Genomic DNA, 72,089 nt, shown 5'->3' on the forward strand with positions numbered 1-72,089 from the left:
GTTTGCGGGCTCTCCTGGGTCAACAGCTCTGGACAACGTGTCTGCTGTATACATCAGCTTACCCGGTGTGTACGCAACATTCAGTTCATCATAGACTGTCTCTCTTACGCTTTCCACAACGAGGACTCTCTTTACCAGGTTCAGTCTCTCACAGGCTTTTAAACCTAGTATGGCTTGCACATCCTTTGGCACCACGATTAATGCTAGCGTGTGCTCTCTGTCCTTGTGTGTCACTTTGACGATGCATCTTCCTTTCACTAGTATTTCAGTACCTGAGTATCCTGTCACTTTCACTTTGATTCCATGTATCTTTGGTCTGGGTCTAATTTTCTTAAAATCAGTCTCTGATATCACATTAACTTGTGCTCCAGTATCCAATTTAAATGGAATGTGTATGTCATTCACTTTTAGTGTCAACATCCAGTCTCTTTCTTCTTTTTTGTTTTCAGACACAACATCTACATTGAACTCCTCTATGTCGCTTTCATCTACTGCATGGACCTTGCTTTGTTGCACTTGGTTCTTGCAGCAACGGGCATAATGGTTGTTTTTGTTGCAACTATTGCATTTTTTACCATATGCTGGACACTCTTTTGGTGTATGCTGTGTACCGCATCGACTACATGACTTTCGATTGTCCCTTTCATTTTCGTTCGCTGGCCACGCCTCTTTTTTCACATTGGCGCTCTTTTTGTTAAACGGTTTGTATCCGTTCATTCTCACTGCATCCACGTTGCAGCTATTGTCACTGAACAGCTCCTTTGCCTGCAACTTCACAGTCTCTGTAGCCCTACACAGTGCTATGGCTTTTCCCAGGTCTAGATCTTGCTCTCTTAGCAGTCTTTCCCTTAGACCATTATCTGGAATACCACACACCAGTCTGTCTTTTATCAGCGAGTCTGTCAGTCCCCCAAATTCACATGATTTGCTTCTGTTTCTCAGTTCAGTCACATACTGATCAATAGTATCACCCATTTTCTGTACACGTGAAAAATCTGTGCCTCTCAAACGCCACGTTACGTTTAGGTATGCAGTAGGCCTCAAACTGTTCCATTATTTTATCTAGCTTCATTTTGTCTCCATTAGCAGTGAATGTGAAGTTATTATACACCTCCAGCGCTTCATCACCCACGACATGTAAAAACAGTGACGATTTCTTTTTATTACTTTTATCGTCAGCTCCGATTGCTGATAAATACAACCCTACACGTTGTTTGAATCTCCTCCAATTTTCAGCCACATTACCTGTCAACTGAAGCGTCGCTGGTGGGTGTAGACCTTCCATTTTTTCACTTCGTTAGCTATTCTCTAATGGTAAGCAACGATGTTCTCTTTTGACTTGCTAATTTGTGGAGAGCTGATTTAACTTTGGATTTTTTCTCTTCATCTCTTTCAATCACTTCTGACACCATGTATTGATTTCTTTGTGGGTTCAATGATGAGACATTTATGAAAGAGAATGTCTTTTAATCTAAAGTATATTCAACTCTTTATACAGCATTCAGGAGACACCATTATGCTAGTGATGCATCTAGAACGAAACTGAAACTAAACTCAACTGCCTTGCTTGTCTCGGTCACATGACCTCTGCTGGTCAGGCACAAGCAATCAATACCTGCAAACATGCTATTAAGGCATCATAATCAAATAGGCAAATACCATCTCTATTTGCTGATATCATTACATGGGCTGGAGAGCGGGGCTGTGGGCTGGAGAGCGGGGCTGTGGGCTGGAGAGCGGGGCTGTGGGCTGGAGAGCGGGGCTGTGGGCTGGATAGCAGGGCTGTGGGTTGGAGAGCGGGGCTGTGGGCTGGAGAGCGGGGCTGTGGGCTGGAGAGCGGGGCTGTGGGCTGGAGAGCGGGGCTGTGGGCTGGAGAGCGGGGCTGTGGGCTGGAGAGCGGGGCTGTGGGCTGTGGGCTGGAGAGCGGGGCTGTGGGCTGGAGAGCGGGGCTGTGGGCTGGAGAGCGGGGCTGCCCAGATTGCCATAACATGAGGACAAAACTTAGAAAAATATCAAACCAAAAACACAGACATCCAGAAAACGAGGAATTACGCCTTACTTATTGTCAGACACTAACACAATACAGAAACACACTCAGAACCAAAAAGAGCAATATATTAAGAATACACTCAGCTCCATTGAGGAATCCATTGATTCCAATTGTTTCTGGGACAAGTGGAATACATTACACAAAAAACAACACGACGAATTGGCCATTCAAAATGGAGACACATGGGAAAACCACTTTGAAAAATTATACCAGAAAAACACACTAAGGCCAGAGCAACACCAAATATGCAAAAAACTGGAAAAGCTAGAAATGGCCATAAAAGATAACCAAATCCCGCTAGACTCCATAATAACAGAATAAGAACTTTTTGGAAAACTCAAGGACCTGCGACCAGGAAAAGCTTGCGGGGCAGACGGCATACTAAGCAAGATGATTAAACACACAGACGATAAAATGAAACTGGCTATCCTAAAACTCTTCAACTTGGTTCTGAGTGTCGGTTACTTCCCTGATATCTGGAACAAAGGACTCATAACGCCCATATACAAAAGTGGGGACAAAGTCGACCCAAATAACTATCGAGGCATCTGTGTAAACAGTAACCTGGGGAAGGTATTCTGTAGCATCATAAACAAAAGACTTATAAACTTCCTTGAGGAGCACAATGTCTTGAGTAAAAGCCAAATTGGATTCCTGCCAAACTATAGAACATCAGATCATACCTTTACCCTACAGACCCTAATTGACAAACACGTTCATCAAAACAAAAGCAAAATCTACGCATGCTTTATAGATTTCCAGAAGGCTTTCGACTCCATCTGGCATGACGGTTTATTCCTGAAACTTATCGAAAGCGGGGTAGGGGGAAAAACATATGATGTAATTAAATCAATGTATACAAACAACAAATGTGCAGTTAAAATTGGAGACAAACAAACAAAATACTTCCCACAGGGGCGGGGGGTGATGCAGGGCTCACCAATCTCACCGACACTCTTTAATATTTACATAAATGAATTGGCAAAACTACTTGAACAATCTACAGCACCCGGCCTCACCCTATATGAATCCAAGGTTAAATTCCTCCTCTATGCAGACGACCTGGTTCTGCTGTCACCAACTAAGGAGGGTCTACAGCAGAACCTGGATCTGCTGGAGTCATACTGCCAGACTTGGGCCATGACAATAAATCCCCAAAAAACCAAAGTCCTTGTGTTCCAGCAAAGATCCAGACATCAGGGACCCAAAATAAATTTCACACTAGGAACAACCAAAATTGAACAAACCACTAACTACACATACTTGGGCTTAAAAATCAGTTCTACGGGAAATTTCCATCTGGCTGTGAATGAACTGAAACAGAAAGCAAGAAGGGCTTTCTATGCCATTAAAAAATCAATCCAAATAGAAATCCCAATTAGCATTTGGCTCAAAATTTTCAAATCAGTAATTGAACCAATTGCACTCTATGGCAGTGAGGTGTGGGGACCGCTAACACAACAAGAATTTGCAAAATGGGACAAACACCCAATTGAGATCCTACATGCAGAATTCTGTATAAGTATACTCCGGACTCAAAGGAAAACCGTAAACAATGCATGCAGGGCAGAACTAGGCCAATATCCATTAATAATCACTATCCAAAAAAGAGCCACCAAATTTTGGAAACACCTAGAAATGAGCAACCCCCAATGCTATCACTACGAAGTCCTGAAATGCCAAGAGAGGACCATAAAGAAGAATACCCTCAGTCAACTAGTCCTGGGACTCAGTGAAGTAACTACTAACACTACTAACAATAACCAGCCCCAGGACAGTGACAGCGTAACACAAAGAATTCGACCCAACACAATCGTAGCTAAGCAAAAGGAAAAATATCTGTCATATTGGGCAGAAACAACAAAAACCCAAAGCAAACTCAATTGCTACTTGGCCCTAAACAGACAATACAACATGGCTGATTACCTGACCATGGTAAAGGATAGTAAACTGAGAAAAACTTTGACAATGTACAGACTTTGTGAACATAACCTGGCGATCGAAAAAGGTAGACACAGACAGACCCGGCTACCAAGAGAGGACAGGATATGCTCTCACTGCAGTCAGGGAGTGGTGGAGACAGAGATGCACTTCCTCACAGCTTGTAGAAAATATCAGGGCATAAGGGAGAATTTCTACCCAAAATTCACAAAAATATGCCCAGAATTCAGAAATTTGAATGACGACCAAAAACTCCCATACCTACTAGGGGAAGAGAGAAATTGCATAACACTAGCGGCACACTATGTTACAGCTTGCCATAAACAGAGGGACAACCAGTAAATATAAGAAAAGAGTATATATAAATTATATGAAAGTATATATTTATACACTCAGGGATATATCTGTTTATACACTGTATGGATAGATCTGTATTTTTGTGAACAAACATGAATGTTTTCCGATGCTTTGGCAACATAAGATGTAACTTGTCATGCCAATAAAGCGATTTGAATTGAAATTGAATTGAGAGGGCCTGTGGGGTGGAGAGTGGGCCTGTGGGGTGGAGAGTGGGCCTGTGGGGTGGAGAGAGGGCCTGTGGGGTGGAGAGAGGGACAGTGGCATGGAGAGAGGGAATGTGGGGTGGAGAGTGGGCCTGTTGGGTGAGGAGAGGGACTGTGGTGGGGAGAGTGGGACTGTGGGGTGGAGAGAGGGACAGTGGGGTGGAGAGAGGGACTGTGGTGGGGAGAGTGGGACTGTGGGGTGGAGAGAGGGACTGTGGGGTGGAGAGAGGGACTGTGGGGTGGAGAGAGCGACAGTGGGGTGGAGAGAGGGACAGTGGGGTGGAGAGTGGGACTGTGGGGTGGAGAGTGGGACTGTGGGGTGGAGAGTGGGACTGTGGGGTGGAGAGAGGGACTGTGGGGTGGAGAGAGGGACTGTGGGGTGGAGCGAGGGACTGTGGGGTGGAGCGAGGGACTGTGGGGTAGAGCGAGGGACTGTGGGGTGGGGAGAGGGACTGTGGGGTGGGGAGAGGGACTGTGGGGTGGGGAGAGTGGGACTGTGGGGTGGGGAGACGGATTGTGGTGGGGCGAGTGGGACTGGGGTGGAGCACGGGACTGTGGGTGGAAAGTGGGACTGTGGGGTGGAGCGAGGGACTGTGGGGTGGGACTGTGGGGTGGGGAGTGGGACTGTGGGGTGGGGAGAGGGACTGTGGGGTGGGGAGAGTGGGACTGTGGGGTGGGGAGACGGATTGTGGTGGGGAGAGTGGGACTGTGGGGTGGAGCACGGGGCTGTGGGTGGAGAGAGGGACTGTGGTGGGGAGAGTGGGACTGTGGGGTGGAGAATGGGACTGTGGGGTGGACAGTGGGCCTGTTGGGTGGGGAGAGGGACTGTGGTGTTGAGAGTGGGACATCGAAGCATAGGATCATAGAAGATAGGAGCAGGAGTAGGCCATTCAGCCACTCGAGCCTGTTCCGCCATTTAATGAGATCATGGCTGATCATCCAAATTCAGTACCCTGTCCCTGCTTTGTCCCCATATCCCTTGATCCCTTTTGCCTTAAGAAAAATATCTAACTCCTTATTGAATATATTTAATAAGTTGGCCTCAACTGCCTTCTGTGGTAGAGAATTCTACAGGTTCACCACTCTCTGGGTGAAGAAATTCCTCCTCATCTCAGTCCTAAATGGCTTACCCCTTACCTTTAGATGGTGACCGCTGGTTCTGGACTCCCCCGCCATCAGGAACAGCCTTCCTGCATCTAGTCTGTCTAGTCCTGTTAGAATTTTATAAGTTTCAATGAGATCCCCTCTCATTCTTCTAAACTCTGGCGAATATAAGCCTAATCGACGCAATCTCTCTTCATACGTCATTCCTGCCATCCCAGGTATCAGTCTGATGAATTTTCGCTGCACTTCCTCTATAGCAAAAACATCCTTCCTCAGATAAGGCGACCAAAACTGCACACAATACTCAAGGTGTGGTCTCACCAAGGCCCTGTACAACTGCAGCAAGACGTCCTTGCTCTTGTACTCAAATCCTCTCGCTATGAAGGCTAACATACCATTTGCCTTCTGAACCGCCTGCTGCACCTGCATGCTTCAGCGACAGGTGCACAAGGACACCCAGGTCACGTTGCACTTTCCCTTTTCCCAATCTATTGCCGCTCAGGTAATAATCTGTCTTCCTGTTTTTGCCACCAAAGTGGATAACCTCGCATTTATCCACATTATACTGAACCTGCCCTGCATCTGCCCAATGACCCAATCTGTCCAAATCGTACTGGAGTTTCTCTGCATCCTCCTCACACACGCCCACCCAGCTTTGTGTCGTCTGCAAACTTGGAGATATTACATCTAGTTCCCTCGTCTAGATCATTAATATATTTTGTGAATAGCTGGGGTCCTAGCACCAATCACTGCGGTACCCGACTAGTCACTGCCTGCCACTCGGAAAAAGACCTGTTTATTCCAACTCTTTGCTTCCTGTCTGCCAACCAGTTCTCCATGCAATTCAATACCTTACCCCCAATCCCATGTGCTTTAACTTTGCACACCAATCTCTTATGCGGGACCTTATCTAATGCCTTCCGAAAGTCCAAATACACCACATCCACTGGTTCTCCCCTATCTATTCTACAAGTTACATCCTCAAAAAATTCCAGTAGATTAGTCAAGCATGATTTACCTTTTGTAAATCCATGTTGACTTTTTCCGATCCTGTCACTGTTTTCCAAGTGCTCTGCTATTACATCTTTTATAATGGACTCTAGCATTTTCCCCACTACCGATGTCAGGCTTACCGGTCTATAATTCCCTGTTTTCTCTCTACCACCTTTTTTTAAATAGTGGGGTTACATTAGCTACCCTCCAATCCATGGGAACTATTCCACATTCGATAGATATTTGGAAGATGACCAGCAATGCATCTATTATTTCTAGGGCCACTTCCTTAAGTACCCTAGGATGTAGATTATCAGGCCCTGGGGATTTATCGGTCTTCAATGCCGTCAATTTCCCTAACACCATTTCCCTCCAAATACTGATTTCATTTAATTCCTCCCTCTCATTAGACCCTATTTTCCCCGACATCTCTGGAAGTTTATTTGTGTCCTCTTTTGTGAAGACAGAACCAAAGTATGTATTTAATTGGTCTGCCATTTCTTTGTTCCCCATTATAAATTCCCCTGATTCTGAATGCAAGGGGCCTACGCTTGACTTCACCAATCTTTTTCTCTTCACATATCTATAGAAGCTTTTACAGTCAGTTTTTATGTTCTCTGCAAGCTTACTATCATATTCTATTTTCCCCACCTTATTTCCCCACCTTTGTCCTCCTTTCCTCAATCAGAAACTGTTCCCAATCCTCAGTTTTGCTGCTTTTTCTGGCCAATTTATATGTCCTCTCCTTGGATCTTATGCTATCCCTAATTTCCCTTGCTAGCCATGGTTGTGTCCCCTTTTTTGTTTTATTTTTATGCCAAACAGTGATGAACAAATTCTGTAGTTCATCCATGCGATCTTTAAATGTTTGCCATTGCCTATCCACCGTCAACCCTTTAAGTAACGTTCCTCAATCCATCCTAGCCAACTCGCGCCTCATACCATCATAATTTCCTTTATTTAAATTGAGGACCCTAGTCTCTGAGTCAACTACTTCACTCTCCATCTTAATGATGAATTCTTTCATATTATGATCGGTCTTCTCCAAGGGGCCTCGCACAACATTGCTAATTAATCCTTTCTCATTACCTAATACCCAGTCTAAGATGGCCTGATCTCTAGTTGGTTCCTCGACATATTGGTCCAGGAAACCATCCCGTATACACTCTAGGAATTCCTCCTCCACAGTATTGTTACTAATTTGGTTAGCCCAATCTATATGTAGATTAAAGTAACCCATGATAACTGCTGTGCCCTTATTGCAGGTGTCTCTAATTTCCCGTTTAATGCCATCCCCAACCTCAGCATTACTGTTTGGGGGTCTGTATACAACTCCCACTAACGTTTTCTGCCCCTTGGTATTTCTCAGCTCTACCCATACAGATCCCACATCATCAGAGCTAATATCCTTCCTTACTATTGTGTTAATCTCCTCTTCAACCAGCAATGCTACCCCACCTCCTTCTCTTTTTTGCCTGTCCTTCTTGAATATTGAATACCCCTGGATGTTGAATTCCCAGCCTTGGTCACCCTGAAGCCATGCCTCCGTAATTCCAATTATATCATATCCGTTTACATCTATTTGCGCAGCTAATTCATCCACCTTATTACGAGTGCTCCTCGCATTAAGACACAAAGGCCTAGAAATTGGCCTGAGGCGCCCAAGCGGCGGAAAGTTCGCCTGGGCGCTGGAATTTGCGCCGCGATTGCCGCAAATTCAGTTGAAGTGCCCCTAGAGGGAGACGGGGCGCTCCGCGTCCCTCTTAGGGCGCTGAAAGTGAATTTCACAGCGCTACATGCCGCAGTGCCACATGCTGCGGCACGGCACGCTGCTGTACTGCAGGCCTTCCTCCCACTGTTAAGGGGAGGGGCCTGCAGCAGCACGAGCCCCGAACGTGAGTGCCGGCAAAAGAGCCCGGCACCACGGAGAAGGGCCGGGCTCTTCGGAAACAGCCGGCAATGCCGCGGGGGTGAGGGGGGGAACCAGGAGGCCGGGGACGGATGTGCTGGCAGGCGGCCGCCAAAAAAGCGGCCGCCCCGCACCTCCACCTTAACTTGCGCCTCTGCTGGTGCAGCAAGGCCCTGAGAACCGGGCGCGGGTAGCGAACGGCACAACTGCGCCGTTCGCTACTAAATATCGCGATCGGGGCGCGAATGGGGCGCTGCGCACACCGATGACATCATCGGTGGCGGCGCAGCGCAAAAGGCTAATGCCACCATTAGCGCCCCTGCTGAATATCGCGGGAGGTGCAGCCAGTGGCGCTACAGCCACTGACTGCCTCTTTAGGCACTAACAGGTGGCGCTACTCACCCAATTTCTCCCCCAAAGCCTTCAGGCTTGTTTTTTTAACACTTTATTTCCTTTTAGAATTATTATTTACTGTAGCCCTGTTTGATTTACACCCTTGAGTTCTCTGCCTTCCACTTTTGCTTTTCTCCTTCCTGTCTTTTGTTTCTATCCTTGCTCCCCTTTCCTCTGTCTCCCTGCACAGGTTCCTAACCCCCTGCCATTTTAGTTTAAACCCTCCCCAACAGCACTAGCAAACACTCCCCCTAGGCCATCTGTCCCGGTCCCGCCCAGGTGCAAACCGTCCAGATTGTACTGGTCCCACCTCCCCCAGAACCGGTTCCAATGTCCCAGGAATTTGAAACACTCCCCCTTGCACCATTCCTCTAGCCATGTATTCATATGAAATGTCCTTCTCTTTCTACTCTGACTAGCACGTGGCACTGGTAGCAATCCTGAGAGTACTACCTTTGAGGACCTATTTTTTAAATTTTCCTCTTAACTCCCAATATTCAGCTTTTAGGACCTCATCCCGTTTTTTATCTATATCATTGTTACCTATATGCACCACGACAACTGGTTGTTCACCCTCCCCCTCCAGAATGCCCTGCAGCCGCTCCGAGACATGCTTGACCCTTGCATCAGGGAGGCAACATACCATCCTGGAGTCTCGTTTGCGACCGCAGAAACACCTATCTATTCCCCTTACAATAGAATCCCCTATCGCTAAAGCTCTCCCACTCTTTTTCGTCCCGTCCTGTGCAGCAGAACCACCCATGCTTCCAGGAAATTGGCTGCTGCTGCCTTCCCACGATAAGACATCTCCCTCAACAATATCCAAAGTGGTATATCTGTTTGAGAGGGGGATGGCCACAGGGGATCACTGTACTACCTACCTGTGCCTACTACTCTGCCTGGTGGTCACCCATTCCCTTCCTGCCTGTGCAGCCTTTACCTGCGGTGTGACCAACTCCATAAATGTGCTATCCACAATGTCCTCAGCATCTTGTATGCTCCAGTATATATCCATTCGCAGCTCCAGTGCCGCAATGCGGTCTGTCAGTATCTGCAGCTGGACACACTTCCCGCACACATAGTCGTCAGGGACACAGGAAGTGTCCCTGATTTCCCACATAGCGCAGGAGGAGCATGCCACGGGGTCGAGCTGTCTTGCCATGACTTACCCTTTAATTAATTTAAATTGAATTAAATCAAATCAATACTGTACCACTAATTACTCTACAATTAAATGATATACTCAAGGGCCCTTGGTTACTAGCACTCCCCGATACACAGCAGAGACCTTAGAAGTTATAACCACAAAAATGAAGAACTTCTATATTTTAGAAACTATTAATCTTAACTGTCAAACTATAGAATAGTATAAATACTCACCTGGCCGTACTAACCCAATCAGCTGCTTCCTCTTGCCTGCGTCACTTTTTGAATTGTGACATGGCTCCGGAACGCCGCCGCTGGTCTGTGAGATTGGTAAGCCTCTGAAAGAAAGCCCGCGAAACTGAGTTTAAATACTCACTGTACCGCTGCTCTCTGCTCCTCTCGGCACTGGCCTCTGAAAGACAGCCTGCGAAAGTGAGTTTAAATACTCACTGTACCGCCGCTCTCTGCTCCTCTTGACACTAGCCTCTGAAAGAAAGCCTGCGAAAGTGAGTTTAAATACTCACTGTACCGCCGCTCTCTGCTCCTCTTGACACTGGCCTCTGAAAGAAAGCCCGCGAAAGTGAGTTTAAATACTCACTGTACCGCTGCTCTCTGCTCCTCTCGACACTGGCCTCTGTTAAAAAGTCCGGGACTGTGGCAGGGACAGAGGGACTGTGGGCTGGAGAGTGGGGCTGTGGGGTGGAGAGAGGGACTTTGAGGTGGAGATTGGGACTGTGGGGTGGAGATTGGAACTGTGGGGTGGAGATTGGGACTGTGGGGTGGAGAGAGGGACTGTGGGGTGGAGAGAGGGACTGTGGGGTGGAGATTGGGACTGTGGGGTGGAGATTGGGACTGTGGGGTGGAGAGTGGGACTGTGGGGTGGAGAGAGGGACTGTGGGGTGGAGAGAGGGACTGTGGGGTGGAGAGAGGGACTGTGGGGTGGAGAGAGGGGCTGTGGGGTGGAGAGTGGGGCTGTGGGGTGGAGAGTGGGGCTGTGGGGTGGAGAGTGGGGCTGTGGGATGGAGAGTGGGGCTGTGGGGTGGAGAGTGGGGCTGTGGGGTGGAGAGTGGGGCTGTGGGGTGGAGAGTGGGGCTGTGGGGTGGAGAGTGGGGCTGTGGGGTGGGGCTGTGGGGTGGGGCTGTGGGGTGGGGAGTGGGGCGGTGGGGAGTGGGGCTGTGGGGTGGGGAGTGGGGGTGGGGAGTAGTGCTGTGGGGTGGGGAGTGGGGCTGTGGGGAGTGGGGCTGTGGGGAGTGGGGCTGTGGGGTGGGGAGTGGGGCTGTGGGGTGGAGAGTGGGGCTGTGGGGTGGAGGTGCCTTTAAGAGCAATTATGGTGTATGTGCCTTTAAGAGCCCCAGGTGTGCGTAATGCCGGTAATTGCCACTTGGGCTATATAAGCCTGTGTATTGTGTATATCCTTTAGAAACCCCCCCCAGACTTGCTTAGTAAATACCTATGAACCAACTCCTGTCTTCAGTGTCTTTATCTACACACGGACACTGTAGTGGCGATGAAGTGGAAACGGACTTACCTGCAATTCGGCAGCACCTCAAGGACATCGATTCCTCCAGCGTCCAGAAGATTCAAGGAAGTAAGAGAAACTGTGGTTTCACCAGCTGGCCAAGCTGGTGACAGGTACTGCGCTAATCCTTCCTGGGCGTCAGGCTGGAGCTCCAGCGGTGGGCTCTACAGCTGAGACAGGCAGCGAAATCGGAGGCAAGCAATAACGGACTGGGAGGGTGCACTCGAGAGACGGCCGGCGCGGCAAGCAGGTCAGCGTTTAGACCTCCGTCGGGAACGAGTCTCCAACAGTGAATAAACGGAAACCACAGTAAAACAGCGTTGTTATCGGTAGCAGCGGCGGGAAAGCGCGAGAAGCGCCATATCGTTGCTACAGAGAGAAAAAAAAAAGCGCGGGAAGCACCATATCTTTTCTGAAATGCCTAAATCTGGTAATATTGAGGCTTTTGATGGCGAAATAAAAGATTGGACCACATACGTGGAAAGAGTAGAGGTTTATTGCACTGCAAATGGAATAACAGATGAAAAAAAAGCTTCAGTACTTCTGAACTTAATGGGCGCGAAGACATACGGGCTGTTACGAAATTTAATCACTCCAGCCAAACCAAAGGACAAGACTTTTAAAGAAATTGTTGATACCCTGCAGGAGCATTTAAACCCAACACCGCTGCTGATAGCGGAACGATTCAAGTTCTTCAAGAGAAATCAACACAAGAATGAAAGTAACGCTGATTACCTAACTGAATTAAGAAAGCTATCAAAGTACTGCCAATTCGGAGCAGGACTATCGGATTATCTTCGAGACAAATTTGTTTGCGGTCTCTTAAGTGGAGGAACACAAAAAAGACTGCTTTCTGAAAAAGATTTAACATTGGACAAAGCTTTCAGTATGGCTGTATCATACGAAGCAGCAGCAAAAGGAGCTGCAGATATACAACAAGAGACACAGGACTTCGGCACCCATAAAATGACACAGGAGTTCGGAAGATGTTATCGCTGCGGCAGATCCACCCATAACCAGAGGGACTGCTGGTTCAAGGGCAAAGCATGCAGGCAATGTGGTAAGATTGGACACATTGCACGGGTATGCCAATCTGGACAAAATAAATCCACTGACAGAAAACAAAAAATCAATAAAGAAAAGTACAGGAAGGCACAAATGATGACGGACAATAGCTCCGAAGACCAGAATAGCGATAGCGACTCCGGAAACAAGAGACTAAGCTGTCTCAAATTACATAATGTACTTGCCAAAGAGGATTACCAAACCATTTGGGTTACCCTCACAATAGCAGGGTCCCCAGTTAAAATGGAGCTAGATACAGGATCAGCTCTAACCGTAATAAATCGACGAGATTACGAGAGGCTATTTTCGCATATACCTCTAAAAGACACATCCATTATCTTAAAAACATATACGGGGCAGAAAGTCTACCCCAAAGGAAAAATAAGGGTGCCTGTGGTATACAACGGCAAAGAAATACAAAAGTTGTATTTATACATTCTACAAGATGGTGGTCCACCATTGTTGGGACGTGAATGGATAAGGAAGATACGTTTAGACTGGCACTCCATTCAGGCACTGACGGTGACCAGTAAGGAAAAAAACAATGATGACATCATACCTGAACGATTAAAAGACATCTTGGCCAATGCCAAAGAAGTGTTTCAAGAGAAACTAGGAACCTTGAAAGGCATCACCGCCTCAATAAAAGTGGAAGATACAGCAATTCCAAAAATTTTTAAGGCAAGACCGGTGCCATACGCAATACGTCCGGCAGTCGAGGCAGAGCTGAAGAATTTGGAAAAGGCAGGCGTATTATCCAAAATAGATTGGAGCGAATGGACAACACCCATCGTTCCAGTCATGAAAAAAACATTGAAAAATAACTCTGAGGAACAGAAAAAAATTCGCATCTGTGGGGACTTTAAGGTGACTGTAAACCCGGTCCTTCACACGGTACAGTATCCTCTTCCGAGGATAGAAGCTATTTTCGCCTCACTATCCGGAGGGAAACGTTTCACAAAAATTGACTTGGCACAGGCATATCTACAGATGGAGGTTGAGGAGACCTCTAAAAAGTATCTCACAATAAACACACACAAAGGCCTGTACCAGTACAATCGACTGGTTTTTGGAATAGCATCAGCTCCAGCTATCTGGCAAAGAGCTATGGAGCAAGTCCTGCAAGGGATTCCGGGGACTCAATGCTACCTAGACGACATCCTTATAACAGAAGAAAACGACAACGAGCACCTTGCCAATTTGGAGCAGGTGCTCACTAGGCTGAAAGAACGGGGCCTACGAGCAAATCGCCCCAAGTGCGAATTTTTCCAAAATCAGATATCATATTGTGGCCACATAATTAATAAGGAAGGGTTGCATAAGTCACCTGAGAAAATTGAAGCAGTTATAAAAGCCCCAGCACCTGAAAATGTTTCACAGTTAAGGTCATTCCTGGGATTAATAAATTACTATCATAAATTTTTACCGAACTTATCAACTATTCTACACCCTCTTAATGATCTTCTACAGACAGGAGTGATTTGGAAATGGAACGAAGACTGTAAACGTGCCTTCCATAAATGTAAAGACTTAATCACATCCGAGAAAATTTTGGCTCATTACAACCCATCACTACCAATCAGACTGGCGTGCGATGCATCCCCTTACGGCATAGGAGCGGTATTGTCCCATAGATTCCCTGATGGCTCGGAACGGCCGATAGCTTTTGCGTCACGCTCATTGAACTCAGCTGAGCGTAACTATGCCCAGATAGACAGGGAAGCACTCAGCCTGGTATGGGGAGTGAAGAAATTCAACCATTACCTACACGGACAAAAATTTACCTTGCTGACTGACCATCAACCCCTCATCTCCATATTCAACCCTAAAAAAGGTGTCCCCATTATGACGGCACAAAGACTACAGAGGTGGTCCCTTTTTCTAGGGGCACACCAATACAACATTGAATACAAAGGGTCAAAACAGCATGGGAATGCTGACGGTTTATCACGCCTACCGTTGCCAACGATAGAAGAGGCACCTACAGTAGACCCAGTAGAGATATTCCACTCTACCATAGTGGAATGTCTACCGGTGACAAATTCTGCCATTGAAAGGGAGACAAGAAATGACCCTACTCTCTCACGGGTCTATGATTTAACAGTGAAGGGATGGCCAGCACATGGCGAACCACTGTTGCCAGCATTCTCGCAAAGAAGAGAACAGCTGTCAGTGTGCCGAGGAACCTTGATGTGTGGATCCAGAGTGGTGATTCCACCCAAACTCCAGGATAAAGTGCTAAAGGAGCTTCACGAGGGGCATCTGGGTGGAGTGAAAATGAAGAACCTAGCTAGGGCATTTGTATGGTGGCCAGGTAGCGATGGAGACATCGAAGACATGACCAAGAGCTGCCTAGGATGCCAGAAGGTCCAAAATGCTCCGCCACAGGCCCCTCTACATCCATGGGAGTGGCCCTCATCTCCCTGGCAAAGGGTGCACATCGACTTTGCTGGTCCATTTATGGACTCAATGTTCTTAATCGCAGTTGATGCACACTCCAAGTGGCTGGAGGTAATAAAGATGTCCTCCACCACCACGGAAAAAACCATCACAGTATTAAGGACCATATTTGCCAGGAATGGGCTGCCGGAGCAGATATGTTCTGATAATGGACCGCAATTTGTGTCCGAAGAATTCAGAAAGTTCTTAAAGAACAATGGGGTAAAGCACTACACGTCCGCCCCATACCATCCCGCCACCAATGGATTGGCTGAAAGGTTTGTCCAGACCTTCAAGAAGGCCATCAAGGCCATGGGTAATGAAGACATAAAACTTCAGCACAAGGTGGATAACTTCTTATTTGCATATAGGAATGCAACGCATATGGTTACTAACCAAACTCCCGCCATGATGTTCTACAATAGAAACCTAAGATGCCGGCTGGATTTGGTCAAGCCCAACATCCGAAGGGACGTGGAGAACTGGCAGTTTCAGGGCATGAATGAAAGGCCAACTAGGGCCTTCCAGATAGGCCAACCGGTTTTGGCCTGGGACTACCGTACCGAGAAATGGCAGCCTGGAACTATCTGCACACGATTAGGACCACTGATGTATACCGTGGACATCGGAGACAGCATAATAAGGCGCCATGCTGATCAAATCATCAAGTCATCCGAAAAGGGACAACCTACACCACCACTCTATACATCTAATGATGAAGTAGAGATACCCATATCTACCTCCGATCCGGTGATACTGGAGCCCGATGAACCCGACACTGGCCTTCAAGCCGAATCAGCCTTGCCAGAAGAACCTACTACACCACCAGAAACTACTACACCCCCGAGGCGTTATCCGGACCAAGTCAGGAAGCCTCCTGAGAGACTAACTTATAATTAATTAATACAGCAATGTATATTATTTTGCATGTAACATGTAATTAATAATTACTTAAAATATGATGTACTAGTTAGCTAGAAGGGGAGGAATTGTGGTGTATGTGCCTTTAAGAGCCCCAGGTGTGCGTAATGCCGGTAATTGCCACTTGGGCTATATAAGCCTGTGTATTGTGTATATCCTTTAGAACCCCCCCCCAGACTTGCTTAGTAAATACCTATGAACCAACGCCTGTCTTCAGTGTCTTTATCTACACACGGACACTACAGAGTGGGGCTGTGGGGTGGAGAGTGGGGCTGTGGGGTGGAGAGTGGGGCTGTGGGGTGGAGAGTGGGGCTGTGGGGTGGAGAGTGTTATGTGACTGGGCCAGGGAGGGGCACTTATATTTGCCACCCTGGTAAGTGTACATGAGTCCGTATACTGCATGTGCCTGGCACTGCCCATTCTTAGAGATATGGGTCAGGAGTTTGATGGACACTTTTTTTGCCACAATTCCCCCGATATTGGCGTAACCAGCGCAAAAGATAGTGGAATTGTAAGTGTAAATTTCGTTCAGCGCATCTCGAGTTTCCGCGATCTTTTGCATTTGTTTTAAAAACATTGCACTAGTAGCAGACCCCGCCCTTAAAACTGGCCACACCCCTTGGGTGATTTAATCATCATGGGGAGTTTCCGCTAATTGCACTCATTAGTGGTCCTTCAAGTAAGCTCCAAAAATTAAGCTGGAATTTTTGGGTGCAAGGACACTAATAGGTACGTTTTGAAAGGTTTTGAATTATTTTCTTTTTAAAAATTACTAAGGAACTGACTAGTATACCCCAATCTAACTAGAAAATAGTTTTGTGTATTTTTTTTATGTCATTTTCAGTAATTTAAAGTCAGTTTACTCAGAGGTGGTGGATTGACACTGTGATTTAAAAGGCTTTTTTTTGTGATAAACCCATTTTTAGATGTATTAATAAAACTTTACCAAGTTATCACCCTTAAATATATCAAGGAACATTTTTTAAAGCAAATTTTTTTAAAGTTACGTTTTAAAACGCTGCCCGATTGCGCTGGTTTATGGCAGATATTGTGTTCAGCGATATGCAAATGAGTCTGAGCGGAAACTCGAGGAAAATAAACACTTTGCAAAACGGGCGCCGGAATCGCCGATTGTACCCAAAGAGGAAACCTTACCCCAAGTAATTCAATTCCGATACATCACTTCACAAATGAATAATTCTACCCATATTCCACTATTTCCATCATCTCATCATTTGGCTTCTCAGCTCCGATAATGCAGAAAAACATAACTGTCTCCAAATATCAAAATTATTTCCACAATCAGTCAGTATAGAAGATCTAAGTGGGACAATTTTCATCTCTTCTTTGCCTGTTCCCACCTGGAAAACATGCAACCGGTAGAGCAAATATAAACAGAAAATGCTGGAAATACTCAGCAAGTCAGGCAGCTTCTGTGGAGAGAGGAACCGTTAACATTTCAGCTCTGTAACCTTGCCATCAGAACTGGAAAATGTTCTGATGATCTGACATTTTTGAACTCAATGTTGAGTTTCAGATCATAAGCACTGTTGCCATTTTTTCAGACAGCAGATGTTGCTGGCAATGATTCTGCTGTTGCCATTTACAGCTCCTCTTGACCCATCTTTTGTTTCTATATTTGTCCTGTTAGCACCCCCTTTTGCTTTGCACGATCATTCCTTTTGCCATTCAAATCACTCCTGCCTTCCACCCTATCACAGACCTTCCTTTTTGTGCTTTCCACACCCACCCCACCTCGCCTCCACCGCTCCCGCCTTTCCCAGCCTCTGCACCTGCTTAAAACCTGGTACATCTCTAATCTTTTCCAGTTCTGATGAAAGGTCATCGGCCTGAATCGTTATCTCTGTTTCTCTCTCCACAGATGCTACCTGGCCTGCTGGTGTTGCCAGCATTTTCTTTTTAGATTTCAGATTTCCAGCATCTGCTGTATTTTGTCTTTGTATTTTTGTTTAGGCCATCTGGGAGGTGGGGGGCGGGGAAGCCAACTTGCGGACAACCCTACCTCGAAGAAAAGTTAAGTAAATTATCAGAGTACATTGCTGTCAAGAACCTCCTGAGAGCTGGATCAAAAGTGACATTGGCACTGAACAGGGAACAATCTATCTGCCGGTCCCTTCACGCATGAAATGGAGGATGGCAGAGTTCCATGGAACGAGCTACAACAGGAAAGAAAAATGACTTAACAGAACATGACATGGGGAAATAAGAAAAAGCATTGCTACAGAAAATATCCTGGTCTAATCTAAAATGCCACACCATAGCAAAACCTTAGCCAAATTTTCTAAATCCTAAAGCACATTGCTTCATATACCGATTTCTTCACTTCCATAAAACATCACAACTGAACAGTAGAAACAGGAATCAGCACCCATATTTACAGTTAAAAATCAAATTTAGCAAATTTCTAACTGAACATATCATTTAGGGTCTAGCGAGAATGAAGAGCTGAAAGAAATTAGTATTAGTAAAAAAGTAGTACTGGAGAAATTAATGAGACTGAAAGCCAATAAACCCCCTGGACCTGATGGCCTACATCCTAGGGTTTTGAAAGAGGTGGCTGTAGAGATAGTGGATGCATTGGTTGTCAACTTCCAAAATTCCTTAGATTCTAGAATAGTTCCCGCAGGTTGGAAGGTAGCAAATGAAACCCCACTGTTTAAAAACGGGAAACTACAGACCAGTTAGCATGACATCAGTAGTAGGGAGAATGCTAGAATCTATTATTAAGGACATGGTAACAGGGCACTTAGAAAATAATAATAGGATTGGGCAGAGTCAACACGGATTTATGAAAGGGAAATTGTGTTTGACAAATCTGTTAAGAGTTTTTTGAGGTTGTAACTAACAGAATAGATAAGGGGGAACCAGTGGCTGTGGTGTATTTGGATTTTCAGAAGGCATTTGATAAGGTGCCACACAAGAGGTTATTAAACAAAATTAGGGCTCATGGGATTGGGGGTAATATACTAGCATGGATTGAGAAATAACAACAGAAAATGCTGGAAAAACTCAGCAAGTCAGGCAACATCCGTGGAGAGAAATTTGAGTTGACGTTTCGGGTTTGACCCTTCTTCAAAACTGGAGAGAAAAGGAACTAGATCGAAGGCAGGGCTGCGATCGGACAAAAGAATAAAAGAACCAAAAGAAGTAAAAGAGATTAGAAGCTAGACGAGATGGTAATAGGCTGTGATTAGGTGTAAAGTGTACTGGCAGGGCAAAAGATAGCTGCCAGGTGTGAGAGAGAAACAAAAGGAAAGGGGGGGGGGGAAAGGAAAGGAGTGGAAAAATATAAGTGAAAATGAAATAGGGGCCGAGGTTATTTTCACTTATATTTTTCCACTCCTTTCCTTTCCCCCCCCCCCCCTTTCCTTTTGTTTCTCTCTCACACCTGGCAGCTATCTTTTGCCCTGCCAGTACACTTTACACCTAATCACAGCCTATTACCATCTCGTCTAGCTTCTAATCTCTTTGACTTCTTTTGGTTCTTTTATTCTTTTGTCCGATCGCAGCCCTGCCTTCGATCTAGTTCCTTTTCTCTCCAGTTTTGAAGAAGGGTCAAACCCGAAACATCAACTCAAATTTCTCTCCACGGATGTTGCCTGACTTGCTGAGTTTTTCCAGCATTTTCTGTTGTTATTTCGGATTTCCAACATCTGCAGTATTTTGCTATCGTACTAGAGCATGGATTGAGGATTGGTTAACAGACAGAAAACAGAGAGTAGGAATAAACGGGTCATTTTCGGGTTGGCAGGCTGTAACTAGTGGGGTACCGCAAGGATCAGTGCTTGGGCCTCAGATATTCACAATCTACATCAATGATTTGGATGAGGGGACCAAATGTAATATATCCAAGTTTGCTGATGATACAAAGCTGGGTGGGAATGTAAATTGTGAGGAGGATGCAAGGAGGCTTCAAGAGGATAGCGACAGGCTAAGTGAGTGGGCAAGAACATGGCAAATGGAATATAATGGCCCAGAACTTGGTGTCGGGGGCTTGCCGCGCATGCAAGCCCCTGATGTGCACTTACCCGGCGCGCTGACATCTGAAACCTGGCCCGCAGTGGATTTCCTGTCAGTGGCCCGGTTCTGATGTCGGCGCGCTGTGCTAACCTGACCCAGCGGCGTAGTTAGTGCGATGTGCCGGCTGGGATCAGGTGAGCACTGTTCAGCCAATCAGGGGAGAGGAAACTTCATTCATAAGTTTGAGAGTAAGAACTGTCAAACTCATGAGAAGAACTGCACCCCAAAACACTACTTAAACTTTAAATAATTTTTTTTTAAAACATCCCAATCATTAAATTAAGTATAAATAAGTTTAAAAAATAATTTAACCAATAATTTTTTTTTTTAAATAAATTTTTAATAAAAAGGGTCTAAAACTAAACTTACCTTATTGTAGATTCTTTAAAATAATAAACCTGTGGGAAAAAAAATTCTAAATTGCACTAAAACACCACTTACCTGTAAAAATAAATACTTACGTGTGCTTTTTACAAGCGTAAAGACCGGAGGCCTTTACACATGCGCAAATCCCCCAAAACAGAGGAAATCCAAGACGCATGCGCTGCCCCCTACAGCACACGTGCTAGCCTCTTCACCTCTTGGGTTAGAGGAGAGGAAATGCCGGTTTTCAGCGCATGCGCTGTGCATGCTGAAAACCGGCATTTCCTCCGGCCAGATGCGTGAGTACCCCTTCCGTACTCACGCGTTTGGGGAGGAATTATTGCCCCAATGTGGAGAAATCTGAAGCTATCCACTTTGGTAGGAAAACTAAAAAAGCAGAGTATTTTTTAAATTGGTGAGAAATTGGGAAATGTTGATAATTCAGAGGGACCTGGGTATCCTTGTACACAAATCACTGAAAGTTAACATGCAGGTACAGCAAGCAATTTGGAAAGCAAATGGTATGTTTGCCTTTATTACAAGAGGATTTGAGTATAAGAGTAAAGACGTCTTACTGCAATTATATAGGGCCCTGGTGAGACCACATCTGGAGTATTGTGTACAGTTTGGGTCTCCTTACCTATGGAAGGGTATATTTGCCATAGAGAGAGTGCAGCGAAGGTTCACCAAACTGGTTCCTGGGATGGGGGAATTGTCCTATGAGGACAGATTGAGTAGGCTAGGCCTACATTCTCTAGAGTTTAGAAGAATGAGAGGTGATCTAATTGAAACATACAACTTTCTTACAGGGCTTGACAGGGTAGATGTAGGGATGATGTTTCCCCTGGCTGGGGAGTCTAGAATCAGGGGTGACAGTCTCAGGGGTCAGCCATTTAGGACTGGGATGAGATGAAATTTATTCACTCACAGGGTGGTGAATCTTTGGAATTCTCTACCCCAGAGTGCTGTGGAGGTTCAGTTATTTAGTATATTCAAGACAGAGATTGGTAGATTTTTGATTATTAAGGAAATCAAGGGATATGGGGATAGTTCAGGAAAGTGGAGATGAGGTAGAAGATCAGCCATGATCTAATTGAATGGCGGAGCGGGCTCGAAGGGCCATGTGGCCTACTCCTGCTCCTATTTCTTATATTCTTATGTTATGGTCTTATTTATAACATAACAAGTCTAGGAATATAGAAACATAGAAAGATAGAAGATAGGAGCAAGAGTAGGCCATTTGGCCCCTGGAGCCTGCTCCGCCATTCAATGAGATCATGGCTGATCATTCAAACTCAGTACCCTGTCCCTACCTTTTCCCCATATCCCTTGATCCCTTTAGCCTTAAGAAATATATCTAACTCCTTCTTGAATATATTTAATGAATTGGCCTCAACTGCCTTCTGTGGTAGAGAATTCCACAGGTTCACCACTCTCTGGGTGAAGAAATTCCTCCTCATCTCTGTCCTAAATGGCTTACCCCTTATCCTTAGACTGTGACCCCTGGTTCTGGACTCCCCCGCCATTGGGAAATTCCTTCCTGCATCTAGTCTGTCTAGTCCTGTTAGAATTTTATAAGTTTCAATGAGATCCCCTCTCATTCTTCTAAACTCCAGCGAGTATAAGCCCAATCGACCCAATCTCTCCTCATACGTCATTCCTGCCATCCCAGGTATCAGTCTGGTGAATCTTCGCTGCACTCCCTCCATGGCAAGAACATCCTTCCTCAGATGAGGTGACCAAAACTGCACACAATACTCAAGGTGTGGTCTCACCAAGGCGCTGTACAACTGCAACAAGACATCCTTGTTCCTGTACTCGAACACTCTCATTACGAAGGCCAACATATCATTTGCCTTCTTAACTGCCTGCTGCACCTGCATGCTTACTGTAGTGTATGTACCTTTAAGAGAGAACTACTTTTACAGCTCCTGTATACTGTAGTACCGGCAGTGACCACACCTGTATATAAGCCTTGAGCATGCCTCTGTACCCCCAGTCTTGAGACTACCCTACTCTAGTAAACACCTGTTGATTGTTAAGTTACAGCATCCGTGTAGTTATTTGAAAACATCATACTCTCAGAATCACGGATCTAACAGTGGCGACGAGTGTCGATTCGAATCTATCTGCAACTCTGCATTTCCCTTCGAGGATTCGCTCCGGGAGGGCGGTGGAAGTAAGTCGAGGCCAGAAGCACGGGCGTCGACCACGAGCAACTGCCCAGTCGTCCGGCAGAGAGTGAACATTGCAGGGGAGGCTGTTGAGAGCTGGGCTTGGTTCCCCAGCCACGACGATCCAGCAACAGACTGACAACAGGTACAGCGCAGACCATTCCCGGACAGCGGCGGCTGGACCGACCGACGGCAGAGAAAGAGCCGAGCAGCGTCGACGGGGTAAGAGAGAGGGTGAATCGCACAGGGCGCAGCCGGGGGTTGAAAACCGAGCAGCGTCGAGGAAAAACAAAACAGAGAGAGAGAGGGTAAAGCAGCAGCCAGGTTCAGGACCAAGCGGCGGAAACGGGAAAGGCGCACAGGAAAAAAAACAGCGCAGAGCACAGCCAGGGCTCAAGGGCTGAACAGCGTCCGCGTGATGAAGAAGGGAGAGCGCGGGAGATGCCATTGAGCCGCGGAGAAGAAGGAAGAGCGCGGGAGATGCCATTTTTAGAAGCCACAGCGGAGAAGAAGGGCGAGCGTGGGAAGAAAGGAAAGCGCGGGAGACGCCATTTTGTGCCAGCGGAGAAGAAGGGAGAGCGCGGGAGACGCCATTTTTGACAGTTAAATCGCACCCAGGGATGCCAAAGAGTGGCAGTATCTCTACGTTCGACAATGAAGTCGAAGATTGGGCGACATATGTGGAACGTATTGAGGTGTACTGCAGGGCGAATGAAGTGCCAGATGCTAGGAAAGCACTGGTTTTGTTAAATTCCATGGGTGCAAAAACTTATGGCTTACTGCGAAATCTAATAACCCCAGAGAAGCCTGTGGATAAGAATTTCGAAAGCATAGTAGAAATCCCACAGGACCACTTAAACCCCACACCGCTGCTGATAGCAGAAAGATTTAAGTTCCACAAAAGGAACCAGCATAAAGACGAAAGTAATGCTGAGTACTTAACGGAACTGCGCAAGCTATCGAAACACTGCCAGTTTGGAGTGGGACTAGCAGATACGTTAAGGGACAAGTTTGTGTGTGGGCTTCAAAGTGAAGGAACCCAGAAACGGCTTCTATCAGAAAAGGATCTTACGCTGGACAAGGCTTTCAGCATGGCAGTATTACACGAAGCAGCCGCAAGGGGCGCTGCAGAGATACAATGGAGACCACAAGAATATGGCACCAATGAAATGTCATAGGGAACAGGGAAGTGTTATCGCTGCGGCAGAACAGCACACGACCAGAAGGATTGTTGGTTCAAGGACCAAATGTGCAGACAGTGTGGAAAAGCAGGACACATAGCAAGAGTCTGCAGGTCAGGGAAGAAAACCAACAGCAAGAAATCTCCACAGGAGAAGTACAAAAAGGTACATAAGGTGATGGACAGTAGTTCAGACGAACAGAAAAGTGATACAGACTCCGGAAGCAAGGAGCTGGGTTGTCTGAAGCTACATAAGGTAACCAAAATGGAGGATCACCAGGCTATCTGGGTCACACTCAAGATAGATGGAGTCCAAGTGAAAATGGAATTGGACACAGGATCAGCCCTAACAGTCATAAACCAAAGGGACTACAAGCAGCTATTTTCACACATACCCTTGAAAGCTACAGAGATCGTCTTGAAGACGTACACGGGGCAAAAAGTCTACCCCAAAGGAAAAATAAGGGTGAAAGTGATATACATAGGCCAGGAAATACCTAAAATGGACCTATATGTATTGCCAGATGGAGGACCACCACTACTAGGACGTGAATGGATCCGGAAGATACAATTAGACTGGCATTCCATACAGGCACTGAAGGTTGAGGCCAAAAAGGATGACGACGTCACACCTGGACGACTGTCAAAAATGCTAACTGATGCAAAAGAAGTGTTCCAGGAGGGACTCGGAACACTAAAAGGCATAACAGCAATGATTAAAATAGAGGAAAATGCAAGCCCAAAGTTTCTTAAGGCCAGACCAGTGCCTTATGCGATCAGACCAGCCGTCGAAGCAGAGCTGGAAGGGTTGGAACATTCAGGAGTACTGTCCAAAGTAGACTGGAGCGAGTGGGCTACACCCATCGTTCCTGTAATGAATAGGTCGTTGAGTAATACGCCTGGGGAACCAAAGAAGGTCCGCATCGGTGGGGATTTTAAGGTGACAGTGAACCCAGTCCTTCACACGGTATAATATCCGCTTCCACGAATTGAGGATATTTTCGCCTCGCTATCTGGAGGTAAACGCTTCACCAAAATTGATCGAGCCCAGGCGTACTTGCAAATGGAGGTGGAAGAAGCCTCAAAACAATACCTCACGATCAACACTCATAAAGGTCTCTACCAATACAATCGGCTAGTGTTCGGGGTAGCATCGGCTCCGGCTATTTGGCAAAGGGCGATGGATCAAGTCCTGCAAGGGATTCCAGGGACCCAGTGTTATTTGGACGACATCCTGGTCACGGGCGAAAATGACAGTGATCACCTCGCCAACCTGGAGAAGGTCCTCTCTAGATTAAAGGAATATGGGCTACGAGCTAATCGCCACAAGTGCGAGTTTTTCCAGAAGCAGATCTCGTATTGTGGCCACGTTATCGATGAAGAGGGGTTACATAAGTCCCCTGAAAAGATTGAGGCAGTAGTCAAGGCTCCAGCGCCGGAAAATGTGTCGCAACTGAGGTCGTTCCTCGGGGTGGTAAACTACTACCATAAGTTCTTACCAAATTTGTCTACGGTATTACACCCACTGAACACCCTACTGCAAACAGGGGTACCATGGAAGTGGAATGACGAACGTAAACGAGCTTTCCAGAAGTGCAAAGAATTGATCACATCAAAAGAGGTGTTGGCCCATTTCAACCCAGCACTACCAATTCGTTTGGCATGTGATGCATCACCCTATGGTATTGGAGCGGTGCTGTCGCACAAATTCCGAGACGGGTTGGAGAGGCCAGTAGCCTTTCCGTCTCGGTCACTAACCTCAGCCGAGCGCAACTACGCCCAGATTGACAGGGAGGCCCTCAGCCTAGTATGGGGAGTAAAAAAATTCAACCACTATCTGCATGGGCAGAAGTTCACCTTGCTGACTGACCACCAACCACTTGTCTCCATCTTTAATCCAAAGAAGGGCGTTCCGGTGATGACTGCACAACGGTTACAAAGATGGTCCCTTTACCTAGCGGCGAACCAATATGAAATAGAATATAAAGGCACGAAACAGCATGGAAACGCTGATGGGCTATCACGCCTGCCACTGCCTACTGTGGAGGAAGCACCAGCAGTGGACCCTATCGAGATATTTTATTCGTCAATAATTGAATGATTGCCAGTAACTAACGCGGATATAGAGATGGAGACCCGCAATGATCCGACACTGTCTCGGGGATATGATTTGATGGTGAGGGGATGGCCAACACATGGCGACTCACTGTTGCCAGCATTCTCATCCAGAAGAGAACAGCTGTCAGTATGCCAGGGTACAGTGATGTGTGGATCCCGAGTGGTGATTCCACCCAAGTTAAGGGAGTGAGTGCTAAATGAGCTTCATGAAGGCCATCGGGGAGGGGTGAAAATGAAAAGCCTTGCTAGGGCTTATGTGTGGTGGCCGGGGATCGATCAACAAATCGAGGACCTAACCAAGAGCTGCTCAGGATGCCAGAAGGTCCAAAATGCACCACCACATGCCCCTCTACACCCATGGGAGTGGCCCTCCTCTCCATGGCAACAGGTGCATATTGATTTTGCTGGTCCATTCAAGGACTCAATGTTCTTAATAGCAGTGGATGCTCACTCGAAATGGCCTGAGGTGATAAAAATGTCCTCAACCACTACAGAGAAAACGATTGCAGTCCTACGGACCATATTTGCCAGGAACGGCTTGCCAGAGCAGATTTGCTCTGATAATGGACCACAGTTTGTGTCCGAAGAGTTTCGGAAATTTATGTGAAGGAATGGGGTAAGGCATTACACATCCGCCCCGTATCATCCAGCCACAAATGGATTGGCTGAGAGGTTCGTACAAACCTTTAAAAATGTGATAAAGGCCATGTGTGACGATGAAATTCCACTACAGCATAAGGTGGACAATTTCCTATTAGCCTACAGAAATGCGACACATGCAGTTACCAACCAGACCCCGGCCATGATGTTCTTTAACCGAAGGTTGAGATCTCGTCTGTATTTGCTCAGACCAAATGTGCGAAGAAATGTTGAGGATAAACAATTCCAGCACATCAATGAGAAGCTTCAATGTAGGTCAACCAATCTTGGCCCGTGACTACCGAATAGAGAAATGGCAACCCGGAACGATATGCACAAGGCAGGGGCCATTAATGTACACAGTGGATGTCGGGGAGAACATTGTGAGACGCCACGTCGATCAGATCTTAGCGTCACAGGAACGAGTCAACCCCATGTCTCGAGTACCTGGGGATGAACCCGACATACCGGTAGCCTCTACCTCAGAACCAGTAGTATTGGAAACTGATGAACTAACCGACGAAAAGGGGCCAGAATTGCCTCCGCACCAAGAACAAGAACCTCAGGAAAGGCGCTATCCAGAAAGGATGAGGAAGCCGCCCCAAAGACTGAATCTATAAATGGACTCTTTTTTTTAATGTGCATGTTAAAGTGTTAAGTGTTATTTGAATATTATGTGTACTGCTAATCTAAAAGGGGAGGAATTGTAGTGTATGTACCTTTAAGAGAGAACTACTTTTACAGCTCCTGTATACTGTAGTACTGGCAGTGACCACACCTGTATATAAGCCTTGAGCATGCCTCTGTACCCCCAGTCTTGAGACTACCCTACTCCAGTAAACACCTGTTGATTGTTAAGTTACAGCATCCGTGTAGTTATTTGAAAACATCATACTCTCAGAATCACGGATCTAACACTTACCTTCAGCGACTGGTGCACAAGGACACCCAGGTCTCGTTGCACTTCCCCTTCTCCCAATCTATTGCCGTTCAGATAATAATCTGCCTTCCTGTTTTTGCCACCAAAGTGGTTAACCTCGCATTTATCCACATTATACTGCACCTGCCATGCTTCTGCCCAATCACCCAACCTGTCCAAATCATACTGGAGTTTCTCTGCAACTTCCTCACAGCAGACACGCCCACCCAGCTTTGTGTCGTCTGCAAACTTGGAGATATTACATCTAGTTCCCTCGTCTAGATCATTAATATACATTGTGAATAGCTGGCGACCTAGGACTGATCCCTGCCGTAACCCACTAGTCACTGCCTGCCACTCGGAAAAAGACCCGTTTATTCCAAATCTTTACTTCCTGTCTGCCAACCAGTTCTCTATCCAAGTCAGTACCTTACCCCCAAACCCATGTGCCTTAACTTTACATGCTAATCTCTTATGCGGGACCTTATCGAAAGCCTTCTGAAAGTCCAAATACACAACATCCACTGGTTCTCCCTTATCTATTCTGCCAGTTACATCCTCAAAAAATTCCAGTAGATTAGTCAAGCACGATTTACCTTTTGTAAATCGATGTTGACTTTGTCCGATCATGTCACTGTTTTCCAAGTGCTCTGCTATTACATCTTTTATAATGGACTCTAGCATTTTCCCCACTACTGTCAGGCTTACCGGTCTATAATTCCCCATTTTTTCTCCACCACATTTTTTTGAATAGCGGGGTAACATTAGCTACCCTCCAATCCATGGGAACTGTTCCAGAGTCTATAGAATTTTGGAAGATGACCAGCAATGCATCTACTATTTCTAGGGCCGCTTCCTTAAGTACCCTAGGATGTAGATTATCAGGCCCTGGGGATTTATCAGCCTTCAGTGCCATCAATTTCCCTAACACCATTTCCCTACAAATACTGATTTCATTCAGTTCCTCCCTCTCATTAGACCTTATGTTCCCCGACATCTCTGGGAGGTTATTGAGACAAAATAAACAGTGTTAATAAAGTCCCTATTTTTACTCCTAGACTAACCTTTATAATTTTTAATATCCCTGGCAAACATTTTCTCTTGAGGCCTATTCCTCACTTTGTGCCCTGCCAATTTACTCTACCTACAATTCCTTCCCAGTGCCCCAAGTCCTTTCCCTCTCTGACCTTACCAGCCCCCACTCTTTGCATACTTGGCTGGGTCCATAACTGCCCCTCCCAGCACATTTACATGCTGGACCCAACTCTGCCCACTCACTCACTTGCACCAACTCCTAGCCTTAGTTAAAGCTAGTGCCTAGTACATAGCTCTTCAATGTGACTGCATCCTGTAGCAGGAAGTGCTCCTGCTACACCATAGTATTCAAAGTATATATGTTATAGAACTTCAGCAGCAGCTCCTACTGCACCTAGAGCTCAATAGGTTGGGTCAAACCCGAAGCTCCAGGTGTTCACTCTCCTCATCCTCCATTTTGCAGCCACAATGCTTTGATTCCTGATCCCTCCCATCTCAGTCTCTACCACTTACTCCTGTCTCAATCTCCACCACTGCCAGTTCTCTTTCCACTACATTTCAACATTGAACCCCTGGCAGAATTATGACAACAGCTGCCATTGCTGAGATACACCACTTTCATAATATACCTCTTTAAACTCTATACGCTTAAGCTCTGGGATCAGACCCACAACATTATTTTACTTATCCACTTAATTTTACAATTACCTAACTTACTCAGTAAATATAAACAGAAAAAGGTGAATGAAGTAATTAGGATTTGCAAAACTGCCCATATATGTGTAATTGGTATGACATAATTCAATGGGACTTATTTCACTAAATTGTGTGGTTGCTGAACAATGAAAACTATTAATTCTAGTTGTGTTTCGTGATGACAATGCCCCTTTAAGAACAGTGGCTGGGTTTTGATAGGTGTAGCTCCCTTTTATTGTCAGTTCAACATTGACTTCCTTTACTGCGCTTATATGCCACCTATCAGTCTTGGTTTTCCTGAGAGTGATTTTCTCTGACCACAGCCTTCTAACTCCCCTCATCCCAGATACAATAAGAAGATAACTAGTGTTATTTTGTACATCCCCTGGAATGCACATTTTGTGCCATGTGGGAAATCCAGGATGCTTCCCATGTCCTGGACAACCGCATGTGCAGGAAGTGTCATCAGCTGGAGGAGCTCGAGCTCCAAGTTTCGGAGCTTGAGCAGCAGCTGGAGTCACTGCGGTGCATCCATGAGGCCGAGAGCTACGTGGATAGCACATTTCAGGAGGTGGTTACCCGGCAGCTTAAGAGTGTGCAGGCTGAGAGGGAATGGGTGACCACCAGACAGACAAGGAGGACCAGGCAGGTAGTGCAGGTGTTCCCTGAGTGCATCTCGCTTTCCAACTGGTATGGTGAGGGCGGTGGCTCCTCTGGGGAGTACAGCCAGAGCCAAGTCCACGGCACCACAGGTGGCTCAGCTGTACAGCAGGGGGCGGAGGAAGATCCAGAAAGCAATAGTGATAGGGGATTCAATAGTTAGGGGAACAGACAAGCGTTTCTGCGGCCGCAGACATCATTCCAGGAGGGTATGTTGCCTCCCTGGTGCCAGGGTTAAGGATGTAACTGAACGGCTGCATAACATTCTGAGGGGGGAGGGTGAACAGCCAGAGGCTGTGGTCCATATCGGTATCAACGACATAGGTAGAGAGAGGAATGAGGTACTGCAGGCAGATTTTAGGAAAGAAATTAAAAAGCAGGACCTCAAAGGTAGTAATCTCCAGATTACTCCTGGTGCCACGCGCTAATGAGTATAGAAATAGGAGGATAGAGCAGATGAATGTGTGGCTGGAAAGATGGTGCAGGAAGGAGGGCTTTAGATTCCTGGGACATTGGGACTGGTTCTGGGGAGGTGGGACCTGTACAGGCCGGATGGGTTGCACCTCAACAGGGCTGGGACCAATATCCGTGCGGGGGGTTTGTGAGTGCTGTTGGAGAGGGTTTAAACTAATTTGGCAGGGGGATGGGCACCAGGATGTAGCATTAGAAAGGAGAAACAAGGTGACAAAGGATTGGGAGAGTCAGATAGCACTAGAGTAAGAAATAGTCAGGTATTAGGTGGGGTCAGATGAAGAGAATACATGAAGGTCTAAGAGAGGTTTACAGTGCATGTGTGTAAACGTACAAAGCGTGGTAAACAAGGTTGGTGAGCTGCAGGTGCAAATAGCCACATGGGAATATGATGTTGTGGCTATAACGGAGACCTGGTTCAAAAAAGGGTAGGATTGGGTATTAAATATTCCTTGATATAATCATAGAATCATAATAGCACAGAAGGAGGCCATTCAGCCCGATGAGCCCACGCCAGCTCTCTGCAAGAGCACTTCAGCTAGTCCCACTCCCCCGCCCTTTCCCCGTAACCCTGAATTTTTTTTTCCTTTATGTACTTATCCCATTCCCTTTTGAAAGACACAATTGAATCTGCCTCCACCACCCTCTCGGGTACTGCATTCCAGATCCTAACCACTCACTGTGTAAAAAAGTTTTTCCTCATGTTGCCTTTGGTTCTTTTGCCAATCGCCTTAAACCTGTGTCCTCTAATTCTCGACCTTTCTGCCAATGGGAACAGTTTCTTTCTATCTATTCTGTCTAGACCCCTCGTGATTTTGAACACCTCTATCAAATCTCCTCTCAACCTTCTCTGCTCTAAGGAGAACAACCCCAGCTTCAATAGTCTATCCACATAACTGAAGTCCCTCATCCCTGGAATAATTTTTGTAAATCTCTCTGCTCCGTCTCTGTGGCCCTCACATCCTTCCTATAGTGCGGTGCCCAGAATTAAACACAATACTCCAGTTGAGGCCGAACCAGTGTTTTATAAAGGTTCATCATAACTTCCTTGCTTTTGTACTCTATGCCTCTATTTATGAAGCCCAGAATCCCATATGCTTTTGTTAACCACTTTCTCAACCTGCCCTGCCACCTTCAATGATTTGTGTACATATACCTACACGTCTCTGTTCCTGCACCGCCTTTAGAATTGTACCCTTTACTTTATATTGCCTCTCCTTGTTCTTCCTACCAAAATGCATCACTTTGCACTTTTCTGCGTTAAATTTCATCTGGCACGTGTCCGCCCATTTCACCAGACTGTTTATGTCTTGTTGATGTCTATCACTATCCTCCTCACTGTTCATTATACTTCCAAGTTTTGTGTCATCTGCAAATTTTGAAATAGTGCCTGTATACCCAAGTCCAAGTCATTAATATATATCAAGAAAAGCAGTGGTCTGAGTACTGACCCCTGGGGAACACAACTGTATACCTTCCTCCAGTTCAAAAAACAGCCGTTCACCACTACTCTCTGTTTCCTGTCACTGAGCCAATTTTGTATCCATGCTGCTACTGTCCCTTTTATTTCATGGGTTTCAACTTTGCTGGCAAGCCTATTATGTGGCACTTTATCAAATGCCTTTGGAAGTCCATATACACCACGTCAACCACACTGCACTCATCAATCCTCTCTGTTACCTCATCAAAAAACTCGATCAAGTTAGCTAAACATGATTTGTCTTTAACAAATCCATGCTGGCTTTCCTTAATTAATCCATACTTCTCCAAGTGACTGTTAACTTTGTCTCTGATTATCGTTTCTAAAAGTTTCCCATTACTGAGGTTAAACTGACTGGCCTGTAGTTGCTGGGTTTATCCTTACATCCTTTTTTGAACAAGGGTATAACATTTGCAAATCTCCAGTCCTCTGGCACCACCTCCAAATCTGAGGAGGATTGGAAGATTATGGCCAGTACCTCCGTGATTTCATCCTTAACTTCCCTGAGCATCCTAGGATGCATCCCATCTGGTTCTGGTGACTTAACAACTTTTATTAGAGACAGCCTTTCCAGCACCTCCTCTTTATCAACTTTTATCCCATCCAGTATCTCAACTACCTCCTCTTTCTCTATGACTTTGGCAGCATCTTCTTCCTTGGTGAAAACAGATGAAAAGTATTCATTTAGTACCTCATGCTGAACGGGCAAGCGTTTCTCAACTTCATAGGCACGCTCTGTAATTTTTTAACTTTGAGTCTCGGTTAATCAAGGTATTTGATTTTGGTGGATGTTCTGGATTTAGAAATAAGTAAGAAATGTAGAAATGTAACGAAGTAAAGATTTGAAAATAAGGATCTCTGAGAAATAAGAAATGTAAGCTAATTGTTTTTGAACTGTTAATGTTGCGATTGAATCAACAGCTGTTAACTGAATGTCGGCTCTTAAATAAAGCTATCTATTTTTAGAAATGTCTCAGAATATTTCTGTATAAACTCGCGAACCCAATTTCTGTACACTCTGTTTTTAAGGAGAATTCTGGGGGGTATTCCGGACCCTCATAATATCCAGAAGGATACAGTCTAGTTAAACTTAATAAATGTGCTCTCCGGAGGATGGTAACATCTTCAGTTCCTTTCCTTTAGGGAGAGATAGCCTGAATGTTTAGACCCATTTAAGCATCTTATAGAATTCATCTATCTCTAACTTTAGTTGAAGGTGAATGTCTGGGGAATACGCCTGATCTGGGGTAGCCTGAAAAGGGCTAGGACTTGTAATTATCCCTTCACCATTACACTACTAAATGTATTCTATAGACCACCTACTAGTGAGAAAGATATAGAGGAGCAAATTTGTAGGGAGATTACAGAGAGGTGCAGGAGATATAGAGTAGTGATAATGGGGGGCTTCAATTATCCTAATATAAACTGGGATAGTAATAGTGTAAAGGGCAGAGAGGGGGAAGAATTTCTGAAGCGTGTTCAAGAGAGCTTTCTTGGTCACTATGTTTCCGGCCCAATGAGGAAGGAGGCATTGCTGGATCTGGTTCTGGTGAATAACGTGGGTCAGGTGGATCAAGTGTCAGTAGGGGAACATTTAGGGGATAGTGAAAGTGGTCTCAAAAGGTTTAGATTAGCTATGGAAAAGGACAAGGAGCAATCTAGAGTTAAAATACTTAATTGGAGGAGGGCCAATTTCAGTGGGTTGAGAACGGGCCTGGCCCAAGTAAATTGGAATCAAAGATTGGCAGGCAAAACTGTAATAGAACAATGGGCTGCCTTCAAAGAGGAGATGGTTCGTGTACAGTTGTGATACATTCCCACGAGGGGGAAAGGTAAGGCAACCAAAGCCAGAGCTCCCTGGATGATGAAAGATATAGAGAGTAAGATGAAACAGAAAAAAGGGGCTTATGACAGATGTCAGGTTGAGAATACAAGTGAGAAGAGTAGAGATGATTGAGAGGAGATTTGATAGAGGTGTTCAAAATCATGAAGGGTCTAGACAGAGTAGATAGAGAGAAACAGTTCCCATTGGCGGAATGGTTGAGTACCAGAGGATACAGATTTAACATGATTGGCAAAAGATCCAAAGGCGACATGAGGAAAAACCTTTTTATGCAGTGAGTGGTTATGATCTGTAATGCACTGCCTGAAAGGGTGATGGAGGCAGATTTAATCGTGGCTTTCAAAAGGGAATTGGATAAGCACCTGAAGGAAAACAAATTTCAGAGCTAAGGGGAAAGGGCGGATGAGTGGGACCAGCTGAATTGCTCTTGCAGCGAGCCGGCAAGTGCTCGACGAGCTGACTGCCCTCCTACTGTGCTGTAACAATTCTATGAGATAAAAAAGAGCCAGATTCTAATTTTAAAGGATAATTTTAACTTCTGACTGGTTCTTGATTATTTCAATTATTTGAACAGTGACTTTGAAAAAGATCCCAAAACAAAATATTTCACAATTAGTACAGCAAGCTGAAAGTAATTGCTTTGCATAAAGAATAACATAAATGTCACCACAAGATTGAGAACAAGTTCAAATAAATTAGTCAAACCTTCATCCACAAGATACAAGTGCATGACATGCTAATTCACACTGCCATCAATTCAAAAAACGGGCCATTAGCTCACAACCCACTTGTAAACTGAGCTTCAAATACTTATTGAGTGTTTGTATGTGAGGCAGACATTATTAATGTGAAATTAATGTTAATTAACCTGCTCATTCAGCATTAACACTTAAATGCAGATTTTATCACAAGCTCATTAGTAAGAGGGATGGCAAAGCTTGGTAAAGAATGAGATCGTTTCCTGAACAAAAATAACACAGGTTTGATGTGTCTCAATAGGTCATTGACGAGTATAGTACATCACTCTTGGAACAAGGGCACACAGATCTCCAAGAATCAATCGTGGCAAGCTCCTTGCACACTGTAACAGAGGTCATGAAATGCTGCAGCATTGCACCACTTAGAAACACTAGCTTATACATTGTACGCGTACACAAACACACCAAAATTTTCCCAGCCTTCATTCCCAGCGTGGCATCCTACTCAATGGGAGTGCAGATAGAACAGAGTGCAGAGGTCAGTGTACATGAATCGTGATGCTTCTGACCTTCTATTCCAGAAAATTGGGGGGCTCCAAGAACCAGGCACGTTGAGCTCAGCACCTGACTCTCTGATCTGTGCTCATGTTGGGAGCTGGCCAAACTGCACCCTTGGAATCATTTTCATTGCATATATGCCCTTGTTCTCCTCCTAAACAACTGTTCCCATGACTAACAAACTAAAAATATAGAGTATATTAATAATAGAAATTTAAAAAAAGATTAAGTTAACTTAAATAAGCCTAACATAAAGCTCTCATACACTCCCTCACATCACATCCTTTGTAGTAGTGGTTGTCTGTCAGGATCCTCCTCTGCAACTTCCTACTTCTAGCTTCCCTGCTCAATGCCAACTGTTACAATTTGAATATAACAACTGCATCACTTAAATTTGACAGATATCACTCTGCCATGTGCCACTCGATGCAGTCATCAGAATATCCATTCATCATAACCAAGAGGTGCATTCCACTGAGTTGCATCTTCCTAAATGTCATGTCAGGAGCTACCTATGGACTTACCAACGTTTCTCATTTACTCTTGTGTTATACTATTTAATGTAATTTAAAGCTCTTGATTTGGCATAGCTTAGATTTTGTGTTGTTCTGATGTGGCATCATGAAAGGCTAGTCGTGGACAGATTTTACTATGAATCAACAAATCCAATAGGGTCAATATAGTCAAAGCAATAGAGTACAAGCCAGAAGAGGTAGTGAGCATACTGTACAGTGCTCTGGTCAGACCACTCCTTGAAAGATGTATCCTATTCTGGGTAACCATTGCTCAATGGCAGCACTCTCACCTCTGAGTCTGAAGGTTGTGGGTTCAAGTCCCACCCTAGAGACTTGAGCACAAAATCTAGGCTGACACTCCAGTGCAGTACTGAGGGAGTGCTGCACTGTCGGAGGTGCCGTCTTTCAGATGATACATTAAACCAAGGCCCTCTCAGGTGAACGTAAAAGATCCCATGACACTATTTCAAAGAAGAGTAGGGAAGTTTTCCCTAGCGTCCTGGCCAAAATTTGTCCCTCAAGAACATCACTAAAACAGACTAGCTTGTCACTATAAAATTGCGCTTTATGGAAGCTTGCTGTGTGCAAACTGGCTGCTGTGTTTTGCTTCATTACAACAGTGACTATGCTTCAAAAGTACTTCATTGGCTGTAAAGCGCTTTGGGACACCCTGATGTCGTGAAAAGCACTATATAAATACAAGTTCTTTCTTTCATTATCCTGTTAGATTACTGGACATGCTACTAATTTACTTTGATATCTGGGCAAGTGAAAGTGCTCTCTGAGTGAAGTTTCCCCCTGGGAGCTGTCCGAGATACTAACTCGTCCAAAAAATAAACTAGAAGGAAAAACCTCAAAAACATAACTTGGGCTCGATTTTGCCAGTGTGGGCGGGCTGGGGCATGTGTTTTTAGAGTCCTGAACCCGACTCCAGTGTGATGTGGGGAAAAAGAACGATTTTCCCCTAATTGGGCAATTGATTTCCAGCGTGTGGGAACCCCTGGCCCAATTAGGCTTTCCATCCTGAAAGTCGCCTCCGATGATGTCATCAGTGCTGCTGGATTTAAGGCCTGCAAACAGCCTTGCTTCTTCTAGAGACTGGAAACACTTTGGACATTGTATGAAGGACTTCATTTACCGACCATGTCCACCAGCAAGCAAAAGTGTGCACCTCGATTTGATGAGCCCTCCCTCCAAACTCTGGTGGAGGGAGCAAAATCTAATAAGGAGGTGCTCTTCCCTTCCTCAGGGTGAAAAAAGCCACCACAACAAACTAAAGCTGTGTGGCTGCAAGTGGCCAGGGAGGTCAATGTCATCTCTATGTTCCGTAGAACCTGGCTGCAGTGCAGGAAGAGGTCTCATGACCTTCTCCGCGCAGGAAAAGTGAGTATGACTTCCCCATCACCCTCAATCTCAGCCCCATCGCCTCTCCTCACCAGCACTCTGCTTTGCCAACCTCTTCCTCCACATCCCACTTGACACTGACATCCCTGCACCCTTACCCATTCCCTCTCTCTCTGTGGTCACATTCACTTAACTATTCGACCATGCAGCCCTCACACTCTCTATCACTGTGATGCAATGACAAATTACAACACACTTCTAAATTACAACTTCTAAGCATCTATGCTATGGAATCTCTACACTCACACCTTCATTCTCGCTCAAACTTCACTTGTGTCCCTAATTGTAGGAAAAGAGAGCCCACAATAAGAGGGAAAGAGCAAGGACAGGAGGAGAGCCACCCTCAGTAGCCCAGCTCACCACCTCAGAGGAGGCGGCCCTGGAAATTGCCGGGATCGAGGACGATTCCCAAGTGGGGGACAGCTATCATCATAATCATAATCATAATCAACTTTATTGTCATTGTTAGTGCACAAGTGCAGTACAACGAAATGTAGGCTTGCGGCTCCCGAGAGTGTACATTTAGATTAAGACATTTAAACAGTCAACATTCATTTGGCTTGTAATACATTAACATAAACATAACCATAATAAAGTGCATTGGCAGATGTGCAGGCTTTAGAGTTTATTTGTGGAGTTCAGTAGGATGACAGCCCTGGGAAAGAAGCTGTTCCTAAATCTGGTTGTTCGGGTGCGAATGCATCTGTAGCATCTCCCAGATGGCAGGAGGGCGAACAGACTGTGGCTGGGGTGGGTAGGGTCTTTGATGATGGTCCGTGACCTCCGTAAACAGTGTTTCTGATATATGTGCTCTACGGTCGGTAGCCGGGTGCCGGTAATGCGTTGGGCAGTTTTGACTACCCACTGCAGGGCTTTCTGGTCATAGTAGCTACAGCTGCCATACCATACTGTGATACAGTTCGTCAGGATACTCTCTATTGTGCACATCACAGTAAGCTGGTGACAGAATAGTTTGGCATCTCTCTCATTGACATTGCATGAGTCACTGATAATGAATCTGATGCTCTAACAGATTGACTTACGATCATCTGCACTATTCTATGTGCATGCTACGTTAATATCACATGTCTAACTCATGCCTTTATTTCCCACAGGACCATCGACGGCCCCCCTCCCCACTGTCCAGGAAGACGAGCTGGAGCCAGAAGACTCCTCAGAGGAAGCTGCAACCTCTGAGGGCGCTGCATCAGCAGAATTAAGTGCACACATCACCAGCGCAGACACTCACACCTCAGTGGGACCTTCGGGACATAGAGTAGAGTTGTCACCTGGTGTATCACAGCTCACAAGTGAGAATCAGCAGATGGTGGAGACAGGGACAGCAATGGAGAGTCCTCGCCGGAGGGCGCAGGACGCTCCCAGCTCGGCTCTGCTGCATGTCGACCCTGTGCCTCCGGGTCCATTCAAAAGGAGAGCGGTGCTGGAACTCCAGGAACAGGTGCAGGAGTCACTGGCAGGTTTTGTCTCCAGGGTCGCTGCGAGTGTGGAGCGATTGGAGGAGTCCATCGCTAACATCAGCAGAGACTTTGTGGGAGCATTGGCGCATGAACGCATCACCACGGAAAGGATGGCAGCCTCCGTGGAAAGAATGGCTACCGTAGAGGAGAGGATGGCTACGGCCATGGAGGAGCTTAGTCGCCAGGGTCGTGAAAACATGGTCATTGTTCACAATAGACTGACATCTCCTGAGGAGCGATGGACAGCTATTGAGCATACAAACCAGACATTAATGCAAGTCCTCAGGATTAGGACTTCCAGTACAGAAATGTCTCCTCATGGCCCCCCTGAAGTGCAGCAAGGTGCTGTCAAGCCACTTGCTAGCGCTGAAGTGGGGCTGACCCATGAGAGGGATGTTGGTGGCAGACAGCAAGGAAGTGGGGGCTCCTCTCCAAGCGCTCACACGACCATGCAACTGCAAAGCCCTCAGCCAGAGCCCCACCAGAGTCCCCACCCAACTGAGATCGGCGTCTCAACCCCTGCACAGCCACAGGAGCAGCAGATTGTTGCTGAGCCCTCACAGATTGGCAATCCCAGAGGATGCCCGCCAAAGGTGTCGAGACAGGAGCAGCAGGAAGGGACCTCCACATCTGCTGAAGCCACGGGGGAAGCACCACGTAGGAGCACGTGTAAGAGGAAGATACTGCACAAGTAGTCACAAGGGTAGTCACTTGGGTGTAATGTTACGTTTAATTTTGAAAAGCCATCAGTTGGTTATTGCCATTAAAAATTCTGATGGCAAACTGTTGCAGTTGTGGCATGTGTCATGTCGCTAATGGGACTTCCACTTTGAGGGCTTAAGATTAATTGCAATTGTCAGTATGGTGGTCAGAGTGATAGGAATCCGCAGGTTCCTGGCCATTTTCGAGGGTCTGATAAGAAGGTGCGAGGCAAAAGTGTTTGATTGTGCAGGCTAAGCAAATCTGGCCAAGATGAGTGCATGCCTTGCATCCCGGGCAGCAATGTGCTCGCATGCTGCTGCCGCTCGTTGATGCGCCTCTGCAAACTGTTCATTGTCGCTCTCCTCCTCCTCCTCCTCCTCATCTGAGGAGGCTATGTGATGAGCCACTTGTTCCTCAGGCATCTGCAAGCCACGATGCTGTGCCATGTTGTGAAGTGCACAGCAAACTACAACCATTCTGGAGACCCTGGCTGCTGAGTACTGCAGGGCTCCACCTGACCTATCAAGGCATCTGAAACACATCTTCAGCAAGCTGATGGTTTGCTCTATTATGGATCTGGTGGACATGTGGTTAGAGTTGTAGCGCTCCTCTACTTCGTTGGAAGGGCTCCTCAACGGCGTCATTAGCCATGTTTTCAGGGGATAGCCCTTGTCTCCAAGTAGCCATCCGCATAGTTGGTCTGGCGGACTGAAGAGCAGAGGCACACTCGACTGGCACAGGATGAAGGAGTCATGGCAACTGCCAGGGTACTTGGCACAAACATGCAAAATTTCCTTCTTGTGGTCACACACCAGCTGCACGTTGAGGGAGTGGAATCCCTTGTGGTTGACAAAAATACCTGGATTGTGATGTGGTGCCTTTAGGGCCACATGTGTGCAGTCAACAATGCCCTGCACACTTGGAAAGCCTGCCAGATTGTTAAACCCAACCGCACGCGCAGTTCCACTGGCTTGACCCTTGGAGAAATTGATGTGATTGTGTGCGATGGCAAAAAGGGCATCAGTTACCTGCGTGATGCAAGTATGTGCGGCCGCTTGGGAGATGCCGCTGATGTCTGCTGCTGATCCCTGGAATGAGCCTGAAGCAAAAAGGTTGAGTGCAGTGGTGACTTTGATGGCCACTGGTAAGGGGTGTCCACCTGCTCCTCTGTGCTCCAGGTCTTGCTGTAGCATTGCGCAGATGTCACCCACTACCTCTCGCGAAAGTCTGAGCCTCCTTTGGCACTGCTGCTCAGTCATGTTGAGGTAGCTGTTCCTCTGTCTGTAGACCCTGTTTTGGGGGCATCTCCTGCACCGACGTGCTTCCATGCGCTGGTGCCTTCTGGCCTGTGCATCTTTAGGTTGGTGAGCAGCAGCTTGGAGCTCCTGCTGTTGCTCCTTCCGTTGGTGCTGCTGTTGGTCAGGGTTCTGCCGCTGCCGCGGCTGGTCTTCATCCGAATCTGATGTCCAGGAGGAAAGGAAATAAATAGTTCCCATTCTTCTGGTAAATACCTCAGTTGAAGAAGTGCACAGTCAAGGTGGGGAGAGGGGTTTCCCAGGAGGTCACACTGGAGATGGGTGTCAGGCTCCAAACTTCCAGAACAATGAATATGTCTGCTAAAAGCTCCCCCAGACATGAGACAACAAAGTTATGCCACCTGTAAATGATGATTGGTGAAAACTCCTTTATAATGGTGGAGCTGCAGCTGTTAGTAAGCAGTCCACTTGTGAAGCCACCAGGATTCACTGGCGTGTTCCAGAGGAGGCATGCAGAACGTGGGAAAAGGGTTAAAATCGGAAAGGCCTTTCAAAATGGGATTATAGAGGCAATTAAGTGGTTCTTAAGGGCCTATCCCGCCTCTTGGAGGCGGGATGGAAAGGGCTCAGAAAACTCGCATGTGGGAAAATTGCTCGGAGGTGGGATGGAGGCGGGATTGGGCCCGCCCACCATTTTTTGCGATTTTAACAACTCACACACCTCCAATCTCACCTCCTCGGGCCTGGCAAAATTGAGCCCATAGAATAAGATGTAATTGAGAGACCCAGAATAGTGTAAAGATATTAGGGGCCTACAGCAATAGTGGAAAATGGGCTGACAGCGAATCAGCAATCTGTTTTATACCGAGTCTGATTATGTTTTAAAACATGCCGGAGTAAAACAAGCTGGTGATTCAGTGTGAGTTTGCTTCGCACTACTGGTATAGGCCAAATTCTTCGCCATCTTTTTTTATGACATTTAGGATTATGTAAAAATGAAGCAACAAACACTACCCCTTTTAGAAAAAGTTGAGAGAAAAATATACTTCCGGTTTACCATCTTCAGCTGATTCATCAATTACTTTCCCGCCATCATAAGGTCAGAAGTGGGGATGTTCGCATATGACTGCACAGTGTTCAGTTCCATTCATAACTCCTCAGATAATGAAGTAGTCCGTTTTGCATTTAACTATAGTTGGTCGGGTTTTACACACCTCATAAAACCTGGTAGTTACAGCATGGCGAGGACTGCTGCATCCAGGAGGTAAGTGCCTTTATACCAGCCTCCTGGATCCAGGGTCCCCGCCTAACCCACCCCCCACGATCGGAGACCTCCCAGGCCTCCGATCACTCCATGAGGCCTCCCCCCTGCCCCCCGGGCCTCTGATCACTCCATGAGGTCCCCCCAATCGTCTTCCCAGTCCGGCCCCCACGCTAACCCTTCCTCCCTCCTCGGTGCGGCTTAGTGCCGCAGGCCTACCCGTCCAGTACCAGCCAGCCTCTCAATCTGGCTAGCTGCGGGTGGGAAACAGAGACTTTGGGCAGGATTTTCATTGGACCGTGGAGGCGGGATTGGAGGGTTAAAATCTTGAAATCGGGGGGCACGAACCCATCCCGCTCCCAACCCGCCTCCATGCCAGTTTCAAAGGAGGCAGATACCCGACCTGTGCTGGGATCCGCCTCCCCGAGGCAGAAAGGGGATTAGTGCCAATTAACTGCCTGTTCACAGGTAGTTAACAGGCAGTTTTTAGCTTAATCCCTATTTTTATTCCTGAAGTGTGTTTTCCCGACGGCTCCAAACCATGCCAAGTTAGCGAGGCGGACCGTCGGGCTGAAGGGCTTGGAGGGTTCGAGATGTCTGGTGTTCAGGTGAGTGATGGGTGCATGAGTGCAGAGGTAAGTGTGTTTGGTGTGTGTAAAGTGTTTAACGAAGTTTAATTACCTTTACTTACCTCTACCGTCTTCCTTCAAGTCTCGGGAGTCCCTCATCTCACCGGCACAGAAAGCAGAATGGCCGCGAGCTGTCAAAAGTTGCAGTACAGGTTGTCATTGTTTGACAGCTTCAAACAGCTGTCAAACGCTGATATTTCATCTGTCAAAAGCTCGTGACAGATGAAATGTCAATCTGTGATGTCACCTGTTGCCGGGTGGCCCTTAATTAGTCTGCTGAGCCTGCTGGGTGGGCTCAACAAGGTCAATCAAGTGAAAATCGCGTGGGTTGGCCACAACTCGATGGAGGCAGGACTACAACCCTGAAAGTTGTAGTCCCGCCTCCTACACGCCTCCAGTATCAAAATCCAGCCCTTTGCATGCAAATCACACCCTGTCGTTAAAGCCGTTCTCCTCCGAGCCCCCCTCCCCACCCCCAACCCTCCTTCCCCATTAAAATCCAGCCCAAATCTCTGAAATTCCCCTAAATTACAACAACAATAACAGGATGTTTTAGTAGGGGAGCATTATTCACACATTTATCCTCATGTCTCCAAGTTCACATTAGACTTCTTTTCTGAGCTGATCAGTGTTGATTGCCGCCACTCCACTCCAAATGATCACCTTCAGTAAATTATCTTACAGCCCACAGCACAGATGCAATCAGAATGTCCTGGCATTTTAATGAAGTCTACAAAAGGAGATATGCAGCCAGTCAAGTAAACATCTACCATAGTGCACGACTTCCGATAAGTAAGGGTTCTTCCTAACAAGAGACTTTCTATTATACAGATAGGCAAGGTTAACCACTTTCCCAGAAACAATCATCACCGGGGTTAGGGTGATGATTACTCTCTTTCCTCCTTATCAAATGATCCAACAAGTGAGCATTAAATTGTAAGCCTGGATTAACACATAGTTCAAACAGAGTGAGCAAATGGAGTTTGTGTTGTTGACCGAACACTTCATCTTTCCTTTTCAGTAAATTAAAGAAATAGCTTAGGACTTACTCAGGCTTCCATTTATTTTGTTCATATAATATATGTCTATTGGAACAGTGCATTTGTGCAGCATTTTGCATAGACTCCCTGAACCTGTCAAGCATCAAGATTATTTTCTTATGCTGTATGTGGAAAGCTCATATATGTTGTTCCGAGCCTTTGAAGGTGAGTTTATGCCCTTCAGTCTGACTGCATGCCCATAGTGCCATTCAAATGTTATAACAACAGAGCTTAAGTACGTGTTTGGAATTGATTTTACTGCAATTCTCTGGTCCTTTTACTTTAAAGCTCTTCAATCTATCGTCAGCTTTGACCTAATGGGCCAGGTTCTCCTCTCTGGGGTGGAGTAGCGGCAGGGAGGGACTTCCACCCGCTACTTCGACTGCTCACCGACCTTAACCTGTTTCCCTGGGTCAGGCATCATTACTGATACAGGGTGGGCTCCTAGTGGGCTTCCCGTTGCCGAGGGAACCTGCCACTGCTCAGCTGCAAAACCCTGAGCTGCTGCAGCAGGCCCTCGCGAGTAGCTGGTATTTTCAAACCTTAGCTGGACAACTTGCTAAAATGTCAACTTCATCCATTCAATTTTGACATGCCTTAATAAAAACCCTTAATATTAAAGAAATAGAAATTGCATACTTGTCGGGAATTCACAGAGAAAAAGCGATTAACAGCCACACAGTATAGTTGGGGATCCACGATAGCTGAGAAATGTACATTAGAAAACTAGCAATCAAAAGATTCCATCTTATTAATACCAGGTATAAGCACTGTTAGAAATACTGCACCAGCACCAAATAAGATCTTCCTCAAGTCAGTACACTGACGACATTGCTAAGATCTGAAGTTAATCCTAACATTTAAGGTGTTGAGCTATAGGCTGTGAACCATAAGTCAAAATGGTAACTTATTACCCATGCTGATGTAGGTCTACCAACTCTATAGCCAAGAAAAACAAATGCAATCTGTTGAGGGGTTAACTGAGCATTGCTTAATGTTTTTGAGATTAATTAAACTCATTAGTTAACCATCCATTTTACTGTTTCCTGGATGTGTGCTAAAACACGATCTTTAATTGCCCCACGAGCCATTCAATGAAGTCAGACAATTAATAATCTGGACTATCAGCTACAAAATGCAGTAGACATATAGGGGGAAAAATTCAGTATCGCCCCGTTTGGGGCGCCATTATCCGCCGTGCGCAAAGTTTAGCGCCTGGCGCTAATTATCGACTCCGACAGCAAACTTGGCTTTTATCGCCCCTGGAGGTGATTGGAGCGCTAAATCAGGCGCTACACAACTCTCTTAAGGCGCTAAGGCCGAGGAGCGAGGCATTACCTCAGAGCGCGGGTGCAGCGCAGGTGCTGTCAGTTAGCGATTGAGCACAGACACACTGGTGCCGGTCAATTCTTAAAGGGGAGGGTCAATCTTGCTCTGCAGCCACACCCTGCTCACTGGAGCCGTGAATCTTGGCCTGCGCAGACCTGTGGCTAAATCTACAGCCAGACACTATGGAAAGGGCTAGGGAGCGAGCACAGCGCTTCTGCGAGCGGGCTTTGGAGGCTCTGGTTTGCGGGGTGGAGCGCAGAAGATCCATTCTGTATGTTATCACGGCTGTTATCATCACTGCGGTCTACATCCCACCACACGCTAATGCCAAACTAGCACTGAAGGACCTCTACAGGGCCATCAGCGAACAACAAACTGCGCACCCAGACGGAGCTTTTATCGTCGCGGGGGACTTCAATCACATAAACCTAAAAACTGTACTACCGAAATTCCACCAGAATGTCTCCTGCCCCACAAGAGGGGAGAACACACTGGATCAAGTCTACACAAGCATTGTAGATGCTTATAAGGCCATTCCCTGCCCCCACCTTGGAAAGTCTGACCACCTCTCCCTGTTTCTAGCCCCGGCATACAAACCGCTCATCAAAAGAGGGAGAACATCAGTGAGAGCAGTGAAAGTATGGCCACAGGGGGCAGTATCGGAGCTTCAGGACTGCTTCGAACGCACTGATTGGGGCATGTTTGCCCATAATGACATCGAGGAATACGCATCCACAGTGCTATTCTACATCAACAGCTGCGTCGAGGTCGTCACGACCCATAAAAATATCAGGACATACCCCAACCAGAAACCCTGGATGAACGGAGAGGTCCGCTCACTGTTGAAAGCACGCGACGCAGCATTTAAATCTGGTGACGCGGCGGCTTACAGTGCAGCTAGGATCAACCTAAAAAAGGGTATCAGGACTGCCAAAAGGAAACAGACACTGCGGATAGAGGATCACTTCCGCAACAACTCGGACCCCCGGCGCATGTGGCAAGGCATCCAGTCCATCACTGACTACAAGGGCAAAAACACCAGTCCCCCGGTTAGCGATGCCTCCCTTCCGGAGGAGCTTAACAACTTCTACGCTCGCTTCGACAGGGACAACAGGGAGCTGGCTACCAAAGCCTTGCCACCCCCGGAAGACCAGGTGCTCACTCTGTCGACCTCCGACGTAAGGGGTGTTCTACGCGGAGTGAACACACGAAAGGCTGCTGGACCGGATAGCATCCCTGGACGGGTACTCAAGGAATGTGCTGATCAGCTGGCTGATGTCTTCACCGCCATCTTCAATCTGTCATTGGCCCAGGCAGTAGTCCCTACATGCTTCAAGACCGCTACCATTATTCCTGTGCCAAAACAAACGGCTGTGACGTGCCTGAACGACTATCGAACTGTCGCACTCACACCCATCATAATGAAGTGTTTCGAGAGACTGGTCTTAGCCCACATCAAAGCCAGTGTTCCTGCCTCCCTTGACCAACACCAGTTTTCCTATCGTGCAAACAGATCAACGGAGGATGCAATCACAACTGCTCTACACTCGGCACTGAATCACCTAGATGGTAAGGAGACCTACATCAGAATGCTGTTCATAGACTACAGCTCAGCATTCAATACTATCGTCCCCAACAAGCTGGCCACCAAACTCCAAACTCTTGGCCTGAACACTTCCCTCTGCAACTGGACCCTGGGCTTCCTAACAAACAGACCCCAGTCTGTCAAATTAGGCAACCACACCTCCCCCCCCCTGACCCTGAACACGGGGGCCCCACAAGGATGTGTGCTGAGCCCCCTCCTCTTCTCCCTCTTCACCCACGACTGTGTGGCTGTTAATGGTTCCAACACCATCATCAAGTTTGCGGATGACACCACGGTAGTAGGCCAGATCACCAACAACGATGAGTCAGCCTACAGGGAGGAGGTCCAGCATCTCGTGAAGTGGTGCGCTGATAACAACCTGGCCCTTAACACCAAGAAAACAAAAGAAATCATTGTGGACTTCAGGAAGTCCAAAGGCGGAAGTCACACCCCCATCCACATCAATGGGGCTGTGGTGGAAAGGGTGGACAGCTTTAAGTTCCTCGGAGTCCACATCACGGAAGACCTCTCCTTGTCCCTCAACACCTCCTCTCTGGTGAAGAAGGCCCAGCAGCGCCTATATTTCCTAAGGAGGCTGAAGGGATGTAATCTGTCACCCCTGATCCTCTCTAACTTTTACCGCTGCACTATAGAGAGGATCCTGACAAACTGTATCACAGTATGGTATGGCAGCTGTAGCTACTATGACCGGAAAGCCCTGCAGCGGGTAGTCAAAACTGCCCAACGCATTACCGGCACCCGGCTACCGACCATAGAGCACATATACCAGAAACGCTGTCTACGGACGTCAGGGTCCATCATCAAAGACCCTACCCACCCCAGCCACAGTCTGTTCGCCCTCCTGCCACCTGGGAGATGCTACAGATGCATTCGCACCCGTACGACCAGATTTAGGAACAGCTTCTTTCCCAGGGCTGTCATCCTACTGAACTCCACAAATAAACTCTAAAGCCTGCACATCTGCCAATGCACTTTATTATGGTTATATTTATGTTAATATACTACAAGCCAAATGTATGTTGAATGTTTAAATGTCTTAATCCAAATGTACACTCTCGGGAGCCGCAAGCCTACATTTCGTTGTACTGCACTTGTGCACTAACAATGACAATAAAAGTTGATTTGATTTGATTTGATTTTGAGAGTGGCAGGAGGCCTTTGCCACGTGAGTACAGAAGAGTGTGCAGGGAGGTGGCTCAGCGAGTGTTCTCAAGCAGCATGGTGCCTAGGACCCATGTGCAATTGTTGGAAAAAGTTCAACGACCTCACTCGGGTCGTCAGGGTGAGTGCCTTAATTTCAAAACCTCTTCATCCCTCCATCTCAACCTCACTTTATGACCAGAGGGTCTTCAAAGCCCCAATGCCCAACACTCATCCAACACCTATGGCCCTTTCATCAAACACACACGCACATTCCACACTTTGCATAGAGTAAGGGCTATTCAACCATGGGAGGCATTTCAGGCAAGATCATGGCTGCATACAGTAAGGGCTATTCAACCATGGGAGGCATTTCAGGCAAGATCATGGCTGCATATTTACTCAGACGCCGTCCTTTTTCTTGCAGGCCAAGCTGTCTCATAATAGGAGACAGCAACAGGGCGGCCTCAACTTCAAGCCCTCAGCAATCTTGAGGAGCGCATCCACAGGATTGTGGCAAGCCAGGTGATTGGTCCCGTTGCCACTGGAGACGCCGACCCCGTTCTGGACAGCAATGGTAAGGTCATCACCTTTTTGTCCTCTCTCCTTCCAATTGTTCCTCACAACAGCAGCCTTTGACACTTTCAATCCAAATCACTAAATCGCTGCACTCATGCCTCCCTTACTGCCACCCTGTCCTCACGCTAAAGCCACTCTTGTACCTCCCTGCTTTCAGATGGTGATTCACCAGGTGAGGAGACGGGCCCTCAAGCTGCCAGTGAGAGTGAAGCTGAAGGCGAGGAGGAAGAGGAAGCCAGACCATCAGCGCTACCCTCTACCGAGGCAGCCCATGCCCACACTGGGGACACGCCTTCCCTGAGGGGAGCAGGGGGGAATGGTCTGATGCGGGTGAAGCTCCAGGACCCAGCGGTCTGCAGCAATTCGAGGGGGGTAGGGAAGCTCGGGGGCCTTCTCCCCAGAGGGAGTGTATGGCGTCGAGTCCTGCTGCACTGGACGCAGACGAGGAGCGGATCCTCGCTGAAATGAGCACCCAGGCGGAGCAAAGGCACACTGAGCTCATGGCTGCAGTGGTAAGGATGCCCGAATCCATTGAATCACTGGCAAGGAGTGTAGAGCACTTCGCTATAGCACAGGCGGCTGCCACGCAAATGCTAATTGCTGCAATGCAGTCAGTGGCTGGTCTCATGCAGATGCAAATTGAGGCCACACGAGCGCTGACTGTTGCCACCCTCGCTGGATCGGGCAGATTTCCCCGGGGCTCTCACCGCGCCACAGCAGGCCAGCAATCTGTGCTCCGTCAGATTGCTCTGGATGCCCCGTGGGAGTGCCAGTGTGTCGGTTGAGCAGGGAGTTGCTGTCCTCTCTCAAGATGACAGCATTCCTGCTGCCACCACTGGCACTTCTGCACTGCAGTTGCCACCACCTGTAGGACAGACTGCTGCCGCCCATGCTGAGTTGGAGCAGTCAGCAGCCGGGCCCTCCAGGCCCAGAGCTGGTCCAGGCCATCCCTCAAGGGCATCTGCAGCCTCAGTTTCTGACACTCAGCAGCCTTCCCCCAGCCTTGCTCCAGCCACTGGGGTCCCATTACAGAGGAGCTGCAGGGTGGGAAGGGGGGAATTTCGCAAGGGAAGCAGATCGCCCTCGAAGGGCAAAAAGTAGGAGGTGTGGCAAAATGTTTTTCATTGTTTTATTGAAGGCCGAGGTTTGTGCTCAAATTTTTGTTACTGTTTTGGACATTGTCTCCAGGTTGTGAGAGCCAGTTATGTGAATGACTGCTTTTTTTTGTGTTTCTTTCTATTACTTTGTCATGCAGAAATGAGACACACAGAGTTTGTGAAATAAAGAATTGTCTGTATTCAAAATGTACATGTTTGGTCTTTGCACTCATTGTTGCCTTGACCAGCTTATGGGTTGCGGGATGGTATCATTCAGGTTATTTGAATGGCTGAAGCCATTCCCTCAGAGGGGGCCTAGAAGCGACTTGCTATGAGCCTTTGACGGACGGCCCTTCCACTTTGTGCCTCCCTCCCGCCTTGGTGCTGCTCATGATCATCCTCCTCATCTTCCTCCTCCTCCTCCTCTGCTGGTGCTCCAATGTCTGATGGCATTGGCTGGGTCCTGAGGATTGCAAGGTTATGCAGCATGCAGCACACAACATAGTGGGAGATTCGCTCAGGCGAGTACTGCAGGGCTCCTCCAGAATGGTCCAGACAGTGGAACCGTTGCTTGAGCTCGCCGATTGTGTGGTCAACGATGTTCCTGGTAGCTTGATGGCTCTCGTTGTATCGTAGCTCAGCAGGGGTGCTGGGTGAATGGAGCGGTGTCATCAGCCAGGTGCACAGAGGATATCCCTTGTCCCTGAGAAGCCAACCTCTTGGGTGATGCGATGCCTGGAAAAGGTTTGCCACAGAAATCTGGCACAGGGTGAAGGCATCGTGGCTGCTGCCTGGAAAGTGGGCATTGACAGCGAGTATCAGCTGTCTGTGGTCACAGACGAACTGGACGTTTAAGGAATGGAAGCCCTTTCGGTTGCGGAAATCCTCGGCATTCTCTTGCAGCGTCCGCAAAGCCACATGCATGCAGTCAATGGCGCCCTGCACCATGGGGAAGCCCGCTATCATCGCAAAGCCAAGCGCATTCTTGCTGCTTGTCCGGGGTCATGGGAAAAGAGATGTACTCTCGTCTCCTTTTAAAGAGGGCATTTGTTACCTGACGGATACAGCATTGCACCACGAACTGGGAGATATTGGCGATGTCCCCAGTAGCTGATTGAAATGAGCCGGTGGCATAAAAGTTGAGAGCCACTGTTACCTTCACTGCCACTGACAGAGATGTCCTGCTCCTCAGTTGAGGCTGCAGACCTGGCTGAAGCAGGTGGCAGAGCTCAGTGACCACCTCCTTGCTGAATCACAGCCTTTGCAATCACTGCTCCTCAGGCATATTAATGTAGGAGAACTGTTGGCGAAAAACCCTGGGAGGGTAAGGACTCCTGTACCGAGGCCTGTTGGCCCTCCTCTGTCTGGCCATGATTGCCACTCTCTGTGTCTCTGTGCCCTCTGAATGTGATGGAGAAGGACGACGTTCCCATTCATTGCAGCCCCCATAGTATCTGGGCAATCAAAGTTATGAAGGTCAAAAGGCAAAGTACCTGCAAACAGCCTCAACTACCTCAGACAGCGTTGACTCAATGCAGAAGTCTCTATTTCTCTCTTTGTCTCTCCAAATCTCCCTCTCTGTCTCAGAACGAGTGGTGCAAAAATGACTACCACACAAAAGCCAGGAAGAAGCCCCCTTTAAATAGCACCCACCCAGCCCCACAGCGACTGGGAAGCGTTCCAGTCAACCTACCATTGGTAGCGCCAGGCGGAAAGGAGGGGGGTGCCAGTGAATTTCCGGTCCGGGGTGCCCCAAGGGCGTTGCACTCTCGAATGACGTCAAGATCTGCGTGCGCAGGAGATCGGGCGGTATTGTTTAGCGCCGCTGCAAAATGTCCCGTCAATTTCGCGAGAGGCGCCCTCTTCAGGCGCTAACGGGTGGCGCTACCAACTGAATTTTCCCCCCATAAAGTCATGTTTGCTAACAATTTTAATCTTTTTTATATTTCATGCTGAAAGACATTGAGAATACTTACTCACAAGCGGTCCTGCCATAACAACCAGGGCAAGAAATGCTTGTTTAAATGGGTACACTTAGGACATATGGTGTAGGTACAATTGGAAAGTATGTTTGGCAACTTGACTGTACAGCAACAATTCCTAAAGGGTATTCACAGAAGAAATAGGCATACCCTGTATTTAGTTTTTAGCATGCAGTATGCCCTTGAAGCTGTACACTATATGATATTACCTTTACTCTATGTACTTTCATCTCTGTACTATTCTTCTGCTTGTAGCACAATATGGCCTTTGATTACTGCAAATGAACCCATGAGGAGATGGGCCCCATAAATTGAAGCCTTGATATTTTTCAAAAGAAGCCAACTTGGAATTCATAAGACACAGAGAAAAGAAAGAAAGACTTGCATTTATATAGCGCCTTTCATGACCACCAGATGTCCCATAGCACTTTACAGCCAACTTTTTTTTTGAAGTGTAGTCACTGTTGTAATGTAGGACATGCAGCAGCCAATTTGCACACAGCAAGCTCCCACAAACAGCAATGTGATACTGACCAGATAATCTGTTTTAGTGATGTTGATTGAGGGATAAATATTGGCCAGGACACCGGGGATAACTCTCCTACTCTTCTTCGAAATAGTGCCTTGGGATCTTTTACGTCGACCTGAGAGAACAGACGGGGCCTCGGTTTAACATCTCATCCAAAAGACAATACCTCCAACAGTGCAGCACTCCCTCAGCACTGCACTGCAGTGTCAGCCTAGACATTTGTGCTCAAGTCTCTGGAGTAGGACTTGAACCCTACAACTTTCTGACTCAGAGACTGAGGCACTGGCTGACACTACTTTTTCATCAAGGGAGTTGGGAAATGATGAGGTTAGAGGTTTCACGCTGAGCTCACAGCTAGTACTGTAATGGTCATGTTATGTAATGTTCTGCTAAATGCTTTGGATATTGTTGAGGGAGATGGCTTATCAGAGGAATGGTGTGGAGATGCCGGTGTTGGACTGGGGTGGACAAATGTAAGAAGTCACACAACACCAGGTTATAGTCCAACAGTTTTATTTGAAATCACAAGCTTTCGGAGCGCTGCTCCTTTGTCAGGTGAAGTGGAGAGATGCCTATAGACACAGATTATATAGTCAGAGAATAATGCCAGATGATTACAGGTAATCTTTCTAACTGCCATTTATCACGCCTCGGCAGAGAGATAATCACAGCAATCAAAGGTGTGAATGGTGTCCAAACAGGTCAGTCAGGAAAACATTACATCAAAGAACAATGAGGTGGGGTCACAAGGGGTAAAATGTTGCAGATGCTGGGGTCTGTATGAAAAACAAAAAACAGACAAAAAACATTTTCTTTGCTGGAAATCACAGCAGGTCCAGCTGCATCTGTGTAGAGAGAACAAGCCAATGACGACTCGAGTCTGGATGACCCTACGTCAGGTGGGGTTACACGTAGCGTGACATGGACCCAAGATCCCGGTTGAGGCCGTCCTCATGAGTGCAGAACTTGGCTATCAGTTTCTGCTCTACGATTTTGCGTTGTCGTGTGTCTCGAAGGCCGCCTTGGAGAATGCTTACCCGAAGATCGGAGGCTGAATGTCCTTGACTGCTGAAGTGTTCCCCAACTGGGAGGGAACACTCCTGCCTGGCAATTGTTGTGCGGTGTCCGTTCATCCGTTGTTGCAGTGTCTGCATGGTCTCGCTGATGTACCATGCTCCGGGGCATCCTTTCCTGCAATGTATGAGGTAGACAACGTTGGCCGAGTCACATGAGTATGTACCATGTAACTGGTGGGTGGTGTCCTCATGTGTGATGATGGTGTCTGTGTTGATCATCTGGCATGTCTTGCAGAGGTTGCCATGGCAGGGTTGTGTGGTGTCATGGTCGCTGTTCTCCTGAAAGCTGGGTAATTTGCTGCGAACGATGGTCTGTTTGAGGTTAGGCGGCTGTTTGAAGGCGAGTAGTGGAGGCGTGGGGATGGCCTTAGCGAGGTGTTCATCATCATCGATGACATGTTGAAGGCTGCGAAGAACATGGCATAGTTTCTCCGCTCCGGGGAAGTACTGGACGATGAAGGGTACTCTGTTGGTTGTGTCCCATGTTTGTCTTCTGAGGAGGTCTATGCGATTTTTTGCTGTGGCCCGTCAGAACTGTCGATCGACGAGTCGAGCATCATATCCTGTTCTTACGAGGGCGTCTTTCAGCGTCTGTAGGTGTCCATCGCGTTCCTCCTCGTCTGAGCAGATCCTGTGTATTCGCAGGGCTTGTCCATAGGGGATGGCTTCTTTAATGTGGTTAGGGTGGAAGCTGGAGAAGTGGAGCATCCTGAGGTTGTCCGTGGGCTTGCGGTGGAGTGAAGTGCTGAGGTGTCCGTCTTTGATGGAGATTCGTGTGTCCAAGAATGAAACTGATTCTGAGGAGTAGTCCATGGTGAGTTTGATGGTGGGATGGAACTTGTTGATGTTATCGTGTAGTCTTTTCAGTGATTCTTCACCGTGGGTCCATAGGAAGAAAATGTCATCGATGTATCTGGTGTATAGCATTGGTTGGAGGTCCTGTGCAGCAAAGAAGTCTTGCTTGAACTTGTGCATGAAGATGTTGGCGTATTGGGGTGCGAATTTGGTCCCCATGGCTGTTCCGTGTGTTTGGGTAAGGAACTGTTTGTCGAAGGTGAAGACATTGTGGTCAAGGATGAAGCAAATGAGTAGTAGGATGGCGTCTGGAGATTGGCTGTTGTTGGTGTTGAGTACTGAGGCTGTCGCAGCGATGCCGTCATCGTGGGGGATACTGGTGTAGAGTGCCGAGATGTCCATCGTGGCGAGGAGTGTTCCTGGTTCAACTGGTCCGTGGGTGCTGAGTTTCTGTAAGAAGTCTGTAGTGTCACGACAGAAGCTGGGGGTTCCCTGTACGATGGGTTTCAGGATGCCCTCGATGTATCCAGAGAGGTTCTCACACAGGGTTCCATTGCCTGATACAATAGGACGTCCGGGTGTGTTGGCTTTGTGTATCTTTGGGAGGCAGTAGAAGTTTCCCACGTGGGGAGTATGTGGAATGAGAGCGCGTAGGATGCTTTGACGGTTTGGATCGAAGGCCTTGATCAGTCTGTTGAGTTGGCGGGTGTGTTGTTTGGTCGGATCTGCGGGTAGCTATCTGTAGTGTTCCTGGTTGTCCAGTTGTCGGTATGCTTCTTTGCAATAGTCCATTATGTTCTGTATGACGATGGCTCCTCCTTTGTCTGCTGGTTTGATGACGATGTTGCGGTTGGTCTTGAGAGCGTGGATGGCGTTGCGTTGTGCTCGGGTGACATTCTGGACTGCCTTGTGAGTGCAGCTGATGAATCTGGCGTTGATGCATCTCCTGACAGCTTGAGCATACATGTCAAGCTTAAGGCAGCGACCCACTGGAGGGATCCAATTTGACTCTTTCTTCTTCAGTTGCTGCACTGCGGATCCCTCTGTCTGCTGTTCCGGATCATTGGTTGTCTCATTGGGTTCGCTGCTGACATCTTGGGATTTGTGGAAGAATTCCCGGAGCCTCATTCTCCTGATGAATTCCTCTGTGTCTGCCGCGAGACCGATGGGGTCCATTTTGGTGGTGGGGCAGAAATTGAGCCCTCGGCTGAGAACTTCAATTTCGTCTGGTTGAAGGGTGTGGTCGGAAAAGTTGACGATGGACTTCCCTGTGGTTTCAACCATGGTACCGGGGGAGGCTTGGTTGCTGCTGGTGGTGATGCCGAGTTTCTCAAGCTTCCTGTTCTTGGTGTGCATGTAGGCAGTGTAGTTCCATTGCCTCATCTGTTTGGCGGTGTCTCATAGCTGGTCTGCTGTGTCCTAAGCACAGGCTGAGAACATGGACTCTATCTTGGTTTCGAGGTTGCGGCGTCTGCTGTAGAGCTGGTGTACGAGATGGTTGAGGAGTGTGCGAGAGGTACGACGGCAGAGTCTCTCAGCGTAGTCTGTGTTGTAGGTCGACTTGAGTGGTTTCATGATCTGTAGTCCTTTCGGGATCTTGTCTGCTTTCTTGCATCTCTGTAGAAATTTGATGTCTGTGTCGATATGCGCGATCTTCTTGGAGATCCTCTCCACTTTGAGCCGACAGTTTGTGGTGTTGATAGTAGCCATGGTGTGGAGATGCCGGTGTTGGACTGGGGTGGACAAATGTAAGAAGTCACACAACACCAGGTTATAGTCCAACAGTTTTATTTGAAATCACAAGCTTTCGGAGCGCTGCTCCTTCATCAGGTGAAGTGGAGAGATGCCTATAGACACAGATTATATAGTCAGAGAATAATGCCAGAAGATTACAGGTAATCTTTCTAACTGCCATTTATCACACCTCGGCAGAGAGATAATCACAGCAATCAAAGGTGTGAATGGTGTCCAAACAGGTCAGTCAGGAAATCATGTAACCCCACCTGATGTAGGGTCATCCAGACTCGAGTCATTGTTGGCTTGTTCTCTCTACACAGATGCGGCCGGACCTGCTGTGATTTCCAGCAAAGAAAATGTTTCTTGTCTGTTTTTTGTTTTTCATACAGACCCCAGCATCTGCAAAATGTTACCCCTTGTGACCCCACCTCATTGTTCTTTGATGTAACGTTTTCCTGACTGACCTGTTTGGACACCAGGTGAGGGGGTGTTTTTGCTCTGTTTTGTTCCCCACTCCCAGGCTTAGACAGCACTGTGGAAGCGGAGCAGCGAGACGAGTCAACCAAACGGGCCTCACAGATAGTATTCAAAGTGGAGGTTGGTGATCAGCTGGTTGGTAGGTTTTCTTCCTTCTCTTTTATAGCTTTAAGTTGGTAAGTCCTATTGAATAGTGGTGTGATATTATCATCTATATCCAGGCAGGGTCTTCATAACTAATAATAAGAAATTTAATTAATTATATAGAATGGAGCAGGTGATGTGTTACTGTTGCGAGATGTGGGAGCCGGCAAACCCCATTGAGGCTCACGGTGATTACATCTGCAACAAGTGTTTGCTGCTAGAGGAACTCCGGCTCCGTATTGAGGTGCTTGAGACCGAGCTTCAGACAATGCGAAACATCAGGGAGGGGGAGAAGTTCCTGGACTCTATGTTTCAGGAGGTAGTCACACCTATGAAATTAATTAATTCTGATGTAGTCCGTGGTCAGGGACAGGACGGTGTGACTATGAGTGAGGCAGGTACAGGGATCCAGGAGGTAGTGTTGAAGGAGCCGCAGCCCTTGCTCTTGTCAAACAGTTTCGTGATTCTTTCTCCCTGTGAGGGCGGGAGCGGGGACTGCAGGGAGGATGAGCAACCTGGCCACAGCACCGTGGAACAGGGGGCCATTCAAGTGGGGGGAGTAAAAAGAAATGTTGTAGTGGTAGGGGATAGTATCATTAGGGGGATAGATAGGGTTCTCTACAGTCGAGAGCGGGAGTCCCGAAGGCTGTGTTGTCTGCCCGGTGCGGGAGGGGGAGGGTCCAGTTGTCGTGGTCCATGTTGGTACAAACGACGTAGATAGGACAAGGAAGAAGGTTCTGTTAAAGGAGTATGAACATCAAGGGGTCAAATTAAAAAACAGAACCTCAAGGGTAATAATCTCTGGATGATTACCTGAGCCACGAGCGAATTTGGCTAGGATAAATAAAATTAGAGAGTTAAATGCGTGGCTCCAAGACTGGTGTGGGAAAAATGGGTTTTGCTTCTTGGGACACTGGCACCAGTACTGGGACAAGAGGGAGCTGTTCCGTTGGGGCAGACTTCACTTGGCCAGTGCTGGGACTAGAATCCTGGTGAATCATATAACTAGGGCTGTAGAGAGGGCTTTAAACTAATTAGTGGGGGGGAGGTTTCTAGAGAGCAAATAATAAAAATGACTACGGAGAAGGTCATAGATTAGATAGCAGTGGGGGAATTAAAAAACAGAGCATGTCAGGAAGGGACAGAAGGTATGGAGTAAAAGTTAAAGTAGTAAAAGGGGAAAAAGCAGGAGCTAAGTGTCACAAAACATATTTGAAAGTTCTTTATCTGAATGCACGTAGCATTCATGACAAAATGGAAGAGTTAACGGCACAAATAACTACATATGGTTATGATCTTGTGGCCATTACAGAAACATGGCTGCAGGGTGACCATGACTGGGAATTAAATATACCAGGTTATTTAACAATCAGGAAGGACAGGCAGGAAGGAAGGGGAGGTGGGGTGGCTATGTTAATAAAGGAAGGAATCACTGTAATACAGAGAAATGATATTGGGTCAAAGGATCAGGATAGTGAAATAGTTTGGGTGGAGATACGGAATAATAAGGGGAAAAAAACACTAGTGGGCATAGTCTATAGGCCTCCAAACAGTTGCAACTCTGTTGGACGGAATATTAATCAGGAAATAGTTGAGGCTTGTAATAAGGGAACTGTAGGGGGTTTCTCTTGCTCTTTCTGGTCTCCTGCCAGGCTTCGTGCAATAATTACCCTTGAGTGGTTCGACCCACTCCCCCTACGGTTCTAGACCTTGGACTTAGGTGCAGAGAACAGTAGTGCAGAGAAAGAACTCAATAGACCAGGTTGAATAGCACGAAATGGATGCTTTTATTTTTAAACAGTTTGAAGCATAACAAAATACATGTAATAGGCACAGATTAAAGTTACTACAATCATGCACAAATTTATGAACTTGACTCTATGGAAATGGGGAACACACGGCACATCGTAAAAGGGGAAACACATTACGATTTCCCTTAACTCCCTCCCCTATACCTAAACTAAGTTTCGACCTGGGGAACTTGGGATCATGCTGACCACTCTCGAAATCGCGAGAAAGGGGGTTCGCAGCCTTTTGGCACCGCTTTCCGTCGTCACGTGGATTTGGAAACTTCTGGCGCAGTCGATATTCTCTCCTCCCTCGAGGCGGTGGGGTAGACCCAGCCTCGATGAGCGCTCGTTAAGGTTGAGATCCACAATCGTGGGTTTTTGTTCATGGAGCAGACCTAGATGCAGGTTATGCACATGGGAGAATCTTGTGGCATCGATCGCCGGTTCTCCAGAGGGTTTCTTCTCCGTCGGCCTGGGTCGTCGATGATCTCCCGACCCCAGTACCCGGGCCACCCTCGTCGTCTTCTCGTCGTGGCCGAGCCTTGTTTGGCTGAACACCGACCACGTTGTCCTTTTACCGAAACCGTCCGTCTTTAAAAAGACGAAAACGTTTTCATCGATCTGCCGAAGTGGAAGAGGCGCCGATCCGGGCACCGTCCGCCCTTCGTTCGTTCCTCGTAGAAGAAAGTTCTTGAAGAAATGGAAGCCTGAAGTCGCCCAACAAGAAGCCGTGGCAGTGAAGAAGAAGTTGTTCAAGTAACCCGAAGTCCGAAGTAACTTAGATGGACTTTCAATCCATAGTTATACTCTTTTGGGACAGTCTTATCTCCCGCCAAATCATAGTCCTGTCTTTGTATTAATTTTGGCGGGCAGAAATCTCTGCAGGGGCGCTTTGTCTTGTAACGGAGCCGGTGATAACTTAAACTGGCCTTCCTGGCCGATAATGTCTTTCAATGTCTTTTGCATTGTCACCGTGGCTCGGTTCGCATATTGATCGGTCCGGACATTTTCCTTAATGGCTGCTAAACGGTTTTTCCTTTGTACGATAAATGGGTATAAGTGTTTTTACATTGTCCGCCCATATCTTGATGGGCCCCATCCTGTACTTATAATCCATTGAATATGTATGCTGTTGCTCTGAGTTTCGGTTCCCAGAGACTGGCTTTCGTGGGCTCACTGTCTTCAATCCACAAGCCTGTCTGGCTTGCAGTAACAGAAATAAAATGGTTCATAAACTGATCACGGGGCCTGGCGGCCATTTTGTATGCCCTTTTATCAAAGGTTTTTCTGTGCAAGCTTACTTTGGTCAATAAACAGTCTTATTTTATCCAGTTTTCTTGCGTGATTTTTGCTGAAAATTGCGAATCTTACAGGCCCCCCTGTGATACTGATAGCTTGCTTAAAGTATCAATAATCCTTGATGAGCAAATTTTCCCTGATTCCCCACATCCAAACATTCCTGGCACTTAACTATCTATGCCCCTCACGACACATGCAGTTCCCATTTCCGGAGAAAATGAAAATTACCTCATGCACATTTGGAATCATAGACAGCAAATCTTAAACTATAACACCTTCACCTGTCAGATGGGCAGGGGTTGATACCCTTTTGCGCCATCTGCATGCATCTTTTATTAATCCAAAAAAACTTAAGAACAACTAATAACATAACAATACTTATTTCCTTATAACCCAAAACAATTAAAAAAAAAATTTTTAAATGGAGGGACGCTTAATCTTATACTAGCAGCTTAGAGTGGGGTATCTGCTTCCCCCATCCGCACATAGCGTTCTCTCCATTCTCCTGTGTTCTCGTGCCTCTGGAGGCGTTTGCCTCTTTTGCAATGCACGAAGAGCAAAAATATCACAATCAAAACCTGACATACTACTAGGATATGGGATGCTATTCTAATCCAGGCGGGGACCTCTATGTTGGTGAACAAGTCCCACCATGGTGGGATGGTTATGTCCAATATGTCTTTTCCTATCTCTAAAGTCTTCTGCTCCAGTGTATAGAAATGTTTCTGCGAAATTATAACGGCTTTTAAAATCTTGGTGAGGTGTTCGGGAAGAGGGGGAATGACATAACCAAAATGCGCGACAAATCGTTGTAAGTCTGTGAAATTCTCTTTGATAGTGATGTGTACGGTGGAGGGCGCAGGAATGGGAACAATTCGTTGTTGTGCCACTTGAACCTCGGCCCTGGGTTTGAAACAGAAACTGCTATCACCGACCGAACACCACTCGTGTTGTCCATATCGGTACTGAGGCGCTGCAGTGGTGACGCAGTATGTCCCACCCCCGATATATGCTACCTGTGGGGGCACATGGTCCTCTGCCATTGCCTCCATGGTGCAATTCACCGGCTTCGCGCTAGCGGTTCTGAACCCGCACTGTGGTTTCAAAAAGGCATTCAAGTGCTGGGGACACAGGATGATGTGTGCTCCCCGGCTCCGACATCCCGAGAGGTCGGTGCCTGTCATCGTACGCTCCCATCTGATGACGTAAGGCGGGACCACTGCGTAACGAATGTGTGCGCCCCCCTGAATGACTCCAATGTTCTCTACTCTGTATACCGGGGCGGGCTTTGCTGCGGGACCCAACACCGGCATTCTTACTACTATTCCCATAATAGTGTGATTCGAATGTCCGCAGTCCACTGGAACTGGGTATGCTTCTGCGGCTAGTCTGAGCTGGCACGGGCTTAATGCATTCTCAAAAGGGTGGAGCGCTTGCAAGCGCTTGTTGCTGATCCAGGACGGGACCAAACCCTGTTTTAAATCCTCAAGATTACTGCGGCCCTCGCCCAATAACCACGCCCCGTACAGCACACAGGCCTCGTTTTGCGCAGCTTGATCGGACGCATTCCGATCCTCCTTAATGAGTGCATTTACCGTTCTCGCGTGTTTCTCCAGCTCAGCAATTATGTCCTTAAAGTGTAGTGTCATGGCCTGGTCCTCATGCAACTCAGAACCCACGACCTTGTTTTCGTCTGTCAATATGTTCCTTAACTGGGCTTTTAAACCGTTGATCTGTGTCTGCAGCTCCACGTTATCTAGAGCGTTGACAACAGATGTCCCGGTATTAAAAGCAGTGAATATGTCATTTACAGTACCCCTTCTTTGCCTCCCGACTCGATCCAAAACTTCTGGCGGTGTGGTGTATAATTTGTCTCTGTCGATGTCGGCAAAGTCAAATTCGTAAAATTGTCTAAACATACTGGTTAACAGGACCTGGTATAATTGTTCCGTTTCTTTGGGACACCACTCCGGCAATCTTACCTCAGTGAGATTTAAAATCACTGAGGCCACCGCGTAGTGTACCCCTTGGTACAGCACCTGACCGGTGGGTACCAATACTAAACCGTTCCCGGGTCCCTTGGTGGTGGTTGGGCACCCTCCTTTCTGGGCTAGTGCTACCGGAAGCGTGGGCAGGGGCTTGCGTGGGCGGGTGATGAGTTCAGTGGCGTTCACCGGAATAGGGGAGTATGGGGCTCCGCACGCTCGAGTGCTAACATCCCATCTCATCCCCTTCCCTTCATCCTGCCACTGCCTCTGGAAGAAGATGGACACGCCCTTGGGGCAGACGCGTCTCGAACCCCACATACAGACATATATTCCCTCATCCGGTTCCCACCATTTGTCCCAACACACACGTAATTGTCCGTGAGTTCCCGTAATAGTCCGATGGGTATTATTACCCAGTCGCTCCCACTCGACCGTAGAGTTTCTCATGTCCTTTCCCAGCTTTCGTAGCCACCACCATCGCCTTGGTGGTACGTTCCCATTGCACACCAGACAAATCCTCTTTCCCACGGTGACGCTGACTCTGGGCGCTAGGATCCTCACTCGAGGGCACGTTAATGAAGTCTCTTGGTAGGCAAAACCGAAATTGCTGGAATATTCCGTAGAATTCGTTCCCAGCCAACCTGGCCATCTCCCTTGGTGGAAGTAGGTGGCGGTTTCCTCTACCTCTCGCTCCCCCGTCCCATCCGTTGCGATGGGGGCCGTGTCCCCGGAGCACCCGAAAATGATGACGTCCTTGGTGCGGCCTCGGTAGGCCCACCCGCACCTGATCGCCATGAACGCGACGACAATCCTTTCCATCGTATCCCAGGTTTCTGTAACCAACAAAATGATGTAGCCGGGCTCCCGATAGGTGCTGGCCTAAATTAATTGGACGCGCGGGTTCCTGGACCCCGCTCCCTAACAAACACACATACCGGGCAGACTTCAAAATTGTACTCTTAACACCATATACTTTACATTCTTTAAACTACGACCATAATTACCTATCTTAACTTATGTACAGCGCCGCCCTCCGTGGGGCGGCTTTCCGAATCCCTGTGAGGTCTGTCGTGTGCCACACCCTGCGGTGGGGCTGCATTGATCTTTGGCTTTGATCCCCCGCAGCCTGTCGCTGCTGAACGGGGATCATGTCTTCCTGGGGCTGCTTTAAACCGTGGTTGGGGAGGATGGGGAGAATCTGGCCAAAATTTTCTGGGCTGGGGCGCTCGAGCCGACCTACGAGGGGCTGCTTTGGGTTGGGCTCCCGGGGCCGATGGACCTGGGTCGTGACTGTTACCGTTACAGCCTGTGGTTCCTCCACAGCTGCCGGCTCCAGCTCCCCTCCCTCAGGCTCCGCCCCCCCGGGGTCGGGATCTGTGGCTTCCGACTCCACCTCACCTGTCCCTACAGGTAACGAGTCTCCACCCCCACTCCCTACCTCCCCCAAGCTTGAGTCGAGGGCGGGACTGCCGTCCTCTGACTCTTCCTCCTCCGTGATTGGGTCTAAAGCGAGGTTGAGCTGTTCGGGCTCTCCCCTGCCTAAATCCCATTCAAAAGATGAGACCTCCCACTCCAATGGGATGGCCTCTCCCTTCACGCAGGCTACTGCTCCAGCCTGTGTGGTCTGTGACTCTGTTACAGGCTGAGGATCTTTGTTCTCAGACCTGGTCCCCTTTGGTGGCCCTTGTGTACCCGGTTTAAACAGTTTACACTGGTTGATGTGAAACCATTTGGTACGTCGGGGCATCTTCACTGCATAAACCATGGGGCTGGCTTTGTCTACAATGCTGTATGGCCCCATGTACAGTGGTTCAAAACTCCCTACCCTGGCGTAGTTTCGGACCATGACCTGGTCCCCGACTACCCACTCTTGTTGTTTCCGAGGTTCCAACAACAGTTTATTTCCCTGGTGCTGTCTTCCCATGTTCCCAGCCGCCTGCCCATAAATCTGTCTCAGGCGCTCCAAGAGGGTTTGGGTGAATTTGTCCCGTTTCACCTCTCGGAGCTGGCCCTCAGTGAGCACCGGGGCTAGCACATGGGTGGGTGTTCGCATGATCCTTCCAGTCATTAACTCGTGCGGGGAATACCCCGTGCTTTTGGACTGGCTGGCTCGGATCCCCATGAGGACTAAAGGCAGGACCTCCGCCCATTTCTGGGGCGAGCCCATTGTCTCTTTCCTCAGCTTTTCCTTGAGGGTCCGATTCATACGCTCAACAATCCCGGATGACTGGGGATTGTATGCTACGTGCCACTTTCCCTCAATGCCCAAGAGCCTGAGGGCATTCTGCATTACTTGACCGGTGAACTGACTCCCTTGGTCGGACTCTACAAAACGGGGGAGTCCCCACCGTGAGAACACTTCCCGAATCAAGATCTTAGCAGTACCCAGTGCCGTAGCTGTTCTGCACGGGAAGGCTTCTACCCATTTGGTGAACACATCTACCAGGGCAAGGCAGTACTTATAGCCTCCCTGGGCGGCGGGCAGGGGCCCTATGTAGTCGACCTGAATCGACTGCCATGGTCCCTCTACCCTCCTGATGTGCCCCATGGGCACCTTCCTTTTGTGGGGGTCTGGGTTGTTAGCAGCACACACAAGACAGCTTGCGCAGAACTCGCGGACATCGTCCCGCAGTCCCGGCCACCATCCCGCCTGCTCCACCCGTTGCCAGGTGACCTCAGGTCCGGGGTGTCCCGCTCCTGGACCCTCGTGGGCCAATTGCAGGAATTCCCTTCGGTGCTGCTGCGGCACAACCCACTGCTCCTTTCGGAACAGCATACCTTCTTTGACTGTGAGGGCTGCCGTACTGTACGGACCTTCTACCTGTTTGCCCTCTGTGATGGCTTTTAGGACTGCTTTTAGGGCGGGATCCAGGGTTTGGACGGTCTTTAGGTCTGGGGGCGGTGTCACCCCTGTGTTCCCGGGAATTCCCTCCCTGCCTTGGATCGCCGCCACGGGTCCGGGTTCATATGGGTCCCAGAGAATGCCGTTGCGGGCACCCTCCCTGGCTAGCGCATCCGCCTGCTGGTTGCCCTGACTGCGGGGTTCTGTAATGGAGTGAGCCTTCACCTTATGGATGAACACCTCTCCTTTCTCCCCCACAGCTGCTAGGATCTTCTCCAGCAAGGGCTTAACTGTTAAAGGCCGCCCGTCCGCGGAGGTGTACCCGCGTCGGGACCAGATGGCGAGGTACTCTGTACACGAATTGCACGTGAACATGCTGTCTGAGCAAATCGTGTATGGGGTTGGGAAAATCTCGGGGTGGGTAACCACGTACGCCACCGTGGACAGTTCAGCCTGCTGCGCGCTCATAGTGCTGGGGAGCTTAATTGCCAGGGCAATGTTTGCCGCAGGGTCATAAACTCCACACCCTGTGAGTCGCTTGCCGTCAGCTACAGTGCTAGAACCGTCTACGTAGATCTCGCGGCCCGTGGGATGTATCCCGGCCCGTAAACCTATGTTAACTTCCCATACCCCTTCTACGGAACATTGATGGGCTGTCCCGGGATATGCCATATTGGCTGCGAGCCTTGGCGCGCAGAGGCCTTTAACTTTGAGATCCATCTGGGAAAGGAGGAGGGTCCAGCGCGCAATCCGAGCGCTGCTTATGGTCCCATCCTTAATCCTCCCGTCCAGAAGCATCTTCGTGGGGGTGTGATGGGTGAGGAGCGTAATGGGAGAGGTCTCTGTGAAGATCACTGATCTGTTCACAGCCCAATGCGTGGCCAGGAGATGCCGTTCGCAATTGGAGAAACTCCTCTCCACATCCGTGAGCACCCTGGAGGAATAAACTACTGGTCTTAGCTTGCCGTGCCGCTCTTGGAGCAGCACTGCGCTCAGGCTGTCCCCACTAGCGGCTACCTCCAGAAAGAACTCCTCTCCCCCATCTATGGCCCCTAGGGCTGGCGCGGTCTGCAGATCTCTTTTCAACTTCTCGAATGCTGCCTGGCACCCCTCGTCCCAAGACCACTCGACTCCCTTGTGTAAGAGTCGAAGTAGCGGGGCCGCTGTGGCAGCATAGTCCTCGATGAAATCTCTGCAGTACCCGGTCAATCCCAAAAAGGACCTTACACCCGTTACTGTGTTGGGAATCGGCAGATCTTGTATAGATTCCCGTCTGGCCTTATCTATGGCTCTTTCCCCAGCGCGGATGGCCAGACCCAGGAATTTAACTTCCTGCTGGCCGATCTGGGCTTTCTTTGGGTTTACTTTGAAACCCTTCCTTTCTAACAGTTCCAACAATTCGGCTAACAGTGGGCCGTGCTGCTCCCTTGTATCTGTGAACAGGAGTAAGTCGTCCACATACTGCACTATCTGGTTGGGCTGGCTGAACTCTTTCAAACTCCCCGCCATGCACTGATGGAAAATGCTGGGGCTGTTGTGAAAACCCTGTGGTAAGCAGTTCCAGGTGTACTGTTGCCCTTTGAAAGTAAAGGCAAACTTGTACTGGTCCTCCCGCCGCAGCGGAATGGACCAAAAACTGTTCGAGATGTCCAGCACCGTGAATGTGGTCGCCGATGCTGGAATACTCCCTATTAAGTCTGCAACTGCTGCTACCGTGGGCGCGCAGGCTGGGATATTACTATTGAGGACTCTATAGTCCACCGTGGCTCTCCACGAATTGTCCGGTTTCTTTACCGGCCATAATGGGGAGTTCACGTGGGTGGCTATCGTCCTCAATACGCCCTGCTGTACCAATGAAGATATTGCTGTCTCCATGTCGGGTTCTGCCTCCTTGGGGAAATTATACTGCTTTTGGGGTCGGATCATGGGGTCCCCGTCTACGCTGACTTCGAACCCAGTGACTCTCCCGCAGTCGTGCTTGTGGGTGGTGAACGCGGTCAGATTTTCTGACACACGCGCCTGCAAGTCCGTTGGGACGTTTGTTATCATGAGCTCGAGATCGTAACCTCCTGATGGCTTCATAGTGCACAGGGCCCCCTTTTCTTCCTTCCCCGGGATTACGACTACCTTACCTAAACCGCCCTCGGCTCCCCAGAGACAGTGATTTCTCAGGTCCACGAGGATCCCGTGTTCCACCAAGAAATCAGCCCCGAGGATGCCTTTCCCCCCCCCCTCTTTCCACTTCAATAGGATGCACGTCCATGTGGTGTGGAGCGCTCCCAACTGAATGGAGAGCGGGAGGGAGTGCGCGCCAGCCTGTGCTCTACCTGTGAAACCCGCTACTAAATATGGAGCCTGGGCGGACAGAGGTGAGGCAAAAGGTTTGTCCGTGTGGATCAAGGTACACGAAGCTCCCGTATCCAACAGGTAACTACCCCTTTGTTTCTCCACCTCCATCTCCACCACAGGTCTTCTCCAAGCGTCATAGCGGAGCGGACACAAGTAGATGGGCTGCGCGGGCGTCAGTCATTTAGGTGTTTCGGCTGGGGTCTCGGGGGCGATAGGGCTGTTAGCAACCGCTACCTTCCCCTGCCAGGTCATCAGAGACCGCATAGTCTCCAAGACTGACTCGATCGCAGCGGGGTCCACAACCGCACCACCCCCTTTATTCGGGGCAGAGGCTACGGTTGGGTTCTGGACTGGTGTTGGGGCAGCGGCCTGCACTTGTGGTTGTGCTGGTGTTGGGTAAACTCTCGGGCCGTTGGCGACTCGGGCTTGGGCTTGATCTTGGGCTGCGGCGAACGCTCTCTCCCTCTTATCCTTCCAAGGATTCCTACAGTCCTTGCGCCAATGACCCTCCTTCCCACACCCGTAACAACTGCTATTTGCTTGGGGATGGCGATTTCCCTCCTGACGCCATTCCTTTTTAGCAGAGGCTGCGGGTCTCACCTCATGCACCTTTCCTTTCACAACAGGCGTTTTCTTGCCCTTGTTGTTTCTATAACTGATCGTGAGCTGATCTAGCACTACTTCCTCCGTGGAGCGGGCGTTAGTGGGGTCAAACCATGCTTTGGCCTGTTCCTTCACTACTGGCAGGCAACCTGCTACCAGGCACCGAAGCCAGTGAGCCCTTTGTTCGCCATCCAGCCCGGCCAGGGCCGGCCCGCCCGGGCAGCTGCGCCGATACACTGGCCACAACCTGTCGGCGAAAACCCGTGGGGGTTCTCCCTCTAGCTGCACTGTCTTTTCTAAACGGAGGAACGGAGTTCCGTCCCCCTCTCCCATGATCTCCAGAATCTCATCCCGTAGCAACTCATAGTCCCTGTGCCCTCTCTTGCTCTCGTCAGGGAGACACTGGAGGAGCGAACTGTCCAGGGAGAACAGCAGCATTTTAGACTGTTCAACCCCGTCGCAGTCATTGACTGCTGCGGTCTGCTCCACGTCCCTGAAATGCACGGAGGGATCTCCTGACTCGGAGAGTTTTGGGATGTGACTTATCATCTCTCTTAGCTGTCGTGCGCTATGAGGCATTATGATCTGACTCTCAAGGGGTCCGTCATCGCCATTTTCTTCATTTGGACCGATCCTCCGGTGTCTCGTTGGACACATTGGCGCCGACCCCGACTCTACTGTCTGGGGTTGCTCTACCTCAGGGCTCTCTTCCTCTACCGTCTCCGTCTCCTGTCCCGGAGTCCAAGACTCCTCATAGGCAGGAGGCGCAGAAGGTTCGGGGGTTGGTACCCCAACTGCCTCTTGTGGAATCGGTCTTTTGGATTCCTTGGCTAGCAACAGCTGACTCGCTGGTGGATTTATGAGACACACCAACCCGTTTGCCTTCGCTAGGGCCTTTCTCAGGTCCTCTAGCTCCCGGCGGCAAGTGCTGTGGTCGGTGTTCTCAGATCTATCCTCCATGGCCATCTTATATGCTGCCCTGGCTCCCAGGAGCTTTTCCTCTTGGGCATCTACTTGTTTGGCTAGACGGGAACACCTCTCTCTCATTCTACCTTCACTGGCCTTGGCCTCAACGACCTGACATTTTAAATATTCTACCCGGGTTTCGTGGCAGCGAATTACAGAGCGGCGTTCCTGGTTCAGCGCGTCAAGTGATTCAATCAGTTTTTGACCTCCCGCAACCTTTTCCTCTACGCCTTTAAGCAAGCCGTTGATCTGGACTGTCTGTGCTGCAACTACCTGGTCCAAAAGCTGGACTTGCTTCTTGTAGCACATCAGCCAGACCGCCTTTTCTACAGATTTCTTATGCTCTCTACCCGCTGTCCACTTGATGGCTGCGTCTAGCGGGCGCCTATCCCTTAGTAGATCAGATATCCATTGTTTTGTGAGGTTGACTTTTCCGAAAACATAATCTGCTATTCTTTCATCCATCACATTTCGTTTATTCAGATCTTGATCTAACACACTACTTTCCTGCTGCCAAGGTCCTGCCGCGGTCGCCATTTCTGTAGGGGGTTTCTCTTGCTTTTTCTGGTCTCCTGCCAGGCTTCGTGCAATAATTACCCTTGAGTGGTTCGACCCACTCCCCCTACGGTTCTAGACCTTGGACTTAGGTGCAGAGAACAGTAGTGCAGAGAAAGAACTCAATAGACCAGGTTGAATAGCACGAAATGGATGCTTTTATTTTTAAACAGTTTGAAGCATTACAAAATACATGTCAAATGCACAGATTAAAGTTACTACAATCATGCACAAATTTATGAACTTGACTCTATGGAAATGGGGAACACACGGCACATCGTAAAAGGGGAAACACATTACGATTTCCCTTAACTCCCTCCCCTATACCTAAACTAAGTTTCGACCTGGGGAACTTGGGATCATGCTCACCACTCTCAAAATCGCGAGAAAGGGGGTTCGCAGCCTTTTGGCACCGCTTTCCGTCGTCACGTGGATTTGGAAACTTCTGGCGCAGTCGATATTCTCTCCTCCCTCGAGGCGGTGGGGTAGACCCAGCCTCGATGAGCGCTCGTTAAGGTTGAGATCCACAATCGTGGGTTTTTGTTCATGGAGCAGACCTAGATGCAGGTTATGCACATGGGAGAATCTTGTGGCATCGATCGCCGGTTCTCCAGAGGGTTTCTTCTCCGTCGGCCTGGGTCGTCGATGATCTCCCGACCCCAGTACCCGGGCCACCCTCGTCGTCTTCTCGTCGTGGCCGAGCCTTGTTTGGCTGAACACCGAACACGTTGTCCTTTTACCGAAACCGTCCGTCTTTAAAAAGACGAAAACGTTTTCATCGATCTGCCGAAGTGGAAGAGGCGCCGATCCGGGCACCGTCCGCCCTTCGTTCGTTCCTCGTAGAAGAAAGTTCTTGAAGAAATGGAAGCCTGAAGTCGCCCAACAAGAAGCCGTGGCAGTGAAGAAGAAGTTGTTCAAGTAACCCGAAGTCCGAAGTAACTTAGATGGACTTTCAATCCATAGTTATACTCTTTTGGGACAGTCTTATCTCCCGCCAAATCATAGTCCTGTCTTTGTATTAATTTTGGCGGGCAGAAATCTCTGCAGGGGCACTTTGTCTTGTAACGGAGCCGGTGATAACTTAAACTGGCCTTCCTGGCCGATAATGTCTTTCAATGTCTTTTGCATTGTCACCGTGGCTCGGTTCGCATATTGATCGGTCCGGACATTTTCCTTAATGGCTGCTAAACGGTTTTTCCTTTGTACGATAAATGGGTATAAGTGTTTTTACATTGTCCGCCCATATCTTGATGGGCCCCATCCTGTACTTATAATCCATTGAATATGTATGCTGTTGCTCTGAGTTTCGGTTCCCAGAGACTGGCTTTCGTGGGCTCACTGTCTTCAATCCACAAGCCTGTCTGGCTTGCAGTAACAGAAATAAAATGGTTCATAAACTGATCACGGGGCCTGGCGGCCATTTTGTATGCCCTTTTATTAAAGGTTTTTCTGTGCAAGCTTACTTTGGTCAATAAACAGTCTTATTTTATCCAGTTTTCTTGCGTGATTTTTGCTGAAAATTGCGAATCTTACAGAACAGCTATAATTATGGGGGATTTTAACCATCATATTAACTGGACAAATCAAATTGGGCAGGGCAGCCTTGAGGATGAGTTCATTGAGTGTATTAGGGATGGGTTTCTTGAGCAGTATGTAACTGAACCGACCAGGGGGCAAGCGACCTTAGATTTGGTTTGTGTAATGAGACAGGATTAATTAAAAATGTCCTAGTAAAGGATCCCCTTGGAATGAGTGACCATAACATGGTTGAATTCCATATTCAATTAGAGGGTGAGAAGGTTGGATCTCAAACAAGCGTGCTGAGCTTGAATAAATGAGACTATGAAGGTATGCGAGCGGAATTGATTAGAGTGGACTGGGAAAATAGATTAAAGGTTAAGACGGTACATGGTCAGTGGTGTACATTTAAGGAGTTATTTTACAACTTCCAAAAAATATGTATTCCACTGAGGAAAAAAGGGTGTAAAAGAAAAGATAGCCATCCGTGGCTAAGTAAAGTAATTAAGGATAATATCTGACTAAAAACAAGGGCATATAAGGTAGCCAAATCTAATGGGAGGATAGAAGATTGGGAAGTCTTTAAAAGACAGCAAAAAATAACTAAAAGATTGATTAAGAAAGGGAAGATAGATTATGAAAGTAAATTAGCAAGAAATATAAAAACAGATAGCAAAAGTTTCTATAGTTATATAAAAAGAAAAAGGGTGGCTAAAGTAAATGTTGATCCCTTAGAGGATGAGACCAGGAAATTAATGGTGGGAAACATGGAGATGGCAAAAACGCTGAACAATTATTTTGTATCAGTCTTTACGGTAGAGGACTCTAAGAATATCCCAACACTGGACAAACAGGGGGCTCTGGGGGGGGGGAGGAGCTAAATATGATTAAAATCACTAAGGAAGTGGTACTTGGTAAAATAATGGCACTCAAGGCAGATAAATCCCCTGGACCTGATGGCTTACATCCTAGGGTCTTGAGGGAAGTGGCGGTAGGGATTGTGGATGCATTGGTAATAATTTTCCAAAACTCCCTGGACTCAGCAAAGGTCCCGGCAGATTGGAAAACTGCTAATGTAACACCCTTATTTAAAAAGGGTAGTAGGGAGAAGGCTGGAAACTATAGACCTGTTAGCCTAACATCTGTGGTTGGTAAAATTTTAGAGTCCATTATTAAGGAGACAGTAACGGGACATTTGGATAAACATAATTTAATAGGACAAAGTCAGCATGGTTTTATGAAGGGGAAGTCATGTTTGACAAATTTGCTTGAGTTCTTTGAGGAAGTAACGTACAGGGTGGTTAAAGGGGAACCAGTGGACGTAGTGTATTTAGACTTCCAAAAGGCATTTGACAAGGTGCCACACAAAAGATTATTGCTCAAGATAAAAAATCATGGGATTGGGGGTAATATTCTGGCATGGGTGGAGGATTGGCTATCTAACAGAAAGCAGAGAGTTGGGATAAATGGTTCGTTCTCAGACTGGCAATCAGTAACTAGTGGTGTTCCGCAGGGGTCAGTGCTGGGTCCCCAACTCTTTACAATCTATATTAATGATTAGGAGGAGGGGTCCGAGTGTAACATATCAAAGTTTGCGGATGATACAAAGATGGGAAGGAAAGTAGTGAGTGAGGAGGACATAAAAAACTTGCAAAGGGACATAGACAGGCTAAGTTAGTGGGCAGAGATTTAGCAGATGGAATGCAATACTGGAAAGTATGAGGTTATGCACTTTGGCAGGAAAAATCATAGAGCAAGTTATTATCTTAATGGCAAGAAACTGGAAAGTACTGTAGTACAAAGGGATCTGGGGGCCCTGGTGCACGAAACTCAAAAAGTTAGTATGCAGGTGCAGCAAGTGATCAAGAAGGCCAATGGAATGTTGGATTTTATTGCTAGGGGGATAGAATATAAAAACAGGGAGGTATTGTTGCAGTTGTACAAGATATTGGTGAGATCACACCTGGAATACTGCATACAGCTTTGGTGTCCATACTTAAGAAAAGACATACTTGCTCTCGAGTCAGTACAAAGAAGGTTCACTCGGTTATCCCAGGGATGAGGGGGTGGACATATGAGGAGAGGTTGAGTAGATTGGGACTCTACTCATTGGAGTTCAGAAGAATGAGAGGTGATCTTATTGAAACATATAAGATTGTGAAGGGGCTTGATCAGGTGGATGTGGTGAGGATGTTCCCAATGATGGGTGAAACTAGAACTAGGGGGCATAATCTTAGAATAAGGGGCTGCTCTTTCAAAACTGAGATGAGGAGAAACTTCTTCACTCAGAGGGTAGTAGGTCTGTGGAATTTGCTGCCCCAGAAAGCTGTGGAAGCTACATCATTAAATAAATTTAAAACAGAAATAGACAGTTTCTTTGAAGTAAAGGGAATTAGGGGTTATGGGGAGCAGGCAGGAAATTGGACATGAGTCTATGTTCGGAACGGTCATGGCCCTGTGGGTAACGGAGTGGGCCCAGGGGCCG

The sequence above is a fragment of the Somniosus microcephalus genome, chromosome 10, assembly GCF_052327205.1.
Source record: "Somniosus microcephalus isolate GS21.2 chromosome 10, FLI_Smic_1.0, whole genome shotgun sequence".
Classification (NCBI taxonomy): Eukaryota; Metazoa; Chordata; class Chondrichthyes; order Squaliformes; family Somniosidae; genus Somniosus; species Somniosus microcephalus.